General features: G+C 40.3%; 1 protein-coding gene across 2 annotated transcripts; it reads left to right on the forward strand.

The window, feature by feature from the left end:
* The first annotated feature begins 4,633 nt into the window (after nucleotides 1-4,633).
* LOC100925303 (synaptonemal complex central element protein 1) lies at nucleotides 4,634-20,983 on the forward strand. 2 transcript variants are annotated; one of them, XM_031944491.1, is made up of 13 exons: nucleotides 4,635-5,477; nucleotides 6,464-6,526; nucleotides 14,633-14,692; nucleotides 15,069-15,143; nucleotides 16,639-16,686; nucleotides 17,028-17,082; nucleotides 18,717-18,806; nucleotides 18,915-18,960; nucleotides 19,424-19,493; nucleotides 19,815-19,950; nucleotides 20,054-20,143; nucleotides 20,438-20,534; nucleotides 20,800-20,983. In XM_031944491.1, the coding sequence occupies exons 1-13, from the start codon at nucleotides 5,390-5,392 to the stop codon at nucleotides 20,827-20,829; spliced, it is 948 nt and encodes a 315-aa protein (XP_031800351.1). In that variant the 5' UTR covers nucleotides 4,635-5,389; the 3' UTR covers nucleotides 20,830-20,983. The 2 variants fall into 2 exon arrangements, with proteins under 2 accessions (XP_031800352.1, XP_031800351.1); XM_031944492.1 differs by lacking the exon at nucleotides 15,069-15,143 and having other exon boundaries at nucleotides 4,634-5,477.
* Nucleotides 20,984-72,089: the final 51,106 nt, after the last annotated feature.

The raw sequence follows: 72,089 nt of genomic DNA on the forward strand, positions 1-72,089 counted from the left end.
GAACCGCTGAGGAAAAAAAAAGTAAACTCCTTTCTGTCTCCATTCAATTTTCTCCCAAAATTTATCATACTTAACTTTCCTAAAATTCTATTTTCCTCTTTAACGTGGTTCTTATTTATTTTGTGGTTCGATTTATCTAGTTATGAGAGAGCGAGGTTGAGATGCCCCACTGGTATAGTTTTGTTGTCTATTTTTTCTTGCAGTTCTCTTAACTTCTTTAGGAAGTTAGATACTATACCACTTGGTGCATATATGTTTAGCAGTGTTATAGCTTCATTATCTATGGTACCCTTTATCAAGATATAATTTCCTTCCTTATCTCTTTTAATTAGATCAAATTTGCTTTTGCTTCATCTGAGATCAGGATGGCTGTGGTGTTCTTTTCTTTAAAATATAATGGTTCTCTCTGGTAGCAGGTTTCTTGGGGAGGTTTTTGGAGGCAGCCTTAGTTTCTGTTCAAAGTAATCACTTCAAACGCAGCCAGGAGTTAAAATCCAGTCCTTTATTGTGTCCTTCAAAGTCTTGAGCTTCAGCCCCTAGCTCCCTCTGATTGTCTCCAGCCAGCACAAAGGTGGAATATGGAATGAATCTGACTTCGCCTCTGAGAGTGGGCTTGTGGGCTTCTGTATCTCCCAGAGTGCTCGTTGGCCCTGAGAGCTTCTTGCTTATATGCTGTACGCTGAGTATACACCAATCATTATATCACTGGGAAACCATTATTTGTTGTAGGATTATATCAATTCTAAACTAGATTTAAACATTGTCTCCTCAATTCCACTTAGTACCTTGTTTCAAATTCTGGCCCATAACATTTCCTTGTAGGATCAGATTAGTCATACTGAACCATGCTAAATTAGATAATTATCGTCTCTATCAATTCTAATGACTTAACACTTTGTAAGGATTCCAACAGATGGCTACCCCTGCTTTTTTTTTTTTTTTTTTACTTCACCTGAAGCATAATAGATTCTTCGCCAGCCTTTTACCTTTACTGTGTATGTATCACTCTACTTTAAATGTGTTTCTTGTAAATAACAAATGGTAGGATTGTGGCTTTTAATCCAGTTCTGCTATCCGTTCCTGTTTTGTGGAAGAGTTCATCCCATTCATATTTACAGTTAGAGTAACTAATTCTGTATTTCCTGCCATCTTATTTATCTCCAGTTTTGCTTTTCTCTTTCCCCCATCCCTTCTCCCCAGTATTTTGCTTCTGACCACCATCTCTCTCAAACAGCACTCCACCTTTAGAACCCCTTCCCCTTTCCTACACTTTTTCTCTACTACTTCTTTTTTTCCCTTCTATTAGTCTTACCCTTTCTTTTCCCCTTTCCCCTCCCATTTTCCCATAAGGTGACACCAGTTTCTCTGTGAAACCAAACATGTCCAATATTCTCTCTTTGAGCCAAATCTGATGAGAGTAAGATTCATACAATGTTCAGCCCCTTCCTTCTTTCGCTCAATTGAAATAGATCTTCTTTGCCTCTTTGTGAGATGTGATTTCCCTCATTTTACCTCCATTTCCCTCTTTTTCCAATACAATCCCCTTTCTACCTCTAGTTTCTTTTTCATATTATCATAATAAAATCAAATTATACCCATACTCTCTAAGTATACCCATAACAGAAATATAGTTTTCAAGAATTCTTTATCTTTTTATGCCTCTCTTGAGTTCTGTGTTTGGAGATCAAATTTTTTGTTCAGCTCTGGTGTTTTCATCAGAAATAAATGAAGTTCACCTGTATCTCGGAATGTCCATCTTCACTGAAAGATAATGCTCATTTTAGCTGGATAGCTTATTCTCGGCTGTAGTCCAAGTTTCTTTTGCCTTTTGGAATATCAGTTTCCAGGCCCTTCTATCCTTTAAGGTGGAAGCCCCTAGCTTGTGGGTAATATTGATTGTGGCTTCTTGGTATTTGAATTGTTCCTTTCTGACTTTTTGCAATAGTTTTTATCTTGGTCCGATTGTTCTGATATGTAGCCACAAGCTTCCTTGGAGTTTTCATTTTGGGGTCTCTTTCAGGAGGTGATCGGTAAATTCTTTCAATGGCTATTTTATCTTCTGGTCCTAGGATATCAGGGCATTTTTTTCTTTATGATTTCCTGAAAGATAATGTCTTTTCACTCTTTTTTTCATCATGGCTTTCAGGAAGTCCAATAATCCTTAGATTGTCTCTCCTAGATCTATTTTCCAGATCAGTTGTTTTTCCTAGGAGGTATTTCATTATTTCTTCTCTTTTTTCATTTTTTTTGGGTCTGTTTGACTGATTCTTGAAGTCTTATTGAGTCATTCACTTCCATTCGTTCAATTCTAATATTTAGTGTATTATTTTCCTGGGTCACCCTTTTTAGCTCCTTTTGTATTTGTCCAATTGAATTGTTTTTTGTTTGTTGCATTTTTTCCCATTTCACAAATTCTGTTTTTCAACGAATTGGAATCTTTTTAATATCTTTTCTGGAAGGAGTTACATGTTTTTTTTCCCATTTCATCAAATGTATTTTGTAGGGAGTTATATGCTTTCCCCACTTCTTCAAATCTATTTTTAAGGAGTGCTCGTCAGATAACTTTTGCGTTTTTTTTCCATTCCCTCTTGAAAAGGTCTCATTTCCTTTCCCCATTTTTCTTCTCTCTTTTAAAATACTTTTGGAGTTCTTCTGAGAAAGCCTTGTGAAATGGGGACCAGCTTATATCTCCCTTTGGGGCTTCATCTGGAGTTGATTTGCCTTTAGGAACCCCAGGGTTTGAGATCTGTTCTCTCTATAGATAAAAGTTGTCTATGATCAGAGTTTTTTTGGTTTTTTTGCTCATTTATGTTAAGGGTTTGAAATGGATCCTGTCCCTAACCTGCTTATGCACTCCTGAGACTGTGAGAACATTTTTCTCTGCTTGCAGTCAGAACTATGTTGCCAGCTTTTCATGTCCTAATACCGATGGTATTTTCTGTTTCTAATTATAGACACATATGGCCCCCAGATGTGCCATCTTAAACCTTATCCATCACTTAAGATCCTGACAAATAAAAACTTAAAGAAATATTGTCTCCTTGTTAACCTTTGCCCCCTGTCTGGGAATGGAATTTTTAGGGTGATAAATGTTTTAAACAATTTCTGTGGTTTTTCTCCTATAAATATGTGCCCCTGAAATCACTCAGCACTGGCCTACCCCTCACCCCTCACCCAGTCCTGATGGGGTTTAGTCTTGGCCAGTTAACAATAAAACATTCTTAAACTTTCATTATTTTGGCTGTCTCTTTTCTCTTGTGTGGGCACTTCAAACTGAGATATGCTCTTAAGGTAAAGGAGTGCAGCCACTGGGGCCAGTGTTTCTGACGACTTCCAGTGTTAGGTACCTAATAGGACCAGGTCTCACTTTTCTTTGGGGCTTAGTAGCTTTCAATTTGCGTTTTGTATTTGCTTTGGGGGCTTTTACAGAAAATCTGCTAACCATCTACTTGCCAAACAGGACAAAGTGGCTTAAGAGCCTCACAGAAGATTCCCCGCTTTGCGGCCTGGGCTCCCTATACTGTGGTCTGGGCTCAGCAGACTGTCCCCCTGCCCAATTGAAACAAATTTGTACATAAGTCTGCTAAGAAAAGGCCAGATGGGATCATGGGAAAGAGTCAGGTACAACTGCAAATGACTGGATAACAAGTGAGAAGGAGGCTTACATGTTGATATTGTGTAGAATAGAGAGATAAGGTGAAGAACTTACAGAAATGTATGAATTCTTTTTTGTATTTTATTTTCATTATTTCTGTGTTTCTCCTATGACCTGTATAATATGTGCAGGTCCATATTTACTTGAGCCTTGGCCAGTTATAAACATATTTACTTAACCTGAGCTGATGACATTTATCAATATTTGACATTTATTGATATTTAGTCTATTTGCTTGATCACTATCTGCTTGATTAAGCCTGAAGGCCTGATTTTCTGTTTCCTAGAAATCAGCTGATTTTGGGGAAACAGAAACCTTCCATTCCAATGTCTCCAGATAGCAACAACTAATTACATGATTCCTCCTCCCCTTCTCAATGCTCTCTTATTTGTGATATAATCTCTTGTATAAAAGCTGTGTATCTTTACTACTTCTTTAGTCCTCCTACCATGAGCTTTCTGTTTCTTGTCTCACGATGGGACAGTTCATTCCCCGGAGGTTTTACTAAACAACCTTTCTGCTTTCTATTTTGAGTGATCTCTGAGTAGTCATTTTGGGTAATGGTCTTCTACATCCCTCACAATATTCACAAAGAAGGAGAGAAATCACATCAAATTTTACACTGACCAACAAGCGCTTAATGTGGAGAATTGATCTAGGATTTACTAATAGTAAAATACTCCTCATAAGGCTGAACTAGAAATTTTTTTTAAAGTTGGATAATATTTATATTCCTTTAAAAATAAATTAATCATAAATAATTGATCACATGCAGTATTGATATTCCTAAAAATAATGGATCAAAGATTTAGAGCTGAAAGACATCTTTGAGATGATCTGGCCCAGTTGATTCATGTTCCTTTCTGTTTTTGTTGTTGTTTGCTGAGATATTTGGGCTGAAGTGACTTGTGCAGGATCACACAGCTAGGAAGTATTAAGCCAGTGCATTCATTTTCTTCTTTTTTTTTTTTTTTTAACTAGAAATTCTTTTACCTCTAATCTGGGGATCATCCAGTTTAAATTATTTTTTAAGTCTCAGCTAAATTCCACGGTGAAAGGAAAGCCTCAGTCAATTACGTGGTTGTTGTACAAATAAAACTGCTGTACTGCAGATATAGATATAAAAACTCGGACACAGTGGTTGGTACTAGGAGGGATAAAGGATGAAGAAGGGCATTGTGGGAGATGTACTTGCAGGAAGAAGGAAACATCAATCATGAGAGAGCCAGAGAAGAGGAAGAATGGGAGGAATGAGACAAGAAAGATGGAGGAAGGGAAGCGTGAAAACTGAGGAAGAGGAATAAGGATTAGCATCACAAAGAGGTAGCGAGGGCGTTGATACATGTCAGTAGAAAATAAACTTCAAAACCTGACATACTTGTCTTAGTCATCTGGGAAAACAAGAAAGCTGGGAAGAGGTGCTCTACAGTTGGGGTTTCTGGGAGAATGGAGTCAAAGCCTTGGCTTGTTTGGGATGAGTTTTAGCAGCCGAGCATAAAACTTGAAAGATCTGCGCGGCAAACTTTTGGGTTGGCTGACTTGTAGCCTCAGAGAGCCAGATTCAAGCAATAAAACTTCCCGAGGGAGACACAGGAAAGGGAGCTCTGGAACGAGGCGGCTTTGGGGCTGCGGCAGGAGACGCAAGAGACAGGCGGAAACGGAAGGAGCGCGCTGGGACGGCCAACGTTCTACGCATGCGCATGCGCCTGGACCTTTGGGGTCGAGGCGGTCGCCATGGAGTCTTCGTTGTCCTCGAGCATTGGGAAAGGGGAAGGTGAAGGAGAAGGTGAAGGCGCAGGCGAAGGCACTAGTTCTAGCGAGGGTGAGTCTTTCTTTCCCCTCCCATCCCCTGTCCTTTTTATTTACGGGGAATGCTTTCACTTTGCGCTCAGATGCCATATTTTGTCAAGTTTTTAAACCAACTAACGCACCTGTCCGGCCGCCATTTTCCCATCCAAAAAAGCCGCGCGGAGCCGCCGCTCTGACTGAAAGGAAGTCCCAGAAACTCCGACTTTGCCTTGAAATGCATTGGAGGTTCACGGGTTTTCAAACGGCCCCCCCCAGTAACCTTTTCCTTTACCTCTCTTGTTAAACGAGGACCCGAAGGCCCACCTGTAGGTCACGTGCAACCGCTGCCCTCCCAATGGCCGCTTCAGCCTTTCCTTGTCAAGCGCGCCAAGCCCCTAGAAATCCCACATTAACTTGACCCCCCCCCCTTTTAATCAGCAACAGACACATTCAGAAATGTAGAAGAATTTGCCTGACATGGAGACATGCCCAAAATAAAACCGGCGTGCGGCCTCCCCTGACCCAGAACCGCGCGCGCGGCCTCCCCTGACCCAGAACCGCGCGCGCGGCCTCCCCTGACCCAGAACCGCGCGCGCGGCCTCCCCTGACGCAGAACCGCGCGCGCGGCCTCCCCTGACGCAGAACCGCGCGCGCGGCCTCCCCTGACCCAGAACCACGCGCGGCCTCCTTAGGCGTGCCTCTGGCGTTTGGCACGGACACCACGACTCCCACAATACCTCTCCAAAGCTGCCACCTCCCAGCTGTGCCTCCCTGTGTGCCAGCTTCTCTGACCTTCCCCATGTTGGGGGGGGGGGAGGAGAAGAGCTATCTGAAGTGCTGTTTTAACCCATCTCCAGTTCTCCAGTTTCTTTTTTTTTTTTTTTTCCCCATCTCCAGTTTCTAAGGAAACACGCTCAGGTCAGTCCTCTACCTAAAATCTGATGAAAAGCACTGGGGGGAAACGTTTCTCAGAAATGACCACATACAGTCCTTTTACCTGCTTTTCCCTTTCCTTAACAGCACAGACCAGAAGTCCCAAGGAAGGAGAAAAATTGCTGTTGACAGTAAGAAGGCTGAAGCAAGGTAATGAGTTAGAAGCTTGATTAAAAACACTGCTCCTAGCTATATAAGCTCGGGAACAGAGGAGGTGAAGAGAAGATAGCAGTCACTGAGTAAGCACTTTACCCATTTGGTTCACCTAACAGCTGTGGGAGGTAGGCTTTTTACCCTGGAAGACCCAGAGACACAGAGGTAAGAGAGTTTCCTGATCCTGGGCCTGCAATTCTGTCCATACCATCCCACTGCTTCAAGGCTTTTCTCCTTACTGCCACCCACCTTCAACTCACTGTGTCCATTTGAAGACCAAAGGAGCTGAGTTCAAATGCTACCTCAGAGACTTGGTACTTCCTAACAATGTAACATTGGGCAAGGCACTTTACCCCAGTTGCCTCTCCAGAAAAAGCAACAACAAAAAGCCTAGAGAAAAAGGAGAGTGATTAAAGGGTTACATATATGTAACGGTGTTGAGGTCACAGAAACCCCAACAGTGCTACAGTCCCCAGGTGAGTGGCATGGATATGGCAAAAAAAATTCTCAAGCACTAATCGTCTCCAAGTTATGGGGCAAAGCTTTGTATACATTACCCAGAGTGCACTAAGCTCCAAGAAAAATTGGCAAAAAAGCAGGCGCCACAAAATAACTTAATAGGGAAAAGTGAGAGGACTAACCTTATTATTCTGTTAATGTTAAGGTTTTGAGTGGAAAGATTCCCTAATTCTGACTTTGTCCTCCTGCAAAGGCAGAATCTGGGATTCCCTGGGCAGAGCTCATGTTGTGGGTGGAGCCTTCCAAATGGGTGTTTTTAGGCCAAGTGGTGGGCATCCACTTTTATCCTCTGCCTGCACTCACTTGCACAACCTCAAGACTGTTCCTCCTTAGTCTCAGAGACTGCACTACTCTACTGTTACCACGTCACCTGCCTGCATGCACTTTTGCACCTCATGACTGTTTCTCCTTAGTCTCAGAAACTGCTCCATGTCACCTGCCTGCATGCATTTTTACCACCTCATGACTGTTCCTCCTTAGTCTCACAAACTCCGCCATGTCACCTGCCTGCATGCACTTTTGCACCTCATGACTGTTCCTCCTTAGTCTCACAAACTCCGCCATGTCACCTGCCTGCATGCACTTTTGCACCTCATGACTGTTCCTCCTTAGTGTCAGAATCAGCTAGAAGACAGGATCCTGGCACAGTCACCAGCACTAGAGGTGAGTAGATAGTCCAACATCACTCAGTTGTGTAAAACCATGTTGGCCAGAGAGTCACGGGATTTCTGCAGCTCTTGGAGGGAGGGTGCAGTTTCATCAGACTGTCGACTGATTGTGGTGATTAGGTTTGAGAGAATATTCTAAGGTGTTCCAAGTATCTAACTCAGGGAAAAAGAATTGCCACACAGTTTCTGTCCCTGTCATACAGGTGGTAAGGCCCTGGCTGAGAGGTCTTTCCCAGCAAGCAAACAAGGGAAAGTCAGGTTAACATTATTCCCTGGGTTGGGGAGCAAAGAGGGGAGGGTGTTGGTGGCCAGGACAAATGGGGTGGCATCCAAGGTGGAGATGGTAACCTTTGGGAAGGGGGCCTTTGCCAATAGCGTCTAAGGTTGCAGATGTGGGCCACCTTGAGCATGCCGGGGGCACATCATCAATCCCAGAAGCCCCACTGCCCACAGGGTTTCCCAGTCTGACTGAGAAGTTATGCCCCCTGCCGGCAGGGGCCCATACAGTAGAGCAAGGGAGCTGCAGAACTTGTCCTAGGAGTAGGGCCTAGGCAGAGGACGGCGCTCCCTGGGCTGGGTTGTTGTAAAAATGGGTCTGGTTGTGTGTGGGAAAGCAAGTCAGCTGGAAAAAGAGGAGAGGAGCCAGAAGGGAAGCTAAGGTGAAGGAAAGGAAGATGCAGACAAGTTTGCCCTTCTTCATCCCATATGTTTCCAGGATTTTCTGGGGCCTCCCATGGAACAGCAGTTTCAGGTCTTCTGTGGATTTCCAGGAATGGCTGATTAGGTCTGAAGGGGAAGAGGTAACCGGAAAAGCACAATGTATTCTAGACTTTCCCATTTAACTGAAGTTGGAGTCATCAGAATGACTCTATATGATCCTTTCCACTTTGTGCCCAGGGGGTCAGTACCTCAAGCCTTCCAAGAGTTCTGGTACACCATGTCCTCTGCATTTCCTGCGGTAACAGTCTGGGGGTGAACATCTATAGACTTGCGCAGATGTTCATCAGCCTATTCAGACTTCACCGAATGTATGATGCGGATACTACTGTCAGAAGTCGTTCAGAAGGGCAAGCCAGGTTTAATGTTCTCTCAAGGTACAATGTGGACTGTGAGTGTACCCAAAGGGAGGTTCTTTACCCAATCACCAGGCCCAGTTTAATAATTTCTTGCTTGAGGTTTTGGTTCATTTTCTTCACTTTTCCAGAAGATTGAGAATGCTAGCCAGAGTGGAAATGATAACTAATCTGAAGTGCTTCCAACATAGTTTGGGTTATTTGAGATGTGAAGCCTGGCCATTTAAAGAGCTGGGCTGGCCAAACTCTGTGTGTGTGTGTGTGTGTGTGGTGTCATGTGTATCTGTGGTGTATGTGTGTGTGTGCCACATGAAAGCATACACTTCATTCTTTTCCCACCCCTAAAGCTCTGCTGAGGACAACAAATTTGGCCCTCTGAGCCAAGGTCCCACTTGGACTGCAGGGTGCTATGGAGGCTCACAGTGGAGCAACCTGCTTTTTATTCAGAAACCACCGGACCCCCTAGGAGACCATTCTCCAGCTGGTTGTCCAAAGTCATGTCCCTCAAGTCAGGCTGACTTAAGTAGACGGGAGCCAAAGCTTTCTCGCAGTAGTGAATGAGGTGAGCCCACTAAATGGCGTGAGTGAGCAGTGGCAGAGTTGAGAGTGTAACACTCTCAGACTCAGATAGAGAGCCTGAGACTTTGGAAACCTCCCACTAGCAAGCCACTGATGATCTTTGGCTTCTAGGGTGCTCTGATCCTAGTGGGAAGTTAAGACCTCCATCGTGGAAGGGCCGAGTTGGCCACTGCTCTCGGCAGGGGTGCACCCTGAGGACACTGAGTCAAGTTGCTTTGAGAAGAAGCTTTTATGGTCCCAAGAGCATCATGGCAGCAGCCAGAGAAGCCTCCTGCTTGCCTGCAGATCAGGCTGGATGAAGCTGCTAATAAGAAGCTCTGGGCCTCTTAAGTCTTAAGCGCCTGTGGGATAGGACTGCTCACCAAGATTGGTGAGAGTTTGACTTCCTCCCCTCCCAACCCCCCCCCCCCCCCCCCATGGAGTGCTGTAACTGGAAGGACAATAGCCCCTGGGGATATCTACCACAGGAGGAGAACCAGGCCCTAGAAGATAGAATTGGAGGGAGGCAGCTTTAAAGTCCTCAGTATACATAGTGGGTTCTCAGAATAATGGCCAAGTTTTTCTTCAATCTGAGAAAAGCCTGACATGGAGAAAGGGACATGTGCCCCAAATCCTTCACCCTGAGTCTCCTGCCTCTCTCAATGGGCAGAGTCCCAAGGAGGCAAAAAAAGGGTCTCACTCATTCCCCATATGGGAGGAATGAGGAGCAGGGGCTGAGAGGTTGTGGAATCTGGCTCAACAGATGTGGAACCTGTAGGAAGGAGACTGAGTTGAAGAAATACTGATGAGGTTAGTGGCAGTCAGAGAGTTTTTAAAATCTCCTTATGGTCGGCACAGGTTCTTTATGAAAGAATTCATCGACCTGGAATTTTATTATCAAAAATGAAAATTTATTTTTGGACAGGAAGCCAGTTTTGCTAAGAGACTGACTTCTTTAGTGGCAAAGTCCCATTAAGGGAAATGGGCGCTGACACTGAGAAGAGAAGGTCTTCTCAGCGGGCAGGGTCCCAGCAGCTGCTTTTAGACCTTCTGCAAAGTCCTATTATGGAAATTGCCCTTTAAAAGGGTCTTGAGACTTCAGATTTCAGAAAACCAAAGTTTCGAGGCCTAGATGCTTAGCAGTGTCTGGCCCAGATGTCCCATTTGGAATTAACAACACTTCAAAGGAGAGCCTTTTGACCAAGATTTCTAATTGAATCAAAGGGTCTGACATCCCCAGAAGATAACTTATCTGGGAGTAGATCCCAAAAGGGAACACAATTTCAGTAAAGAGAACAATTTCCCTCCCCTTCAATACCACCAAACATAGAGCAGATCTCAATAAGGGCATGGTCCCACACGATATTCTCAGGATTCCTGATTAGGACTGCATAAGTGGATGGGGGGAGGGTATTGATCCTCTCTCCCCACAGAGATGGAGAAGAGGGGGCCATCCAGGAGGTCAGTCTCTGCTTTCAGTTCCCTTCTTTAAATTTTACCAACTGCAACATCCTGCAGTTCTGTCTTAATTGAGGATCTTGGGACAAAGCCACAAAAGGTTGGAGATACCTTGCTTTCTCTGCAACAAAACAAATCGAGCTTCCGGATAGCTATAGTTAAGAGACCCATTAATGGGTCACTTTTCCTGATCCACCCAGACATATTGACATGAGTATTACAAAAAGAAAATAAGTTTTTTGACTTTTAGGCCAAATTTATCTGTTTTTATTTTTTGAGAGACAGTCTCAGGGGGAATCCTTGGGAACAGGGATAAAGATAGACTGTCCCAACTTTGCCACAAATTTCTTTGCCTTAAAATTTCTATTCCTACAGTATTTCACCTCCTCCAGGGTCCCAGGGAGGATGAAAAAGTGTGGCAAATAAATGTTCCCTGGTCAAGGAGGGAGCTGTGCCAAGAACTGCAAGAAGTCCCCAGTCAAGGAAAGTATGGAGCATAAAGTCTCACTTGACAATCCCAAGAAGTCTTCCTGGATTCTTGGGGATATCCAAGCTCTGGAATGGGGTAGGAAAAGGGGTTTCCCTCAACAAGAAAGACAAAAATTTGGGGTCCTCTTCTGGGCCACTAAATGTTGAAACCAAAGACACCCCAACAATGCTACAGTCCTCAGGTCAGTATCACGGATATAGCAAAAGAATTCTCAAGTTCACATTGTCTCCAAGTTAAGGGGCAAAGATTGGGGACAGACTTTTAACCACTAAACAGAGGTCCATAAAGGTTTAAAAAAAAAAAGGAGAAAAAGGAGAGTCACTTAAATTGCTTGTGTTGGAGAGTGCCCAGTTAAGGGATTAAGTTAGGAAAATCTGCACCACACAGTATGGACAACATTGTGTAGGATGTATTAGAAATGGCAGACGGACAAGAAGTTTTCCAAAGAAGAGATCAGTTATCAATAGTCATATGAAAATGCTCTCAGAAATAAAGAAATGCAAATTAAAACAACCCTGAGGTACCAACTCACATCTATTGGCTAATCTGACAGAGAAGGAATATAACTGCTGGAGAGAAGGAACAGAAATAGGTACAGCGGTTGATGGAGTTGTGATCTCTTCCACAGTGCTATTTAGAACTATGCCCACAGGGCTATAAGACTATTCATACCTTTTGTTCCATCAGTACTCCTTACTGGATCTGTATCCCAAAGAAACCAAAGGGAAAGGAAAAGGCTATTTTTGCAGACTCTCTGGGGTGGCCCAAAAAATCCAACCCACCTTTAGGGAAAGGCTGAACAATTTGTGGCATATTAATGTGATGGAAGCATATTCCCCTCCCCTGCCTTTTTTTTTGTTTGTTTTGCTTTTGTTGGGGTGGGGGGGAAGGAAGGAGGGAACATGGCTAATTTGGAAATAGCCATCCCTCTCCTGCCCCCGAGCCCCGAAACTCCACATGTGTAATGAGTATTGTGCTGCTTAACTTTTTAAGAAGGGAGGGAAGGAGAGAATGGGGTTCTCAGAATTTTAAAATGAAGGTTTTAAAAAAACCCTTAAACTGAAATTATAAACTTTACAAAAGGAACAACTGATGTGAGCAAGGGCATCGATTATAATTAAATTAGAGGATAGTCTTCTCTGTAACGATGGAGTTATTGGACTAGACCCTCACCAAACCTCAGGGTTGGAAGGCAGATCATAGCAGTCATCCATCCAGTCCAGCACACACCTGAGCAAACATATAGGTAGTGACATCTCCGAAGAGTTAACATCCTTTTCTGGAAGGTCTTCCATGAAAGGCTATTCCATTAACTGGAGTGAGCCATTGCGGTCAGTGAGAAGGGGAAATTCTGGCTCAGGAATCCCAGGTGGCGAGTTCACTTCCTCCCCCTTTCTACTTGCTGCCTACATGAATTTGGCCTTATCACCTACCATGCATTTAAAGAAGTACTGTCCGAGTGGCTGACCGCTGGACCTCAACTGTGAGCAGCTAGATTTACCAAGCCTTGACAACAAAAGCAAGTATCTTTGAGCCTGACTCCCTCCCCGCCCCTGTTCTTCAGGCCACACTCTATTGCATGCTGCCCCTTCTGCATCACTCACTTGAATGCAGCTGTCATGGGCTTCTTTAATAAAGCTTTTCTTTGGCTCTCTTCAGGGTGCTTGCCACTCACCAACACTCTGCCGTTAGTAAGCTCTTCTTTTCCTGGACATTGAGCAAGTTACAAAGTATCCTGAGCGAGCTTTGGAGTTAAAGTTAAATTCTTTCTTCTGAGGTCCTTCTGTCCCTGCCATGTTATCCTGGAAACACCAAACCTTCTACTCGCTTTGCTTATTTTTCCAGACTTGGCACACATTATTCCCTTCCACAAACTGCACCGTTCTGCACATTGGTCATCTTTCTAATTCTCTTGGCTCTTGCCTACGGGTCTGGAACGCATTTCCTTCTTACTACTGCCTCATAAAATCTCTTGTTTTCTTTGGAAGCTCAGCTCAGCTGCCACCTCCTCTGTGCAAACTTGCTTCTGCACCCCCCTCACCTGAAAAAGGTTAACTTGTAGGGTCCTCACACTTTTTCAATAGGGGACCAGTTCCCTGTCCCTCAGACTGTCGGAGGGCCGGACTAGAGTAAAAAACAAAACCTTTGTTTTGTGGGCCTTTAAATAAAGAAACTTCATAGCCCTGGGGGAGGGGGATAAAGGTCCTCAGCTGCCACATCTGGCCCGCGGGCCATAGTTTGAGGACCCCTGAGAGCATCTGCCCAATACAATGTAAGCTTCTTGAGGGCTTTTTTCTTTGTTCCTAGTGCCTGGCAGAATGCCTGGCAAATGTCATTGTATGATGATCGCTTGACTGATTGATTTTGCTGTGGAGGGGAACCCAGACTCTCAGAGGGCTTTGCCAGTGAAACACAAAAGTCCATGGAGGTAGGTAAGCTCTACTAACCCAGGCAGACTTTTGAAGTTGGGCCTGGTCATGGATCATGGGTCTCTTGCCCAGGAACTGATCTCAGAAAGCCTCATCAGCATTTTTAGGGCACGGTCATTCAGAGACTAGTTACCAACTTGTAGAGGATTGAGATCTGTTAAAGATCTGATAAAGATGTGCTCCTTTGTGCTCAGACTGTCAAAGATTTTTAAAAGCTTGATCAGATTTTTAATTCTTACTTTAAATTGTTTCCATAAGGTGATGGAATATTTCTTGTTCTATAAGAAAGGATGAATAGGTAGATTTCAGAAAAGCTCAAAAGACTTCCATCAACTGATGCTGAGGAAAGCAAGCAGAACCAGGAGAAAATTGTATTCAGCAGCACAGCAGCAGCGAGATTGCATGATGATCATCTATGGTGGACTGTTCTCAGCAATACAGTGATGCCATCTGCATCTAGAGAAGGAACTATGGAGATTGAATGCAGATCAAAGCATGCAATTTTCGTGGTTTTCTTTTCCCTTTTCTCATGGTTTTTTCTTTTTATTCCATGTGTTCTCCCAACATGACTCACATTGGAAAAATGAATGTACTTTGTATAGCCTAAAAATTGAAATGTGTATGTACTTATAAAAACTTTATGTAAGAACTGTGTGTGTGTGTGTGTGTGTGTGTGTTTGTATAAAGAACTATATATAAAAACTATAAGAAAATATATATGAACTAAAAAATCTATAGGTAATATGTACAAAATTATCATATACTAGAACTAACAATATAGTAAAACATATAAAATATATAAAAACTAAAATAAATGTGTAGAATATTTAAGAACTGAGTGAAATACGTAGGGACCAAAAAATTGTCTCTTCTATTAACTAACCTTGGATTCTCTTACCTGTCCACAGAAGGAAACCTAGAGCCTAGGATTGAAAACATGATCAGCAGAATTACTGAACTGTTGCAAGGTGAGCCAATGCTTTGAGAAGCCCCCAAAGCTAGGTGTAGAGAGCTCTCTCACTGGCCTCGGTGTTTCTTTGTACCTACTTTTTCTGAATCACACTTCAGAATGGAGAGAGGGCTCAGCAAGTTGGGTTAGTCAAGGAAGGATTGCAAGAGGAGATGTTAGTAAAGTTGGACCCTGGAGAAGAAGGTGGGAAGAGCACCAGAGTAGAATTTCTAGTCCAGGAACTGACACTGCCCTGTGTCCTAAATTTTATTTCTCTGTATGACTGTGGCTAATTCCCATGGGGTTTCTGCTTTTGAGGTTCCTCCGCTGTGGGGAAGGGAAAGAAGGTGGGAAAAGCTATTTGAAAATATCTTCTTTTTTCTTTGCCTTAACAGCTAAGAAAATTGCAAGTGAGGAGCTCTCTGAGATCCAAGCTCCTGAGCAATCCTTGCAGAAAGAATTGAATGGATGTAGGTGCTACAGCTTCAAGCAGCCCTTTTGTCCCCAGACCTTTCCATCTCAAAGTCATCCAGTTTTATCTAATGGGATACTCGCATTCATGGGAGCCAGTGAGATCTTTGAAATCTTCAAACTCCTGCTTAGTTCAACAAACTCCTTTGGACACATACTGTGTGGAAGGGTTGTACTAGATAGTGCAGTGAGATAGAAAAGACACAAACATCCAATGCCACAATGATATGCACTTTGACAAAGAAGCAGAAACCATTTTTGTTCTAATATATAAATTTATATATATATATATATATATATATACGTATATATATATATATATGCACACATATAAATATGTATACACAGGCATACATACATATATACATAATAAATAATTATCTATTGTGTTATTGGCCAGTCAATGGAAGGCAGAGTGATTTGGGTTTAAGGCATGGTCCTAGCCTATAAACCCAAGATATGTTTCCAGGTTAGGCAGAGCACCTGCACGGAAGGGATAGTAATCAATTTTTTGTCTAGGTAAAAGAGACCATTCTCTGCCTCTTTTCTTACCTTGTCTTATTCACTGGTAAGGTGTTGCCTCACTCAGACTGAAACCTTACCTTAAAAAGTCCATGGTCTTGGGGCAGCCAGGTGGCGCAGTGGAGAGAGCACCAGCAAATATGGTCTCAGATCCTAGCTGTGTGACCCTGGGCAAAGTCACTTAAGCCCAATTGCCTCAGAAAGAAAAAAAAAGTGCATGGTTTCCCATGGCATCCAGGGCATCCTGTAGTTCTGATGGGCCAGGTGCCGAAGAAACAAATGCAAAGAATGAAACGATCCCTACTCCAAAAGAGCCTGCCTTCTATGGGGGAAAGCAGTAGTCAGACGTATAAGTAAATTTGAAATGAATATAAAGTGGATAAGTATGTGGTTGTTAAGAGGGAGGTGATTATTGAGGGAGGCCTCCATTAGGGGTCAGGAAGGACTTCAAACGGATGGTGTGCTTGAAGAAAGAGAGGAATTCTGTGAGGTGCAGAGAAGGAGGGAGTATATTTTGGTCTGGAGGCTTGACCAAAGGGTCAAAGGGCAAGGCTAGGGAGATGAAGTCATATGTCCTGGATGAAAAACCTGGGGCTGGTATGAGTGGGTTGTGGAGCTCGTTTGAGTGTGGATTGTGGAGCTCTGTGTGTCATGAAATGTTAGAAAGGTAGGTTGGGGGCAAATGGAGGAGGGCTTTAAAAGCCAAAAAGAGATGCATCTTTGACTTAAATTCTGCTTCTGGGCCCCAATTTGTTACGTGCCAAGTGAGGGGGCCTCTGAGGCCCATGACCCTGGAGACCACTGGGATGCCACTGAGCAGCGTGGAATGAGGACATGGACAGATCCTGTGCTTATGGTGAAGTATTTTGGCCGCAAAACCAGCAATGCCGCCAGCTTGCTGCAGGCCGGGCAGACAAAGACCGGAGGAGGACCGAAAGGTAAAGCTGACTGTCTGATTTCTGTCCCTTGCAGTGAGCTTGGAGGAGGCACAAGTGAAAGAAATCTTGAGCAGGAAGCAAGGTATCGACCCATCAATAAACCTTAATAAAGGCTATTAAGCACCTTCTGTGCCAGGGACTGGATTCAAATAGAAGGAATGTGATGATCTTGACTCTCAAGTAGCTCACAGTTGTAGTGGGGAAGGCAGTAAATACATAAAGCGACTAAATCAAGATTAAGGGTAGAGAGAACCAATTCAAGTAAAGGCCCAAAGTTGCTGAACATAGGGTGGTTTGAGAGGGAAGGGACTAATAGTGGGGGGGACTCCGGGTGGTCAGGTAGCTCCAAAATGGCAGGGCGCCTGAGAACACGGTTTGTGTGCCATTTAAGTCCATTTCTGACTCTGTGACCTTTCATTCTAGAAACTCTGAGGAACCTTTCCCTGCACTGCCAGGAGAAAGAAATTGAGGCTCTCAGGTCAGTGGCTCCTTGTCTCATTCGCTCCCTGTAATCCTAACCTTAGCCCTCAAATCATTTCTAGCACTAAACTAATCTCTGGCCTTAAATTAGTTTTTTTCCCAAATGCTCATATCTTTCAAATCTTTTTTTTATTATTATAGCTTTTTGTTGGCAAAACATATGCACGGGTAATTTTTCAACATTGACCCTTGCAAAACCTTCTGTTCCATCTTTTCCCCTCCCTCCCTCTACCCCCTCCCCTAGATGGCAGGCAGTCCTATACATGTTAAATATGTCACAGTATATGTTAAATACAATATATGTTTACATATTTAGACAGTTATCTTGCTACACAAGAAAAATCGGATTTAGAAAGAAGGTAAAAATAACTTGGGAAGAAAAACAAAAATGCAAGCAAACAATAACAGAAAGAGTGGAAATGCTACGTTGTGGTCCACACTCATTTCCCAGTGTTGTTTTGCTGAGTGTAGCAGGTTTTGTTCATTACTGATCTATTGGAACTGATTTGGATCCTCTCATTATTGGAGAGCCAAGTCTATAATAATTGATCATCATGTAGTATTGTTGTTGAGGTATATGATGATCTCCTGGCCCTGCTCACTTCACTCAGCATCAGTTCGTGTAAGTCTCTCCAGGCCTTTCTGAAATCATCCTGTTGGTCATTTCTTACAGAACAGTAATATTCCATAATATTCATATACCACAATTTATTCAGCCATTCTCCCACTGATGGACATCCATTCAGTTTCCAGTTTCTGGCCACTGCAAAAAGGGCTGCCACAAACATTCTTGCACATACAGGCCCCTTTCCCTTCTTTAGTATCTCTTTGGGATATAATCCCAGTAGTAACACTGCTGGATCAAAGGGTATGCACAGTTTGATAACTTTTTGAGCATAGTTCCAAATTGCTCTCCAGAATGGCTGGATGTGTTCACAATTCCACTAACAATGTATCAGTGTCCCTGTTTTCCCACATCCCCTCCAACATTCTGCATTATCTTTCCCTGTCATTCTAGACAATCTGACAGGTGTGTAGTGGTATCTCAGAGTTGTCTTAATTTGAATTTCTCTGATCAATAGTGATTTGGAGCCCTCTTTCATATGACTAGAAATAGTTTCAGTTTCTTCTTCTGAAAATTGTCTGTTCATATCCTTTGACCATTAAATTGTTTTTAACATGTGTGTCTGGCCCCAAATTTGTTTCTAACCCAGAATTGTCTCTCCTGGTCTTTATTTGGTGTGCGTGTGACGGTAAGGTCACAAGCATGGAAGGCCTTCTGGGGCATTAGCAGGCTCCATGCTGAGGGACACAGCTGCAAAAGCATCCAGTGCCCCAGGCGTCTTCCTGTTCCAGCTTGCGGGGTCCTGGAGCCTGAGGGCCCAACCGATTACACAGTGACAGGAAAAACCGATTACACAGTGACAGGACCGTTCCTCTGTTGTTTGGGGCATGATGCAGCAGGAGGGTTGGGAAGGGGCACACATTTCTAGGCCAAACAAGATGCCCCCCATCACTGACCTCTGCCTGCACAGAACATCAACAGCACAAGGGGTTCTTAAGGGCTGCCTGAGAAGGGTCAGGGTTACTAGCTTCTGAGTTTCCCTCTTCCCCCAACCTTCCATGTTTCAGGCAGCTGGCAATGACTGAAGAACGCAAGAAGAGGATAACCAAGCTCAGCTCTAACATCCAGGAAGAAAGACTCAAGAAAAGGAAGCAGAGGTAAGCCCTTGGTCCAGCCTCTTGGTCAGTGCTGGAAGGCTTCTGGGCTGGAGGGCAGGCCTCTTGTGGTACTGACTCTGACCCACCCTATGCTTTCTTCTGCCTTAGGACGGAATCCGGCCGGCAACTAGAGGGAATGATGGAGAAGCACAAGGTCCTCTGGGAATTCCACATGAGGGGAAAACCCTTGGTTGGGATCAAAGAAACCTGGTTATATACACGGGGAGTATAGGATACAGGGAAGACTTGAATAGACCCGCCTCTTAGGAGGGGGCAGTGAAAGGGTCTCAGGGCTTGGAAGAGGAGGTAAAGTGGAAGGGTATTTCGGGACAGGACATGGGGTCAGGGTATAGAGGAGTTGTGTTCACCGTGGAGGAGGGCAGCTGTGGTTTTTAGAGGGCTTCAAGAAAGCTGCATTTGTGATCTCAGTGGATCAAGTGGATCAGGTAGATGGCCACCTGCTGTCAATGTAAGAGATGCTGCTCAGGAATAGGTTAGGAACCACGACTTTTCTCGGGGCCATTTGGGGAACTCCCCAAGGGAGGCCTGGGGCCAGACAGGACTGGAGAGGGAGGGATCTCAGACCACAGCAGGCTTCCAATTCTTCCTTCTTTCAGAGGGCAGACACATGGTCCCAGGAAATGAGCAGCAGCAGCAGCAGCCACAAGGATCAGCTGATGATGGAGGGTGAGGGGCCCTGTGTGTGGGGGAGGGCAAGGGGCCCTATGGGGGGGGAGGACGAGGCGCCCCGTGTTGGGGGGAGAGCAGAGGGTGGAAGTGAGGAGGGAAATGTCCCTTTGGGGAAAAACTGAGCCTCCCCATTCCTTGGACTGCCCTCTAGAGTCCCCCAAAGATAACCTCCCTTTCCCCTGAAGGGGGGGAGGAGCATTTGCCCCAGGTGGAGCCAAAGACTGCAGTCTCCACCTGTCCTCAGGAAGGGGGACCGGGCAGGGATGAGGAAATCCCTGATGAGAGCGCGTTTAATGTAGTTTGTTCTCCTGTGACCAGAAAGGCAAAGTCAGGAGAAGCCTGGCAGCCTCCAGGCCCAGGTGGGCGCGTGGAGTGGACCTGAGGGTGGGGCTGAAGCCGCAGGTGCCAGCGGTGAGGATACCTTCATGCGGAGTGAGGATGCTGCTGTAGCTGTGTGAGTCTCTGTTGGGTGCGGGGCAGGGGGCAGGGGCCAGCGCACAGGGCACAGGCTAAGCTGGCCGGCTTGAGGGGTGCTCATTCCAGGCAATCTCTCTTAGGCAACTGCTTGAAGAAGAAAACAAGAAAGCTACAGAAGTCCTGGAAGCAGCCGCTCTCCACTATCGCCAGCTGCAGCAGAAATACCAGAGGTGAACCCCCAAAGTCCCTCCAGAGGGGGTGGGGACCCCTTGGCTATCTGTATCTCTTCATCGGTGTCTCTTTAGCCTGTCGCTGTGTGTGCGCCGTGCGTGTTGTGGACGTGTTTCTCTCTGTGTCTGTCCCCTTTGCCTTGCTGACTTTCCCCTCCCTCTTTCTGTTTCTCCAGCTCTCCTGCCCTTCTCTCTTCTCTTAGATCCTTCTCTGAGTTTTTCCCTTTCTCTCTGCCCCTCTCCTTGGCACAAGCCTCCCTGACTTGGGTTCTCCAATTGTGGCTCCTGGCACAGGATGAAGAGGCAACTAGAAGCTCTTAGCGGCAAGCGAGTGTCTCAGGAGAGAAGCCCCGAGGGGGCTGCTGGAGGGAAAAGCAGCGTTGTTACCAAGGTGAGTGAGGAGAGGTAAACGGGAAAATCTCCCTGGCCATGGCAGAGTTCAAAGAAAAAGAATCAAGGGCACTTGGGAGCCAGACGTGAGCAAGTGGGAAAGGAGATCTGGCAGAGAGACGCCAGCAGCGAGGAGGTTAATTAAAGGCAGAAAACACAGAGAGAGAGAGGTGTGTGTGTGTGTGTGTGTGTGTGTGTTGGGGGATATACCTGTTAGCTGGCGCTTGGTCCATCTTTTCCCTTTTCTGCCTCCCCCCACCTCCCAGGCTGTCATGGAGATTCCCAAAAAAGATTAGGAAGTCAAGCCTGGCATTGGCCACCCCGCTGGCTCATCCCAGAGAGAGGCCTCGCTGAGACAAAGCTTTGTCTGCACCACGCTGGACACCCTTTATCATCTGGACCTCAAGCCTTGTAGCTTGGCCTCCCTGAATAAAGAATTCCTCCCTCTCTGCTTCTGGCTCTGGTCGTGCGTTTGTTCTTGTGCCAGAGCTTTAGGCCCATCCATCAGCTAAGCATCTAGTCGGCGCCAGGCACTGGGGTGGTGTGGGGATAAATGGGCATGGACAGAGAGGTGTGAGCTGGACACGAGGAGATTGTCGTGAAGGAGGGCCTTTGGGAAAGGAGGGGTCCCAGTGTAGTGCGGGGCAGTGGAGCTTGGACCTCAAATCCAAGAGAAGTTTTACAAGAGAGAGGTGAGGAGAGAGTCCGTGCTAGGTATAAAGTTAATCTGGCTGGCCTTGAACATGTGTGGAGGGAAGGGCAAAGACGCGTGTTGGACTGAAGAGGTGAACGGAGGCGCAAAGGGTCTGGAGAGCAAACAGGCATTTCTATTTGCTGCTGCTGGTGACAGGGAAACACCGGAATTCACGCTTGAAGGAAAGGAAGGAACTTCCCAGGGCCTGGGACCCTGACTGGCACCATTGGTCTGAAGCAACTCCAGAAGGTCAGGGATGAAATTGGAGACCTTCTGGGACAGAAGCGCAGAAGGGCCTTCAGACATACATCATCCCTCTATCCACAACTACCTATGGGTACCTAGAACTGGATGTACTATACACACACATAGACAGGTGCCTAGGGGTATGCACACATTCCCATATCCACGGAGGCTTAGATAGCAGCGTGTGCACGTGTGGAACTGCTTTACTTGGTTCGACATGTTTGTGAGAAGGCTTCAGTTTTTCATATTTATTTATCCTTTGGGGGAGTACGATTACGAGAGAGAAAATGGATTTTTACCAATGAAAAAAAATTAAATGAAATGAAAAAAAACATACCTCTCCCTCCCCGTGGGTACCTCGCCAGCCATTTGCCCAGATAATGGAATTGGCGGTGCTTCTTAAGAAGCTCTAACTCTAACTCGGGCTGTGCTCACACAGCAGGAAACCACTCAGGGGGTTGGGCCCAAGCAGGCCTCAAGCCCATCCCCAAGGGCTGGCAGCCGTCTACTCCCAGCCTGTGAAGACTTTCCTTGGTAGAAGGGCAGGTGAGAACATTTTGTTCTTGTGACCAGGGCAGCTGCCGTTGGCGGGGAGGGGTGCTTAGAACTTGGTCAGACCCGTAGGATCCCACGGTCGTGTGCTGCGTCCCAGGCCATCGGCTACTGGCCCAGACTTTTGCTTGTCTCTGGATTTCAGGGAGAGTGAGGCTGGAAACTTGGTGAAACTCTGCTTTACTTGAATCTGATTCCTGCATGAGTTAAGGCCCTCATGATGTCATTGGTCTTTTCCAAAATGAGGATAATGCAGTCAATAGAGAATCAAGTCACATCCCCTCCTGCTCCGGCCTCATAAGGAAGTCGTGGCCTACCAAAAATAAATTTCGAAAATACCAAAACCCTGGAAATAGCTCAGTGTCATGTAGTACTAGTGATAGGCACATATAAAATGGTCTTCCTAAGAAAAAGATGTCAGAAACCGTAGGCAAAGCTTTCTGTCAGCAGTAACAGGTCTGTGCCATGTCAGCCAGGGCAAGGAAGAGTCGGAAGTTGGGAGGCGGGAGCAAGTGGCAGGTGTGCAAGTGATCATTTAGGCTGAGAGAAGGCAAAGAGAAGACTCCAAAAGCAGAGACCAAGGGATCCCTGCACAAGTGCTGGGTGCATGAACAGGTAGGCAACTCCTTATAATTTGCACACCAAAACTGAATAACACATTTAGAAGAGGCTCTGAGCACTGTCACTCACCAACTGGGCAAGGAACAGCTGTGGAAACAAATGGTCAGCTGCGTGTTGTCTCTAGTGCCAGGAGCCAAACATGGCAGCCAAACCAGAGCTGCTACTTTGCTAAAACCAAAATCAATATGTATCTCTGCACTCTGATAGCACCCCCTTCTCTAAAAAGGAGGTGGTTAATATGTTCCCATTATTGGTCCTCTGAATCAAGGCGCCAAATGTGAAGACCTCGTATTTTAAAATCAGCAGGAGTCTGGAATTCAGGTTAGGGGAAAATCGTCAGTCTTTATTCTTAGTGAAGAAGGATCGGAGGTGGAAGAGAATCGGCGATAGCAATGTGTGCAGCTGAGCCAAGAAGCTAGCTCGACCCGCAGCCACGCGACCAGCAGCTACCAGCATAGAACCCAGGCCAATCTCTCCCAGCTTCTCTTCCTGTTCCTCTCTCTGCTTCCACCCACCAAAATCGTCATTTCCTCTACAACACATCAGGACTTGCACAGAGAGTGGGTGGGGGCCATTCTTTATCTAAGCAGTTATATCAATAGAGTATAGTCCAATTACTATTTAGCCTCATGTGCTTGGGACCTCAGTGCATCAACTCAAGCCTCAGCCCATTACAGTGATCCAACATAATAACTGAATAAATTGAATAATCCCCACAGTTCTCTCTGGGTGCAGATGGCTCTTTTCATCACATCTATTGGAATTTCTTGTACATGCCGATCCTTTTTCCTCCTTTATGATTTCCTTGGGGTGCAAGTGCAATAGAAAAACTGCTGGATCAAAGGGCATGCACAGTTTGATAACTTTTTGGGCATAGTTCCAAATTGCTCTCCAGAATGGCTGGATCCATTCACAAGTCCACCAACGATGTATTAGTGTCCCAGTTTTCCCACACCCCCCCTGACATTTACCATTATCTTTTCCTGGAAGAGAGTCTTAAAAATTATTTCACTTTTAATTCATGAACTAAAAAAGCATTTCCATTATATAGTACAATTGAAAAGATGATCACACATGAAACTGCAAATCAGTTATGCACAACTTGCTACTCCTCTCAAAAGCAGCAAAAGTATCATGTAAATTTTTTTTTCCTTCCCTCCACTCACTCTTTCCTAGAGATATCTACCAGTAGACCCCGAGTGGGATATGTGTGTTGTGGGTCTGTGTATCCTTAATAATTGTGTATCTATAATAATTTGTTCAAAGTCATTCTTAAAACAACATTGTGTTACTGCACACAATATTCTCTAGCTTCTGTTCATTTCATTCTTCATTATTTCAGAGTCCATGTCTTCCATCAATGAGTTCATCATTTCCTATTGCATAATAATATTACATCACAATCATATAGTAAACTAATTCAAATCATTCCCCAATGAATGAGAATGAGTATAAACATTTTAAAACAAAAAGGCAATCTTATCCTTCTTTCCTATTCCTCTTTGAAAACTGACCAAGTAGACATTGATGCATTGTTGGTGGAGTTGTGAATGAATCCAACCATTTTGGAGAGTAGTTTGGAACTATAATCAAAAAGTTATCAAACTGTGCATACCCTTTGATCCAGCAGTGTTACTACTGGGCTTATATCCCAAAGAGATTATAAAGAAGGGAAAGGGACCTGTATGTGCACGAATGTTTGTGGCAGCCCTTTTTGTAGTGGCTAAAAACTGGAAACTGAATGGATGTCCATCAGTTGGAGAATGGCTGAATAAATTGTGGTATATGAATATTATGGAATATTACTGTTCTGTAAGAAATGACCAACAGGATAATTTCAGAAAGGCCTGGAGAGACTTACACGAACTGATGCTGAGTGAAATGAGCAGGGACCAGGAGATCATTATATACTTCAACAACAATACTATATGATGACCAGTTCTGATGGACCTGGCCATCCTCAGCAACGAGATCAACCAAATCATTTCCAATGGAGCAGTAATGAACTGAACCAGCTACGCCCAGAGAAAGAACTCTGGGAGATGACTAAAAACCATTACATTGAATTCCCAATCCCTATATTTATGCCCACCTGCATTTTTGATTTCCTTCACAAGCTAATTGTACAATATTTCAGAGTCTGATTCTTTTTATACAGCAAAATAACGTTTTGGTCATGTATACTTATTGTGTATCTAATTTATATTTTAATATATTTAACATCTACTGGTCATCCTGCCATCTGGGGGAGGGGGTGGGGGGTAAGAGGTGAAAAATTGGAACAAGAGGTTTGGCAATTGTTAACGCTGTCAAGTTACCCATGCATATATCCTGTAAATAAAAAAAATTAAATTAAAAAAAAAAAGAAAAAAAAGAAAACTGACCAAGTAGCCATACTACTGGATCAAGGAATATCAGTAATTTAACAACTGTTTGGGCACAATTCCAGATTCCAGATCTGCACAATGGTTGGATCAATTCATACTTATTTGTGTCATAATTCTTCCATATCCTGTCCTAGCCAATTTGATAGGTATGAAATGATACCTCATGGTTACTTTAACCTGCATTTCACTAAGCAATAATGATTTAATGCAATTTTAAAAGTATAACTATAAATTGTCTTGATTATTGCATTGGAAAACTGTTTCATATCCTTTGACTATCTTTTGGATAATAAATTAGAGAAATTTATTTAAAAATAATTCATATAATTTCATAATTTATTAACAAAAGCAAATGTACATGCTAATGAGATGGATATGTTATATTTTTACTTTTACATGAAGATATATTTTTAAATGGCATTTTATTTTTTCAAATATCTGCAAAGACAGTTTTCACCATTTACATTTGCAAAACCTTGTGTTTCAAAATTTTGCCCCTTTCCTCCTCCTTCCCCAAGACAGCAAGACATCTAACATAGGTTGCAATTCTTCTAAACATATTTCTATATATGGGAATGACTCATTTGTATAGGTTTAAGTCCTTTATATACATTAAACAGTTTATCACATCATGTTTTCTAAAAACCCTCCAACTTCCTCTTTTACTGATCTCAGCTTTATTTGTGTGAAAACTTTAAAATTTTAGTGTTATTACAATTATACATTTTACATTTAACTTTGCTCTTTCATTTATTAATAGGTCCATGCCCCAGCTTCTGCAATACTGCTTTTTAGTTTTTCTGACTTTTTTAATACAAAATAATCAATTCTTATTCCAAAAATCTGTTTTACATTTGTTATTGTAATTATACATATACAATCCACAGCAGCAAATATAAATAAAAATATAATCATGTCTCTTCTATTTCACTGATCTATTTTTTAATTAGTAAAAGATAGTTTTGTAATACAGAAGAATTTTGTTATTGTCTTTTCTAATTCAGTAAAAAAAAAAATGGGTAATTTAATTGACCTGGCTTTGAATATATAAATTAGTTTGGACAAAACTGTCATTTTTATTATAATATCCTTCCCTTGTCATGAACAATTAATATTTCTCATTTAAATCTAATTTTATTTGTATGAAAAGTTTTTAGCTTCTTCTTCTTCTTCTTCCTCCTTCTTCCTTCTTCTTCTTTCTTCTTTCTTCTTCTTTCTTCTTCTTTCTTCTTCTTCTTCTTCAATTTTGTTCATATAGTTCCTGGCCAGGTATTCTGCCATTTTATATTGGCTAGAGTTATTTAAAATGGGGATATTTTTTACTATCTTTTTTTTGCAATGTTTTATTTGTGATATATATATATATACATATATATATATACACACACATATATATATGCTAAAGATTTATGAAAACTTTATATCCTAGTATTTTGATAAAGTTTAGTTGTTTCAACTAATATTTTAGTTGAGTCTGGGATTTTCCAAGAATATCACCATATCATCTGACAAGAGATAGTTTTGTTACATCATTCTCTATTCTGATTTCAATTTCTTCTTCTTTTTAAAAAATTGTTATTGCTAAGATTTCCAAAGCAATACTGACTAACACTGTTGACAGTGGGTATCTTTGTTTCACAGTCTTACAGGGAAGGCTTCAAGCTTATTCCTGTTACATAATAAAATTAGCTGATGGTTTTAGATAAATGCGTTTTTTTTTTTTATCAATTTAAGGGAAAGTCTGTTTATACCAATGTTTTCAGTTTTTTTGTTGTTGTTTTTTTTTTTTTTTTGGTAAATACAAATGAGTGAAGGTTTTTTTTAATTGGTTATAATCAATTAAAAAATTATTGCTGTTCTTTTTGATGTAGTTTTTCTCATGTTGGACAATTCCTGTGTTTCTGGTACATATTCCATTGCATCATAAAAGATATCTTTGTAGTATAGTTATCTTTTAGCTAGCATATGGCAAAATTGTTTATTCAAAACATTTCCATCAAAACCAGAAACTTGAAATCAATCATGCTTTTAATATAATTATTCTCAATATACAAATGTGGGGGCTGGGCCCCAGAATAGCTAAAGGTAATTGAGTTTGGACATCAGTTTCCTGACAGCATACTTGCCTGGGTTCTGGACACCAGATAATGCTCTCAATCTTAGTCGCAAATGGAGTAAAACAAGGCCATGGACTCCTTTCCATGCTTTTTGAGCATGACGTTTTCAACCGCATTTTCAAACCCCTTTGGTGAGGAAATACATGCAATCAGAGTCCGTTATTGCACTGATGGTCCATTATTCAACCGGAAAGCCGAGACTAGAGTGCTAGAGTGGGACTTTTTTTTACACGTGGTGGTGAGTTTCTCGTGGCCTCTGAGGCCGAGATTCCAACCCAGCAGGGACCGAGTCTCTGCTGCCCGTGCTAACAATTAATACGGAGAAAACACGGGTCCTCCGTTGGCCAGTGTTCCTCAGTGGAGCCCTCGGTCACGGCAGATGGAGAAGCTCCAGATGCCATGGAAAGGTTCTCTTACTTCACTTTCCAAGGACATCCACATTGGGAATGAGGAGGATTCATGCAGCAGCATTCAGGGAGGTTCAAGAAAGGACAGGATCCAACCAAGGATCCACAGAGCCACCACGGCGACCCAACTGTCAGACTCTTGTGAAATCCGGACGGTTTCCCGGTACCGGGCTGTAAACCGAATCGCTTCCCTTTGAGCCGTCTCCCAAAGATCACCCGTCAGAATGGGGTCCTGCATCCTAACGTCCTTTCTCAAAATAAACAGCCCAGCATTCCACCTCTCCTGTGGAGCACACACGGCCACCCACGCCGTTCAAAGGACAAACTTGCGCCAGCCCGGCCCTTTGACAGAGATCTCACCCAGAGCAGGCGCTCAGAAAGGGATACAAGGACACTCTCCGGGTCTTCCTTAAGCACCATAGAATGGATGATGTGCCGGGGAGACCCTGGCCCAGGACCACCGGCGTAGCATGCCCCACGGGCTGTCCTCGGTGGGGGAAGTGGAATCTCTCCAGCTCGGGTCCCACCTCTAACAGAGCCCTCCAGGCTAGTCTGGGTCCCAGCAGCCACAGTTGGGCACCAGAACTCGAGACTAACCTAGGGTCGTCTTTTGGGTCCTCTTCAAAGGGCAAGAAACAATATGAATTCGAAACGGAAAACAGACAATAAAAGACAATTCCCTCATCTCACTCCTTGCCATTTAATCGTTTTGTGTGTTTGTCGGTCACAAGTAAAGCTCCATGGTGGAGAAAAGTAAAAAAAAAAAAAAAAAAAAAAAGGAAAGCTTACAAGATGATAGTCTATGACATAAAAAGGCACAAAAGATTTACAATAATCCGAGATGCCACTTGGGATCTGCCGCTTCCTTAACCAGCTCATTTTATAAATGAGGAAACTGAATCAAACAGGATAAAGCAAAAGTATCTAAGGCCAGATTTGAATCAATCAAATTGAGTCTTGATTTCAGACTCAACGTTTGGTCCAACTTCACCAGTCAGCCACTCATATATATTGCACATGGGACACAATAAGCATTCACTGATTAATTGTATTCCATTTTAAACTATGACTAGATATGATCCATAAATTGATAGTGTATTACCATGGTCTGATATCCTCTCTGCTAGACTATGAGTTACCTTTCATTGAGGGAAAGGGGTGATATGAGAGGATGAAAGAAGAAATAGAGGGAAGAACTCAAGGAAAGGCAGAGGGAAGAATGCTATGGAGAAAGGTCAGAATAGAGAAGGGAGACAGAGATGAACGCACAAAGGCAACAAAAACCTTTGAACTCAGGGACAATAATGGTGACTTCTTGATTCCATGGACCACCACCTCCAAAGAACTCATCACCATTTGCCAAGGCTACCGTCAATAGGTCGTGTGATATACCCACCCCAAATGACCTTGGAAAACCTATAAGATTTAAATCAGCTTTAAGCACTTTTCTTATCAGACCACCTCTGGTCTCACCTCTGCTCTAGTCATAACTACTGCTCTATTTCTGCAAGTTTGAAAGATGACATTTTGAGACACTTGTGAATGATCACTGAGGAGAGAAAAAAAAAAGCAAAGCCAAAACTGATTTCTAAAAACAATTTCAAAAGCAATGTTATCGATACATAATAAGCTCTCAGCAGTTAGTTCAAATTAAACAAGGGACTAGAAAACCAGTTATTGGGATACCCTCTCAGTTAAGCCGCACAAGGATGCATTTTTGAATAAGCAAGTTTTGGGGATAATTCACTTATTCAAAATAGGGCATTCACCAGGCAACATCCAGGCAAGTCATGGTATACAATGGTGACAGAATATCATTGTGGCAGTTGGATGATTTCAGAAAAGACTCACATGAGCCGATGCACAGTGAAGGGAGCAGAACCAGAAGAACATTGTACACAGCAATAGCAGTAAAGAACTGTGAATAATCTAGCTCTCAGCAATGCAGTAATTTATTCAATATTACTTGAATACAGATTGAAGCATGCTACTGTTCCCTTTCATTCTTTCTTTTCATTTGAGGCTTCTTGTACAAATAGAAATAACATAATTGCACATGGATAACCTGTGTGTATAGTTACAGAAAGAAATATATAGAGATCTAGATACACACAAATATATAAATATATTTATATACCATCTCACAAAGTGGGAAGGTGAGGAGAAGGCTAGAATTTAGAACTCAAAACTTAAAATAAAAACATTTTTTTTAAAAAAGAAGCAAAACAAAATAAGGTACCCCAAATCACTAGTTGCAAATTGCCTTCCCAAAATATATGACCAGCTTCTCAAGCAGCCTTTGCTTTGTCAATCTACCTGACAAGAAGAGATCTGGAGCTCGGTTTGCCTATTTTCTTGTAAGGATTGCCTACAGATTAGTAAGCTTTCACACCACTTTCTCTGTGTACTCATTGACAAGTTTTACTTGATTAATTTGATTTAATCATTTTCCTGGGTTTAATTGTGACTGGCTAATTTTCTACATTTTAAAAACGGTTCTTATTTCAAAAGACCAGTTCTGAAAAACCATGCAATGAAAATATATCAAAATAATAATCCATGACAACTTTCTCTAACTGTCCCTACTGAGTCCGTTTCAATTTCAGAAGAGGAAGAACCTAAACCAACTCAGCCCAAGAGCCCTTAGACCCCACTGCTGGAGGAAAAAAAATACAGTAAGCTGGATCCGGTGGATACCTGCTATTCCTTATTAGGAAGGTTATGATAACACATGGCCTGAAATTCTTCCCATCAATATCTTTCATATTAAACCAACCAACTATGCTCAGTGAAAACTTTTTGGCTAAAACTATGAAGATTCTGTCATCAAGCTGATAGGGTAGAGCTTCTGGGGGAAATATTGCAATGATTCTAAGGTTCCCCCAATCTTAAAGTCCTTTCGTTCCAACAATCCCTCAATGATTCTAAAGTCTTCCAGCTTTAGGAGGGTCCTACGAATATTGCTGACAGCAGATAGATTATCTGTTGGTCAGTGATAACCCAGTTTCTGAGACAATAGTGAAGAGACCATCCCTCAAACTGACACGTAAGCCATCAAATTAGCTAATAAGTAAGATGAAGCCCAGATCAACTTTGTCCCGTTTCTTTTCTCTTGGGTTCTTTGCTAAATTCTTTTGGAACTTAGCCCACTTCAATTGCCATTACAATTACAATAACCTTTGCCCCTTGACTTGGAGATGGGTTCAAGACTGAAAATTCTTTTGAGACACCTCACGTCACTGGTCTGCCACCCTGAACTTTTCGGGGTCATTTCCCAACCCCAACAATTGGTGATTCTATATAGGGAGAGTCTGACCTCCTCTAGCTTCATTCCCTCCTCGCCAAGATAAGCCCTCCATTTATTTTCTCCCTCAATCCTATAACTGAAACACTCCAAGCAACTGCAAGAAGACTTGTCTGGTTTGTCTTGAGCTCCATGCTCAGTAAAGTTTCCTTGACTGGGAACACCCAGACTTGGAAATTTTCAGCAAAGTTCCTAGAGAACCTTTTCACCCTCCCTGGGACGCCGGAGGAGGAAGGACCACAGGATGGCTTTGGGCAAAGAAATCTGACGGCTTTGGGCAAAGATGGGACAGTCGTGTTCCCCGTCACTTGTCTGAGTCCGCGTCTCTGTGCACGATGTCCGTGTCCGTCTGTTCTGTGAGCTCCATTCTGTGCCCTGCTTCAAACGCAGCCAGAAGAGCCCCCGAGGCTGCAGTTAGAGCTTAGGACGCCCCCCTTTGAAAGCCGAACCTTTTCCTGCGGGCTTCAGCTCTGGCCGGCCTGGGGGCTACAGAAATAAACGGCTAATTCTGACTCCGCGACTGCCAACGCGGCATCTTGGCAGGTTCTCAGGGGTTTGAGAGCAACGATGGAGGGAGTCTGCTCATTTGTCATGTGAAGAGTCCACGAAAAGTTCCTGAAACATTGGGGAGAACTGCAGGAATTCAGCCCATTCTGGGAGAAAAGCAAAAGGAAAAATGAGGTGAACAGCAACTTCTGGCCAACCCTTCCCTGGCTCCCTGGGGTCCCTTTCTGCTCCTTGGGGGAAGCACCCCAGAAGGCACTAAGGGACCCTCTCCACGAGCCCGATCCTCAGCAAGCTCCACTCCGGGAGTCCCGGTGTATCTCGGGGGAGAGGAAGTGCTACCAAGAGCCCGAGTCCCTCTGTCTGCTAACTCCTCTCACCTCAGATCAGATTAAGAAAAGAGAACGCTAACGGACTGTAGGGAAACGCAAATTGTGCCCCGCCTGTAGACACGGGGAAGCAGCAACAGCCATGGGGACCCCACGCAACCCGGCCCCGAAACCCCGGCCCCACACCCCCCCAGCCCCTGCCGCGGGTTGTCCGGCGGCTGCCTGGGAAAGATCCAGGTGCTCCCGGCAGCCCCAGCGTGGCAGCGTGTGGGGAGAAAGCGGGTCAGCCTCGCTCTGGTTACCTGCCACCTCCGCTCTGGGTTACCTGCCACCTCCGCTCTGGTTACCTGCCACCTCCGCTCTGGGTTACCGCCACCCTCCGCTCTGGGTACCGCCACCTCACTCTGGGTTACCCGCCATCCTCGGTTTCAGGCGTGGAAGTGTATTGGTAGGTGACTTATGGCAACTGACTTGATCTCTGGCCAGTTTTCCGCTTTGGAAAGAGAAAGGGTAATTGTGGTGAAGATCGCGTGGCTGCCAAAGTCCTCGGCCCAAAACATGCTGGCTGAAGGCTGACTGCTTTAGCGGGCGTCATCGCTTCCTGTTTAGAGGCTTTTAGATGGGAGCAACGTACCACGTCAAGATAAATGATTTCTAAACTTGCTCTTTGAAATATCAGAGCAAAAGCGACTTCAAAGGAGCTCTAATTAAAGCCCACGAAAGGGCTCTGTCACTTAGAACCCACTTGCACTCATAGTGGTAACAGAAGGTTTAAGGATTGGGGAAATTCGGGAAAACAGAAAAGCGCTTCGCTGCTACTTTAAAAACTCTGGGTACAAACCGCCTGCTTTTGAGATATCTAGAGTCAGACTTCTGAGGGCCCTGGCAGTACAAACCGGCACCTGACCCCCTCCCTGGCGCACAGAAGAGAAACGGTCTGTGTGAATTGGACAATAACCAAATGGCAGCTCAGTTTGTCTGGAAGATTTAATGAGAATCTAGGGAATCTCATGAACTCGTCAAGTCCATTTTAAAATCTGTTCCATCTCAATTGGAAGGATCGACCTGTTTTCTCCCCAAAGCAAAAGGGAAACTTACTTAAAGGAGCAGGAACTACAGTTAAGACTAATTTGGCAATCAGGAAAATTCTAAGAGTGTTAACTAAGTTATTTGGCGTTATTGCCATCATGTTAAAGCCCAAACTGGTCATTTCTGTGTTTGGAACAAGACGGAGGAGGGGACCAGTTCACCTCCACGTATGAGACTTGCAGCAGCTTTTCCCCTTCGTGGGGAGGGGGGGGGATCAAACAGCACAGCCCACAAGAACACACAGAGTAGTTGGGGTGGGCCACAGCGAGCCCAGCCCTTCCCTGGGGTCTCTGTCGACTCCCCTTCGTTGGTCAGCTTGCCAGTTGCCGTCGTCAGCCCTGAGAACTGAGCCTGTTTAGGATGGAGAGTTCCTCAAAAAGAAATGTGTTTCCTAGGAATCTCTCCAAGCTTGTTTCATGATTGGTCCTTGGCACAGGATAAGTTTAAACATACACAACGTGCTCAACAAAATCCCTCGTAGGTTTGAGTCCCGGTCAACTTTTACAATGAAGTAGCCAGCTCTAAGCTGGGACGAGCAGACTTTGCTATGAGGGAGAAAAGCTCTTGGGCTGGTCACCGATGTTCTTTTGGGTTTTGCCTTTGATCGCCCGATCATGAAGTGGGTAACCCTCCATTCGAGAGAGATGCCATAAGTTCCTCAGAGGGACGCCTTCCCGAACCGTCACAGGGGTGCGTCTTATCTGGGCAAGAGCTGGAGGGACAAACTCAGCCTCTGCTCAAGGTGAGAGCCTTCTGACTCAGTTTCCCAGCTCTGTTTCTTTGTTTCCCACGTGATTGGGAAGCTTCCAATCTTTTGAATATATGGATATATGTCTGTGAGGGGGAATCATTACCGCACGACTGGCTGTCGATCAGAGCTAAGGATGCCTTATCCTGTCAGGTGTGCGCTACCGGGCTGAAGCCCGAAGGACCTGTTGTGATGCTTTTATAATCAGGTCCCTGCTTTCCCTCTTCTAGCAAATTTCTACAACCGGAGCAAATGGTCGGTAGAAGCCCTGAGCCCAGTGCAAGTATCCGGGGGGACACACGATGGTCTCCTACTTTAGATCTTAAAGATGCTTTCTTTTGTGCACCATTGCATAAAGTCACAATTTCTTTTTGCCTTTAAAGGGAGAAATCCAGGGGAACGTAAACCCCCACCAATGCACATGGCCAGTCCCGCCTCAGGGCGTGACGGCCCCCACATATTTGGACAGGCCCTGGCTACCCCGAATATGGATGATATCTGGATCCGACCCCCCCCCCCCAGAGGCTTCTCTGGCTGCAGCCATACAAACCCCTAACTTCTTCCTAGCACCTCCCAGGGCCATGGAGTTTCTTTGTCTAGAGGCCCACATTGCCTATCAGTCTCTTGAGACCCTGAAAGCTAAACGGACCTCTCCTCCACCTTAGCCCTCCCTAGAGCCTTTTATGAAAGCCAGGGCCAGGTCCTAGGGGTCTCGACTCAGTCCCTGGGACCCGATCTCAGACCTCTTGCTTCTTTCTCAAAGAAACTGGACTCAGTTTCCCTAGAATAGCCCTCCAGCCTTAGAATGGTGACTGCCATGGCCCTTTTAATTGAAGAAGCCTAAAACTCACCCTAGGACAGCTATTGGAGGTTTTAACCTTCTCCCCTCCTCCCACCCTGCCTTGGGTTCAGAGCATTCTAGAAGCCAAAGGGCATCAATGGCTAGCGAGTGGGAGGCTTACTAGATATCCGGCTCTCCTACTAGACACCCCGACTTGATTATCCTGGTGTGTCCCACTCTTAATCCTGCCAACCTGCTCCCTGATAGATAGCACTCAGTCAGGAGATGTCATTCATAATTGTGAGGAAGCTTTAGATTGTCTACTCCAGCAGATTGACCTGAGGGATATTCCTCTTGACAACCCAGATGGTGAATGGTTTACAGATGGGTCAAGTTTTCTTGAAAATAGGGCAAGAAAGGCAGGTTATTCTGTGGTGACTCTCAATGGCACCTTGGAAGCTGAGCCACTACCTCCTGTGACTTCTGCCCAGAAAGCTGAACTCATTGTCCTAACCAGAGTTTTGGAACTGGGGAAGGGAATAAGAGTGAACATGTCCACCAATTCCATGTCTGCTTTTCATGTTTTGCTCATGGGACTAGATGGAAAGAAAGGGGACTTTTGACAGCAAAGAATCCTCTTATTAAATATGCAAGAGAAATTCAACAGTTACTACAAGGTGTCCACAAACCCAGAGAGGTTTCAGTCATATTCTTAAAGGACACCAGAAAAGAGATTCACTTCAGGCCAAGGGGAATAGGTCTGCAGATTCAGCTGCTATAGCTGCTGCCCATTCACCCCCAACTATGGCACCTTTAATCCCCCAGCTCCTTGATTCTTATACCCCTATATATGGCTCACTGGAATAAACCCTTGCAGAAGAAAGGGGGTCCACTCTTTCTCCTTCTGGCTGCTTTCAAACACCCTCAAGCCAGTTTTTAATCCCTGAGGCAAGTCAGTGGAAACTTATTTTTGGTCTTCATCAGGCTACTCTCTTGGAAAAAATGCTTTCCCATCCCTTGTGAAGCCTATTTTCACAGGTCACAGGCTGGGAGAGACAGCTAAACAGATCTGTCAGGTCTGCCCAGTTTGTGCCCAAGTAAATTCTGAGGGGCTGTTCAACCCCTGATCCTGAAGCCTATATGGAGGAGGCCCACCTATTTAGGGGAGGACTGGCAGATGGATTTTACACATGCCTCCTCTCAGGGCCTTCAGACTGCTTTGGTCTCGGTCGTCACCTTTACTAACTGGGGAGAAGCCCTCCCTTGCAAGACTGAAAAGGCTCGGGAGGTATCAAAGTGCTTGCTAAGAGATCATACCTCGGTCTGGCCTGCCCAGCTCCTTGCAGAGTGACAGTGGCCCAGCCTCCACTTCTCAAATAACTCCAAGGGTGGCCCGGGCTCTGAAGGTCATCCCCACCCTGCCTGGCAGCCTCAGTCTTCTGGGAAGGTGGAGAAAATGACTCACACCCTCAAGCGAGTCCTTACTAAACTGTGCCTGGAGACCAGAGCATTGGGGGAAGAATGTTCTCTTAGGACTTTGTGGAGTCCACCTTACACCTGGGGAGAACATTGAGTTGAGCCCCTTTGAACTTCGGTATGGGAGGCCCTTCTTAACCTCTAACATTCTTGTAGACCCACAACAGCATCGGGTCACTCAGTTTGCCACACAGCTCGGTGCAGTCCAGAAAGCCCTTTCTGAACACGCAAGGGAACATCTCCCTAAACCTGCAGATGCTCATCCTCAGACTGTCACCTCTGTAAATGCAGGGGACATGGTGTACTTAAAATCTTGGAAGCCTCAAGGTGCTGACCCCCTGGGTATAAAGTGGCAAGGACCATACGAAATCATTCTAACTACTCCACCTTCAGTCAAACCTGAAGGCTTCCCCTGTTCTAGGACTAAAGGTGCTGCTTCTGGTACTTCTTCCCCTCAGACATTCCTCAATATTCCTGTCAGCCCACAGAGGCCCTCAAAGGACTCTTCCTCAGGACTCCTGGAAGCACTGGAAACCTACTGGTAGGGAAGGGTGATGTTGTCTGTGTCCTCTCCCTCACTCTCCTTTCTTTTCCTTTTTGTTATTTTCCACTCTTTCCAGGTGTGCCTTTAACAATGTTCTGAGGATGAGAGCTTTGCTCCTAGTATTCTCTCTCCAGCTCCCTGGGTGTCACTCTGTGGGCCCCCGCCAGTGGGGAGATAACTCCTTAGTCAGGCTAGGGAACTCTGTGGGCAGTGGGGCATTCAGGATTGTTGGGTGTGCCCTTGGCATCCTCAAGGTAGCCCACATCTGCGACCTGATGCACTATTTGCCAAGGCCCCATTCCCAAATTCTCCACCCTGGATTACAGCCCATTTGTACTAGCTCCCCCCAGGGAATAACTGTAACCTGAGTATCCCCTGTTCTCTTGTCAGAAAGATAAGAATTGTAGGATCCCATTCCAAAATTATTCTGGCAAACTCGCTCATAATGCTTCTACCCACCTTCCTTAAAGCTTCTGCATAACCTCCTGAGAACTATTTGTTTCTTACAGACTTCAAGGTATGAATTTCCAACTATTTGTTCACCCTGAGTAACATGGGCTAACTGATTCTGACACCCAGAACTCCCCCATGCTGCTGTCACCATCTTGCCTCCCCTCTTCAGTCTTCACCCCACTTGGGGGCAGCTCTATGCCCTTTATCAGCTTGAAACGGTTCCAAAAGATGAGACCCCCATCCCTTTTTCCCAAATGAATTTGCCTTATCTTTTCCTACCATCTCAGTCAATCTGAAAGGTGTGTAGTGTTGTTTTAAATTGTATTTCCTTGATCAAAGGAAATTTAGGGCACTTCTTCACTTACCTAAAAGTTGTTGTCGTTTGGCCTTCGTTCTCAGAGGATGGTGACATCAGAGGTGACTCCATGACATCAAGTGATTGGATTGGAGTGGGGGAGGGCTGGGCGAGGTCGCCTCCCTCACTTTCCCTCCAGAGCCATCTGGGGCAGTGGCCAGAGAGAGATCAGCAGGCCTGGAGATGGCCCCGGATGCAGTGGGAGACCTCGGCCTTTCTAAGCTGAGATCTTCCACCATCTCATTTACTTTCAACTCCCCTGTCGGGATTATTACCCTGCTATTATTATCTCCATTTTATAGTTAAAGAAACAATAAAAAAAGATTAAGTTAGTTCTCTAGAGAAAAATAGGATCTGAGGCACCGATTCAATTTAGGTCTTCTTAATTCAAGTCTAGCAGGCCGGACCCATTCAATGCTTAAGGCTGAGTAGCCATTGAAGCAAAAGATCTCTTCCTTCACCTTTAGTCCCCAAAATTCTAAATAAATAAGTAAATGAATGAATGAGTCTGGGAGGGGAAGACCCCAGGGTTTCTGATCAAAGCAAGAAATGAGGACTATTTACATGCAATCTGAATCAATCCGGACCCAAACAATGACCAAATGGGACTTGGCCTGGGACCTATTGTGGCCAATGAGAATCAGATTGGTTTTGGTTTAAGGCCTGGTCCTTCAGAGAGAAATCTAGCCAGCAAACCCCAAGGTGTCATGGGAGACTTCAGACGTGTAAAAGAGAAGATAGAAATGCATTTAAGAGCATCTGTAGGTAAGGATATGATATCCTAAGAGGACAGAAGGGGGGCAGGGAAGGAAGAAAGGGAGAGAGGGAAAGAGGGAGGAAGGAAGGAAGGAGGGAAAAGAAGAAGTGAGGAAGGAAGGAAAGAAGGATGATATGGAGGGAAGAATGAAAGAAGGAAGGGAGGGAGGGAAGAAGGAAGAAAGTATGTTTAAAGATAACTGATTTCTTAACCCAAGAACTGTTCATATTCTTTCACCATTTATCATTTGGGGAATAGTTTGTATTCTTATAAATTTGACTCAGTTCTCTACATATTTGAGAAATGGGGCTTTTATCAAAGACACATGCTGTAAAAAATTGTTTCCCAGCATTCTGCTTTCCTTTTAATTTTAGTTGCATTGGTTTTGTATGTATAGAAGCCTTTTTAAAAAAAATATAATTGATAATATTTATTCAACATTTCATAATGCCTATAACTCATTTAACTTCTTTAAGAATCTGAATACTATACCACTTGATGCATATATCTTTAGGACTAATATTGCTTCATTATCTGTTGTTCCTTTAGCAAGATATAATTTCCTTCCTTATCTCTTTTAAATAATTTTTTTGCTTTTGCTTCTTGTGAAATCAGGATTGCTACCTCTTATTTTTTTTCTTTTACTTCAGCAGAAGTATAATAGATTCTGTCCTAGGTCTTTTCTCCTTCCACCCGTTCCCTCCTCACCAATGTTTTGCCTCTGTCTGTCACCTTCTCTGATCTGCCCTGCCTTCTATCAGTGCCGCCCCCCCCCCCTTTACTTAATTTTCTCCTTCCTATTTTCCTGTCAGGTAAGATGGATTTCTATATTCAGTTATTCTGTATATTGTTCCCCTTTGAGCCTCTAATGAGAGTGAAATTCAAGTGATGCTTATCATCCCCCCCCCATCTTCCGCTCCATTGTAGTAGGTCCTTCATGCCTCTTTGTGGGAAATGATTTAGCCCATTCTACTTCTCTCTTCTGTATCCAATGTACTCTCTTTTCTATTCCCTTAATTTTTTGTCATTCTCTCAAATTTACCTACTATCTTTACCCATTATCTATGTATATTCTTTATGACTGTATTACTAGTAGTACAATTTTTAAAAATTACATGTATCACCTTACCATGTATAGATGTAAACTGTTTAACTCTATTAAATCCCTTATGTTTTCTTTTCCCTTTTTGCCTGTTTGTGCTACTCTTGGGTCTTGGTGCTGGAAAGTGAATTTGGTTCAATTCTGGTCTTGTTATGAAAGCTTGAAATTTGGCTATTTCATTGAATGCCCATTTCCCCCTTGAAACAAACAGTATGCTTAATTTTGCCAGATGCTTATTTCTCACAGATTATTTGGAATGCATATTATTCTAATACTATGAATCCCAAAAGGGGCTACAAAAGGTTTCATTGGCTTGTGTCATCCAATATATAAAAAAGATACATGGTATCTTGGATGGAAATGTAATGTATTTGAGCAGTCTGCCTATGTGAATGTTACCTCACATGCCATTTTTAAGGTAGAACATTAACTAGTAAAGCCTCTGAACCCTCAGAATACTTTTTAAATACATAAAAGTAAAAAGCCTAGAATTTCAAAAGAAATCAACCAAACTGAAATATAGTTGTCAAAATACTTTTTCAACTATTTCCCAGACTCTAAGACAGGAATTCCTGTTGGACTAAACATTTCTTCAGTAAAGTAGAGATCACTTTCTTGTGACTCATATCTTAATCGGAAATCTCTGAATAATTGGAATTCTTAATAAATCTTAAAAATACTTCCATAATAGCTTTAAAATATAATTTTCACCAAGAGTATTCACTCTTCCTTTATTGTACATTATCAGTGACCTTCTAATTCCGACTATTTTTAGTGGTCAGTACCATCTTTTTTATACTATCTTTTAGCTCATTCCAGACGACAAAATATTTGTCTTTTGACTAAGAGTATCTTTGATTTTTACTTTTTTATTTCTCTCTTTGTGTTTTCTATAAATAAGGTGTTCAATTTTAATTATGAAAGAATTTTGAACTAGAATAATTTCCTCTTGACATAGTTTATGCATTTCAAACAATATTTGAATTTCAGCATCTACTATATTTTCAACTGATTCACAGGACAAGTCTTAACTATCATCTCACATCGAATAAAGTAAGTTAACATAATTTGATCTAGTAACTGTCTAAACTTATAAGGGATGGCTGAAGGAATATAACAGGAAAGCCAGAAATCAAATAAGGAGGCATAAACATGTATATGAAAGGGATAATCTGAAATTTGAAAAGAGTTAAGGAAGGAAGAGGAAAATAAGCATTTATTTAGTTCCTGTTATGTTCCAGGAACTGTCCTAAGTACTTTACAAATATTAACTCATTTGATTCTGACATGCTCTGCAAAGAAGGGTTTATTTACATTTTATAGTTGGAGAAACTGAGGCAAATAAACGTTAAGTAATTTGCTCAGCTAGTGTCTTAGGCTGGATTTGAACTCAAGACTTCCCGATTCTCTCTCTCTCTCTCTGTTGAGAGCGAGCCTAGTGCTCTCTGTTGAACTATCAATTGTCTTTAAATAGATAAGATGAACTATTCAAAAGTAATGAAACTCAGTCATGGACCTTATTCATTAATGAATTGGACTGATTTTTTTGTAAAATGATAATCTGGGGGAAAAAGGTGACTTCAACTCTCTTCAAAATCAATCCATAAACATTTGTCACAATCTTTCCAGCCTCCACAGATTTCTAAAGTACTTAAATCAAATAAAAATAAAATATATTATACGAACGTATATTAACATGCTCTTGGGAAAATGACTATTTATTAAATATCTGTGGAAGATGTATATATGAAGGAATGCATTTTTAGATTGGCTGAGACTTTTTATTAGCTTGCATTCATTCATATACTGTATATGAATACACATAGCTGCCCATCCATCAAATTAATAAGAATTTAAGAGTTATTATGTGCCAGAAATTGTGCTGGGTATGAAGAATATCCACATGTTATTTCACGGATGAACTATAATATAGTGCCTGACACCCTACGTATCATTACTTAAAGAAATGACATTTGGTGAATTAACTGCAAGTAAAGAGACAACAACGCTATCATTCAGAAGAGCAGATCTCTAATAAAGAAATAATAGAAATGTAGAAGAAACATCACCTGAGAAGATTTCATTTTTGCTCTTCAAAATGTGTCATGTCACAACTTGAAAGTCCTAGGTAGCTAGAACTACATTGTATAAACTCAGGAGGGCAGAGCCTACCAAATGCTTTCAGCTTCAGCTAATTATCTGGTGTGATATGTTTTTTTGGTTTGTCATTGAAGAAGCTCTTTATGAAACTCCATCAAAATCTGTTGACAATGATATGCAAGATAAAGAATATTTTGAAGAAAATGGAGATAAAATATTCTAAACTATTTTTTCATAATGGTTCCTGTTTATAAGTGCTTTGAACAACATACCTGGGATGTTTTTCTATTAGAATACCCCCCCCCATAGAATGTAAAGGGAAATATATATTTAATTGTATTTCTTCTTTATTAAATAAAAAAAATGTGCACAGACCTATCACAAAATGAGTGGATGACCCATTATATATTAAATCAGGAGATGGAGTAACATAACCATGTAATATGGAGCCCCATGAAAAATATCATTTCCATAGATTATTTTTAAATTTTTAGGACATTAGTTTTATAGTTTTACGTATTAATCTGCTTTTTATGTATTGAATATTCATTTTATGCACAGCACATAATCACATTTTTAAGGGTGGAGAAGAGGGACTTAGGGGCAGGGTAGGTAGTAGAGGAATAAAAAGAGAAGACATATTGTACCAACAGAATGTTTCTATTTGGAAGACATACTGATTTTAGTTGATAAATGTTTTGATCTTTAAAAAGAGAAATTGGATCACTGACTTGCATTTTTTAGATCTAGAATGGCTCAGCTTCTTCAGACCCAAAGAACAAGACAAAATGTGATCTGCCCTATCACTGCTAGCAATGGTAGTGGTTATAAGTGTAGTAGAAATAGCAATAATTCTATTCCATTCTATTCTTTCTTATTTTATATCTCTATTTTATTCAGGCCTAAATACATCTATTAAGCACTTTAGATGTCCAGGGCTCTAAGCATTAGGGATAAAGGGGAAAAAAAACAGAGCCATCATTGTCCTTGAGTAGCTTGTTGTTGTTCAGTCATATGAAAAAATGTTCTAAATTTCTATTGATCAGAAAAATGCAAAATAAGACAACTCTGAGGTACCACTACACACCTGTCAGACTGGCTAAGATGACAGGAAAAGATAATGATGAATGTTGGAGGGGATGTGGGAAAACTGGGGACACTGATGCATTGTTGGTGGAATTGTGAATGGATCCAACCATTCTGGAGAGCAATTTGGAACTATAGCCTAAGGGTTATCAAACTGTGCATACCCTTTGATCCAGCAGTGTTACTACCGGGATTATATCCCAAAGAGATTATAAAGAAGGGAAAGGGACCTGTATGTGCACGAATGTTTGCGGCAGCCCTCTTTGTAGTGGCTAGAAACTGGAAACTGAATGGATGTCCATCAGTGGGAGAATGGCTGAATAAATTGTGGTATATGAATATTATGGAATATTATTGTTCTGTAAGAAATGACCAACAGAATGATTTCAGAAAGGCCTGGAGAGACTTACACGAACTGATGCTGAGTGAAATGAGCAGGACCAAGAGATCATTATATACTTCAACAATGATACTGTATGAGGATGGATTCTGATGGAAGTGGATTTCTTCGACAAAGAGAAGATCTAACTCAATTCCAATTGATCAAGGATGGACAGAAGCAGCTTCACCCGAAGAAGAACACTGGGAAATGAATGTAAACTGCTTGCATTTTTGTTTTTCTTCCCAGATTATTTTTACCTGCTGAATCCAATTCTTCTTGTGCAATAAGAGAACTGTTCAGTTCTGCACATATATTTTGTATCTAGGATATATACCATGACACATTTAACATGTATAGGACTGCTTGCCATCTGGGGGAGGGGGTGGAGGGAGGGAAGGGAAAAGTCAGAACAAAAGTGAGTGCAAGGGATAATGTTGTAAAAAATTACCCAGGCATGGGTTCTGTCAATAAAAAGTTATTTTAAAAAAAAAGAAGCTTCAGGGCAGCTAGGTGGCACAGTAGATAGAACATCAGCCCTCAAGTCAGGAGGACCTGAGTTCAAATGTGACCTCAGACACTTAATGCTTCCTGGCTGTGTGACCCTGAGCAAGTCACTTAACTCCAACTGCCTAAGTCAAAAAAAAACTTCCTAATTCTTCATTTTTTGTCATTAGAGTGATATATTCTGCATACCTGCAGATGACTGCTCATGTTTCTCCTTAATTCTAGGTTTGGATTCATTCAGCCTGGAGATGGGAAGGGCTTAGGAGCAAAGATAATGAGTTCAAGATGAGTTTAAGATGTCTACTGAACATCCAGGTCAAGAAGGCTATTGGAAATGCTACATTGGAGGTCAGCAGAGAGGTTAGGGCAAGATTTGTAGATCTGAGAATCATCAACAGAGAGATGATAATTAAATTTAATGTAAATTGAGTAATCAAATCTAAATCTAATCTAAATTCCTTTGAGTAAATATGGTTTTCGTTTGTTGTATTTGTATCCTTAGCAACCAGCATAGTTCAGGGTGCATAGAATTTAATAAATACTTGCTTCTTGATTGGACTGACCACATATATCAGTTTTATGGAAAATGATAAGATAGATTTATATTAAGCTAAAATATTAAAAACCTCTACCTTGAAAAATAATTAACCATCAAATGATAAATATTTGTTTTTTGTAATTAATATTGAATTGTTTTTGGATGAAGTTTGCTATAATATTTAAATGAAGGATTCTCAGCTTGGAGTCACAGAACTAGTAATCACCTTGTCCAGAATTGTAAAGAGAAATGAGGTGACTTGTCTTGGGTCACATAAATAATTGAATTATCAGTCCCTCCATTTTCTTGCCCTTTATTTTTTCCTTCACTTCATAGCCTGTTCCATAACCAGTTAATGTTATGTTTAGTGCATAACAAAATAATGGATAGTGTTTAGTAAAACCAGATTTAAAAGCATTATAAGTTATCCCACTAAGTCAAGCCAACTAAAAGGCATTCGGGGATGAAAGTGAAAACAGGACTACAAACAAAATGCAAGAAAAAATCAAGAGGTAGCGTGTTACAAAGCATAGGTAGATGGACTTTGAGCCTGGAGAGGCCTAAGTTTGAATTGTGACTCAGATGCTTACCAGTTATGTGATCCTAGACATGTCACCTAAATTTTTTGTGCCTCGATTTCCTTTTCTATAAAATGAGAGGGATGGACTTGATTACCATTATGGTCTCTTTCTGCTATTGGTTTCTGCTCCTATTATTTGCCAAAATAATGAAGATATTGGAACTACAACACATGGAACATAATATCATAGTATCTAAGATGTTTATAGATGACATCAAAATGGCACTAACAGGAACAAAGACTAGCTAGATAAATTGGACTAAAAGGTGACCAACAGAACATCAATAACTGCTGATCTATCTGGCTGCTCTTCCATCTATACAAAATTTCACAATTCAGCTATACACTAATAGAAACTATCCTCATTGAGGGTATGCATAGGGAACAAACAACTGCTTTTCAGCAATGGATCACCTCTTTAACCATCTCACAATTGATCAAAAGGTATAAATAATATAAAATCCCGTTGTACTGAATATTCAGGCTCAGTTCCTATAAGGTTTTTTCCATTCGTATATCAATAAAATTAAGGATTCCTTGGAAAATATAACCACAGAAATAACTATTCAATATTTTCTTGATAATGAACAATAGTCAAGGAATAAGATTTACTCTCTAGAAAATATTAGCTTCTATGACAGAGGAGATGTATTCCTGTGGTGATGAGGTCCTGCATATGTGCTTCCCGGGGGGTGACATTGTCATTATTACATCAAGCCACAAATCGTTGAATAAATTACTATTAGACATTTTGGATCACTCAAAGAATTGTGGTCTTTCCATTCATGAAAAAAAGAGTAAGTGGATGAAGGATATATATTACCCAGATTTCAACATGCATCTGAATGGATATCCTATAAGGCTTGTCTAATACTATTTCAGTCTAGGATAAACAGTACAGATGGACAGTTATTTGGCCTTGGAGTTTCGAAGGAAAAGCAAAGTAGGATAAATTGTTCTGGGGAAATTAAAAAACACTTTCTCTAACACACCTGAAGCAGGGAGATACATACAGAGTAAAGGTAAAAGGTTGGAGCAGAATCTACTATGCTTCAGGTGAATTTAAAAAAGCAGGGGTAGCCATCCTGATCTCAGATCAAGCAAAAGCAAAAATTGATCTAATTAAAAGAGATAAGGAAGGGCACTATATCTTGCTAAAGGGTAGCATAAATAATGAAGCAATATCAATATTTAACATATATGCACCAAGTGGTGTAGCATCTAAATTCTTAAAAGAGAAATTAAGAGAGCTGCAAGAAGAAATAGATAGCAAAACTATAATAGTGGGAGATCTCAACCTTGCACTCTCAGAATTAGATAAATCAAACCACAAAATAAATAAGAAAGAAGTCAAAGAGGCAAATAAAATATTAGAAAAATTAGGTATGATAGATCTTTGGAGAAAAATGAATGGAGACAGAAAGGAGTATACTTTCTTCTCAGCAGTTCATGGAACCTATACAAAAATAGACCATATATTAGGACATAAAAACCTCAAACTCAAGTGCAGTAAGGCAGAAATAGTAAATGCATCCTTTTCAGACCACGATGCAATGAAAATTACATTCAACAAAAAGCCAGGGGAAAGTAGACCAAAAAATAATTGGAAACTAAATAATCTCACGCTAAAGAATGATTGGGTGATACAGCAAATCATAGACATAATTAATAACTTCACCCAAGAAAATAACAATAATGAGACAACCTACCAAAATGTGTGGGATGCAGCCAAAGCGATAATAAGGGGAAATTTCATATCTCTAGAGGCTTACTTGCATAAAATAGAGAAAGAGAAGGTCAATGAATTGGGCTTGCAACTAAAAATGCTAGAAAAGTAACAAATTAAAAACTCCCAGTCAAACATTAAACATGAAATTCTAAAAATAAAAGGAGAGATCAATAAAATTGAAAGTAAAAAAAAACTATTGAATTAATAAAACTAATACTTGGTTCTATGAAAAAACCAACAAAATAGACAAACCCTTAGTAAATCTGATTAAAAAAGGAAAGAGGAAAATCAAATTGTTAGTCTTAAAAATTAAAAGGGAGAACTTGCCACTGATGAAGAGGAAATTAGAGCAATAATTAGAAGTTACTTTGCCCAACTTTATGCCAATAAATTCGACAACTTAAATGAAATGGAAGAATACCTTCAAAAATATAGCTTGCCCAGATTAACAAAGGAAGAAGTAAATATCCTAAACAGTCCCATCTTGGAAAAAAAATAGAACAAGCTATTAACCAATTCCCTAAGAAAAAATCCTCAGGACCAGATGGATTTACATGTGAATTCTACCAAACATTTAAAGAACAATTAACTCCAATGCTATATAAACTATTTGAAAAAATAGGGATTGAAGGAGTCCTAACAAACTGTTTTTACGACACAGACATAGTACCGATACCTAAACCAGGTAGGCTGAAAACAGAGAAAAAAAATTATAGACCAATCTCCCTAGTGAATATTGATGTTAAAATCTTAAATAAAATATTAGTAAAAAGATTACAGAAAATCATACTCAGGATAATACACTATGACGAAGTAGGATTTATACCAGGAATGCAGGGCTGGTTCAATATTAGGAAAACTATTAGCATCATTGACTATATCAATAACCAAACTAATAAAAACCATATGATCATCTCAATAGATGCAGAAAAAGCATTTGATAAAATCCAACATCCATTCCTAATAAAAACATTTAAGAGTATAGGAATAAATGGACTTTTCCTTAAAATAGTCAGGAGCATATATTTAAAACCATCAGTAAGCATCATATGCAATGGGGAAAAACTGGAATCTTTCCCAATAAGATCTGGAGTGAAGCAAGGTTGCTCACTGTCACCATTATTATTCAATATTTTATTAGAAACACTAGCCTTGGCAATAAGAGTAGAAAAAGAGATTAAAGGAATTAGAGTAGGTAAAGAGGAAACCAAACTATCACTCTTTGCAGATGATATGATGGTATACTTAGAGGACCCCAGAGATTCTACTAAAAAGATATTAGAAATAATTCACAAATTTAGCAAAGTTGCAGGATACAAAAAAAAATCCACATAAATCCTCAGCATTTTTATACATCACCAACAAAATCCAACAGCAAGAGATACAAAGAGAAATTCCATTCAAAATAACTGTCGACAGCATAAAATATTTGGGAATCTATCTACCAAAGGAAAGTCAGGAATTATATGAGCTAAATTACAAAAAACTTTCCACACAAATAAAGTCAGACCTAAATTATTGGAAAAATATTAAATGCTCTTGGATAGGCCGAGTGAATATAATAAAGATGACAATACTCCCTAGTCTATTTATTTAGTGCTATACCAATCAGATTTCCAAGAAAATATTTTAATGACCTAGAAAAAATAACAACAAAATTCATATGGAAGAACAAAAGGTCAAGAATCTCAAGGGAATTAATGAAAAAAAATCAAATGAAGGTAGCCTAGCTGTACCTGATCTAAAATTATATTATAGAGCAGCAGTCACCAAAACCATTTAGTATTGGCTAAGAAATAGATTAGTTGATCAGTGGAACAGGTTAGGTTTACAAGACAGAATAGTCAACTATAGCAATATAGTGTCTGAAAAACCCAAAGATCCTAACTTTTGGGATAAGAATTCATTATTTGACAAAAACTGCTGGGATAACTGGAAATTAGTATGGCAGAAATTAGGCATGGACCCACACTTAACACCATATACCAACATAAGATCAAAATGAGTCCATGATTTAGGCAGAAAGAATGAGATTATAAATAAAGTAAAGGAACATCGGATAGTTTATCTCTCAGAATTGTGGAGAAGGAAGATATTTGTGACCAAAGATGAACTAGAGACCATTATTGATCACAAAATAGAAAATTTTGATTACATCAAATTAAAAAGCCTTTGTACAAACAAAACTAATGCAAACAAAATTAGAAGGGAAGCAACAAACTAGGAAAACATCTTCACAGTTAAAGGTTCTGATAAAGGCCTCATTTCCAAAATACATAGAGAATTGACTCTAATTTATAAGAAATCAAGCCATTCTCCAATTGATAAATGGTCAAAGGATATGAATAGACAATTTTCAGATGATGAAATTGAAATTATTTCCACTCATATGAAAGAGTGTTCCAAATCACTATTGATCAGAGAAATGCAAATTAAGACAACTCTGAGATACCACTATACACCTGTCAGATTGGCTAAGATGACAGGAAAAAATAATGATGATTGTTGGAGGGGATGTGGGAAAACTGGGACATTGATGCATTGTTGGTGGAGCTGTGAACGAATTCAACCATTCTGGAGACCAATCTAGAATTATGCCCAAAAAGTTATCAAACTGTGCATACCCTTTGACCCAGCAGTGTTTCTACTGGGCTTATACCCCAAGGAGATACTAAAGAAGGTAAAGGGACCAGTATGTGCCAAAATGTTTGTGGCAGCCCTGGCATTCTATTTATACAATATAATTCAGTTAGCACTAAGACACCCTATCCCTAGAAGAAAGAAAAACCCCTTTGCTCCTGCTCCTTCTCAGAGTAGCCATGATATTAAGGAGGAAGACAATGAAGAGATTAATGACCATATCCCCACAGGGCATGGAGACTTAAATGAGCAAGGTTCTGGTGACTTTCCACCTCAGGAGGCAGCTTCAGCCCCACCTCAGGAGCAAGTGATTGACTCATCTCCATCAACTCCACCCTCTGGGATGGAGGGAGGAGGGGCAGTGGGGGGGGGCAGTGACAGCACCAGCACCTCCCCCCCAGCATCCAACTATTCCTATGAGTAGATTACAAGAGGGCTTAATGAAGGCCAAAGAAAAGGATGTAGATGTGAGGGAACTACAGCCCCATATTTTGCCTCATGTTAATTCATGTTGTTTGTTACATTACTACTAGTCTGTGTTATATTACTATGTGCTTATGTAACTATGTGTAATGCCTGTCATATTAATGGATTTTTGTACACCTTGTTTCAAGTGAGCCCCTTTAGAAACCCCCTAATCTGATTTGATTTTCTATTTCCTTTGGTATTTTCAGCTCCCTTCCTGAGATGTCAGGGAAAGCATGATCACCTTTTTGGAGTTCTCACCTCCTTAAGAAGTCAAGGAGGTTATGACCACCTATGTTCTAAATCAAAAGAAAAGGGGAGATGTTGGAATCCTAGTGTCAACTCAACTTGAAACAAGGTGAAAACTCAAGGGTGATGTCAGAGTCCTGGTGTTAACTCAATAGAATTGATACAGTGCTTATTGGTGAATCCTTACAAGGTGATAAGTTGCTAATACTGATGGAAACAATGGTTGTGTTCATACCTTTAGAGAGCTCATAAATATCTAAGTGCTCAATGGAGTTCACACATGTAGGGCTTAGTCTGAATTCACACCTCCCTTAGGACCAGAGAGCACTCTGGGAGATAACCCCGAATCCCTCTCCCTCCAGAAGGCGGAGTTAACCTTTGGGAGATCACATAAATAGAGGGAGCTCTTGGAGCTTGGGACAGACTGGAGATTGAGAAGCCACAGTCAGAGCTGACTGGAGGCTGAAGAAAGCAGAGGCAGAAGGCAAGGACAAAGCTGCAAGATCTCCTGGAGCCAGGCAGAGAGATAGGCCTCAACTAACTGGGCTAATTTCGAAGGAGAAATAAAAGTTTGCATTTTTAGCAGCTGGCTGCAATATTGGAGTAATTATTTATTTCAACTGAGACTAAGGCCGCCTCCAAGAAAACCACCACACTATATGAGGATGTATTCTGATGGAAGTGGATTTCTTTGATAAAGAGACCTAACTCAGTTTCAATAGATCAATGATGGACAGAAGCAGCTACACTCAAAGAAAGAACACTGGGAAATGAATGTAAACTGTTTGCATTTTTGTTTTTCTTCCCTGGTTATTTTTACCTTCCGAATCCAATTCTTCCTGTGCAACAAGAAAACTGTTCGGTTCTGCACACATATATTGTATCTAGGATATACTGTGACATATTCAACATATATTGGACTCCTTGCCATCTAGGGGAGGGGGTAGAGGGAGAGAGGGGAAAAATTGGAACATAAGTGAGTGCAAGAGATAATGTTGTAAAAAATTACCCTGGCATGGGTTCTGTCAATAAAAAGTTATTAAAAAAAAAAAAAAACACTTTCCTGACCTCAAATGTACCATAACAACGTCTCATCTTTTGAGCTAATAGATTCTATTGCTTTTTTTTTATTTTGCGTTTCTCTGTATATCCCTCTCTCCTCACCCAGAGATGCATTCTATAATGGAAGAGGAACTCTGAAAAATAAAACTACAGATGATTATTAATGAATTATATGACATCAAGAGAAGGTAGCTTGATTTTGTGACAAGAGTAAGGGATGAGGGGTAGCAGGTAAAGTGCCTCAGTGGTGTTCATGGAGTAGTTGGGAGAAATTGAAAAAGGTCTTCAGCATTTGGGGTGAATCTGTTGTAGCAAACTTTCAGAACTTGGAGGAGAGTCCCATCGGATGGCCAGGCATGGATGGATTGTGATTTGATCAAGGGAAAATCATTGGGAAAAACTCCCAAATGAATAAGATAATATATCCATATAAGTATTTGAATATTGAATAATAAATATCAATAATACTAAGTGACATCCCTTTTTGGAGATCATTTAGCCTTCACTGAAGGCTATCCAGAGAAGAACTAATCATTTTTTTTTTATTGTACAATTAACTTGTGAAGGAAATCAAAAATGCAGGTGGGCAAAAATAGAGGGATTGGGAATTCAATGTAATGGTTTTTAGTCATCTCCCAGAGTTCTTTCTCTGGGCGTAGCTGGTTCAGTTCATTCCTGCTCCATTGGAAATGATTTGGTTGATCTCCTTGCTGAGGATGGCCTGGTCCATCAGAACTGGTCATCGTATAGTATTGTTGTTGAAGTATATAATGATCTCCTGGTCCTGCTCATTTCACTCAGCATCAGTTCATGTAAGTCTCTCCAGGCCTTTCTGAAATCATCCTGTTGGTCATTTCTTACAGAACAATAATATTCCATAATATTCATATACCACAATTTATTCAGCCATTCTCCAACTGATGGGCATCCACTCAGTTTCCAGTTTCTAGCCACTACAAACAGGGCTGCCACAAACATTTGTGCACATACTGGTCCCTTTCCCTTCTTTATGATCTCTTTGGGGTATAAGCCCAGTAGTAGCACTGCTGGTTCAAAGGACATGCCCAGTTTGATAACTTTTTGAGCATAGTTCCAAATTGCTCTCCAGAATCGTTGGATGTATTCACAAGAACTAATTATTTGTAAGTTATCATTCATTTCATCCTTCTTCAGGATAACACTTTTTCTATATAGATGGAGTTGAAAAAAGCTGGGAGGTGAAAGAGCTTGGACAAATTAAGCACGCCATCTGTTTGGATGATGATGATGTAAATAATTGTAAATGCTGGAGTGAAAATTTGGGGGTTTTTGGAAGCAATTTCCCCTCTAATTCCTTTTCCCTATTTTAATTAAGTTTCTAAACTTTTTTTAAAGAAATGTTTCCATGAAGATATTAGATAAACTAACTATACACAGATCTCTAGTGTGATGTTTCACATTCATCAGATATACCATCATTACTTAGAATTAGAGTATTTGCTCTGGACCCCAGATGATGAACTGCCATGGAACTAGTTCAGATGCCTAATTAAGAAAAACATTTACTCATTTTAATTGCTACAGATTTCTCAAATTATTTTTATTTTAATTAACTGTGACATAGGCAAAGTACATTAAAAAAGAGAATTAATAAAATTCAAATCAGTCACATTTAATGCTTGTTAGCTTCTATAATTAAAAAAAAAGCTCTAAGAGACTAGAATAGTGGATACAATAAAGTTTTGGCTATCTGTTAATTTTCTTAGTGTGATAGTAAAAGATTTATATATTTGGGGTCAGAAGAGATGGGTTCAAGACCTTTACCCTTTACTAGCTATGTGACTGTGGGCAAGTCACTTCATCTCTCTGGGCTACAGTTTCCTTACCTGTTGAAATGATGAGGATGGACAAGATGACTTCCAAGATCTTTCTAGTTCTAGCCCTGAGAAGTTAAGTATTTTAAGCTGCTTAGTATCTAAGTCAGATTTTGAATTCAAACCTTTCTGACTCAAGTTCAACATTCTATCCACTACATATTTACTTGTTTTACACATATACATTTTTGGTTTTCCAGAAACCAGAATTTTTTTTCCTTAAGAATTGGAATTAGTTTATACACTTATAAAGATTCCTTCTTATTTTCATCTCATCTCCCCAACATTCTTGATTTCCATTTTGCTCTCCAGATTTCTACCATAAGAAATATTGTTAAGAAACCTCTTGGGCAAATTAACTTGTTTTTAATGAAATTTTGATAGCCACCTTTGTGAATAAAGATGGCAATTTCTCACTAGCCAAGGGATGTGGAGGTTGTTTTAGCAATATGATTATTAAAGAAACAGAGTACACTGCCCCTAGAATAGGATTATATGCTTCAAGGATTTCATTTTGTTTAGCATTTTAAAGCACCAGAGGTAAGATTGACATGGAAAATTAGCTGTTTAACAAGATTATGCTATACATCCCATTCCCCCTTCAGTACATTGAATGTGTTCTGTATTAAACCCATTGCAAATTCAATTCTTTCAGGCAAAAGAAATTACAATTATCAATAGTTATAGAGTTCTCTAAAGTTTCCAAGGGACTTTACATACATCATCATCTTTGAGTCTTACAGCAAGCTCATAATGTTATTCCCATTTTCCAGGCAAAGAAAATGTTTCAGTGGGATTAAGTGATTTGCCTAAGGTCACACATTTGGTAAATATCAAAGGCAGAATTCCAATGGGTCTTTTTGACATCACCTCCTGTACTCCATATCATTTCATCATGCAAATGCTACATAAAATGAAGGGGTTTCAGAGCAGAGAAGGATCACATCTTGTAAGGATCTGGTAAAGTTTCATGACCGAAGTTGCACTGGACCAAGAATGAAGGATATTTAAGGATAAACAATGAGTAGAGATGGGTGAAGAAGATTATAAATTTTTTAATGTTAAATTTTTAAATAGTATTTTACTCAAATAATAAATATACCTTTCTTTTTAGAAAGTAGAAACCTCCTAAGGCTACTGGGATTTCTTTGCAGGGTTGTAAATAAAAATGTTTTATAAAGAAAATGTTTATATTAGTTTAAAATGTCAAATTTTGTGAAATATATGCATTTATGAAACAAAAGGACAGAGTTATAAAATTGTAAAAAGTAAGGGGGCTTACACTGAACTATTAGTTGTTGTGAATCTGGGGTGGTTTTGTATCTTAACAGACACTCTTCATGTAGCTTTATCTTTTCAAAATAGTGTAGAGCAAAGAATGATTCATTTTTTTTAAAGTTAACAACCTGAAAATTAAACCCAATTTTACAACCTATTAGCTAATAAGTTATGCTATTAGGCAAGTTATTTAATCATAAGTGGGAAAAGAGGTTTGATTGTATCACGAATCCATAGGAGTGATCCATTCTTGGTGTGATACAATTGGGATGCCCTTTACATACATTACACCAATACATAAAGAATCTGAGAGAGCAAAATATATCAAAAGTATGAATAAGACCCCCCCCCCCAAACATGAGCAAAGGTATAAAAACATGGGGGCAGGTAGGTGTTGCAGTGGATAGAGCACCAGCCCTGAAGTCAAGAGGACCTGACTTCAAATCTGGCCTCAGACACTTGACACTTCTGGGCAAGTCAGTTAATCCCAATTGCCTCAGCAAAACAAACAAACAAACAAAAAAAGTATAAAATATGTTCTCTTGGTCAATATTTTGGAGTATTAATAAGGTTTGAAGATTTTTTTCGCATGCCTGGTTTCTCCAAATCAGAGAATGAACGAAAATCATAGAGTTTAAGACATTCTGGTCATTTAGTATCAATATGCACTAAAGTAATTTTTATTTAAAGACAGCGACAAAAACTGCTTAAAGAGTTGGAAATAGGTTGAAAGTCAGATCAGAGTCATCACAGTTGAGACATAAAAGGTCCATCTCTTAGGCACTGATATTATAGTCACACAGTCTTCAGGTACAAATCTTACCAATGAGAATCCTCTATCTGCTTGGTCCAGTACTTGATTCTCTCAATATTCTTACTTGAGTAAGTACTAGAATTTTCAATAGCAATTAGAGCTACTGATATAGCAGTGCATTTAGGGTTGTGTAGATGGGAGTGCAGGCAGTATAACTCTGATTGCTATGAATGTTGAGTGGAAAAATATCTATCCATTTACCAGTGGGCAAGTTCTATAAATACAAATACTAGGGATGGCTTCCTTCTATTCAGCTCGCTGAAATTATTCAGCATGTTGTCATATTTTAACTAAGGGGAACGATTTTAAATTCATTGTTGGAAATATCAAATGATATAGTGTTATGGGCTAGAACTCTGAACTTGAAACAAAGGATTCGTACAAGGTACTAAGTCAGAGGAATTGATAGAGACAATAATTATTGATATTGTTTTTGATATTGATATATCAATATTGATATCATTATATCATGATATCAATATATCAAATATATTGATATAAGTTAGCATGGTTCAGTATGATTGATTTAACCCTACAAGGAGATGTTATGGGCCAGAAATTGAAACAAGGTACTAAGTGGAATTGAGGAGCCAGTGGTTAAATCTAGTTTAGCATTGATTTAATCCTACTACAATAAATGGTTTCCTAGTGATATAATGATTGGTTTGTACTCAGTGTGGGGCATATAAACTAAAAGTTCTCAGGGCCAGAAAGGACAAGTGCACTAGAAGCTCTCGGAGGCTGAGACAGATTCATTCCGCCTTCCACCTTTGTGGTGGCTGCAGGCTGAAGCACAAAGCTTTGGACTTGGGGAGATTCAGAAGCCAGAGAAGGAGGCAGGAGCTCAAGCCCACGGAACTAAGGAGAGAAATAGGCCTCTAAGAAAGCTAACTGGGCCCCAGGTGAAAGAGACAAGACTTTGAAAGAGACAATAAAGGATTTGGACTTTAACTCCTGGCTACTAGTCTGGTGATTACTGAACTGAAATGAAGGCTGCTCCCCGAGACCCCAAGAAAACCTAAAAGAGAACATTACATTTTTGGTGCCAGAATGTGGGACCAAGAACCTTCATCTGTAACCCAGAAATTGGGGTGAGTACAACAAGGAAACTTTGTTAAAGGGCTAAAGCAGTACTTCAGCTAAAATGGAACAAATGTTTAGAAACAGCCTTCTTTTCCAATTCAAGGAAAATGTGTAGAGAGCATTGTCAGACTTATGAAAAACCAAGGTTTGATTGTAATTTGGGAGCAGATCATTGAACTTTTAGAAACAGTACAGTACACATCTCCTTGGTTCTCTAAGGAAAAATAATTGAACCCAGACGAGTAGAAATTAGTAGGAGAGCAACTATGTCAATACTGCAGTGATTATGGACCTGACTCAATTTCCAAAAAAAGACTTTATACATATAATTTAATACAACCGGCTTTAAGAAATTACATACTTATTAGAATAAGAAAAAAGAAGAAAGAGCAAGAGGGGGAGGATCCAGATAAACGATAGTGAAAAGGATGAAGAATTAGACAAGAAAGGAGGTAAGTACAATTCTGAGTGTGGTACTTCACAGCAGGAGAAATTAGGTCCCCTGACCTCCCTCCCTCAATTAACACTTCATGGGTGGAGGGAGAAGGAGGAGGGGGAGCTGCATTGACACAATCAGCACCACCTATGACACACCTGTGACAAGATTACAAAAGGCACTGGTTAAGGCTAAAAGGGAAGGACAGGCTATATCTGATTTAATACATGCATACCCTGTGATTGAAGAGCTTGACTCTTCAGGTCAACAAAGGAGAAGATACACTCCTTTTGATCTGGAAAAAAAATAAGGATTTGAAAAAGGGTTGCACTCTTTATGGGGTTACATCATTTTATGTTAAGATGTTACTAGATAATTTGGCTTATGAAATCTTAACCCCTAGTGATTGGAAATCCATAGCAAGGACGTGTTTAGAACCTGGACAAAGCTTGTTGTTGCTTTTGGAGTATCATGAATCATGTAGGATTCAAGCCCAAAATGCAATAAGCAAACTGGAGTTAATGTACAAATCACTTTTGACCAACTAGCAGGTGAGGATCAGTACACAGCCAATTCAGCACAGACTAATTACCCCGTGGCAGCTTATGAGCAAATTGCTACTGCTGTAACAAAAGCTTGGGGTTCCCTCCCAGGGAAAGATGGAGGGGAAGCCTTCACAAAAATAGAGCTAGGTCTCAATGAACCCTTTGCGGATTTTGTGGGACGTTTGCAAACAGCTGTCACAAGAATCAGTGGACAAAATGCAGCTACAAGAATTATGACCAGACAACTGGCTAAGGAAAATGCTAATGAGGTTTGAAGAAGAATTATATGGGGACTAGACAAAGATGCTCCTTTAGAGGAGATCATAAGACGCTGTGCCACAGTGGGCACAAATGCTTCTTATGCCCAATGATGAACATAAGATGACAGGGTCCCTCTTGGCAAGGGACTTCTAGAGAAAGTCATCGATGTTTTCAGTGTGGAAAAGTTGGACATCTAAGGGCTCATTGTAGATATAGAGGGAGAGGACAGAGAGAAAACCCCAAAGCCCATGTCCAAAATGCCACAAGGGCTTCCACTGGGCCTTGGAATGTAGATTGACCCAGAGAAATGAGAGGCAGGGCCCAGCTCCTAGATATCATACAAAAGACAAGGTGGGGCACGATGACAGCTGAGGTTACACCCAGAGAGTCTTTAGAAGGTCAGGACTCTGATGTGATCAACCAGCAAAAAAGCAATCAGATAGTAGAAAGGGATTACAACTGGGGAGAATACAGCCTTTTTAAACCAACAGGGTCGTGTCCAGTGCAAACAGCTCCAATGTAATTGCCAGGTGATAAGGAGAAAACCCCAAAGTGGTAAATAGAAGGGACTAGATAGATTAACTGCCTGGGAGAGAGGGTTTGCTTGTATTTCTACAGATGGACAAGGAAACAGATGGGCGGCAACAGGCACCTGAAGAGAGATAGAAAAAGAGAAAAACCTTAAAACAAAGGAGAAGATTCAAGAAACATCTGACACTGAAAGAGCATGGCTGAGTGAGACTGTTAAAGAACTTTAAAACCAGCAGGAATCATTGGATTTCTTGAGTTGAAAAATTGTTGATGAGACCATTGCAGTACTTCAGAGCTTTCAGGAATTATTGGATTCCTGGCACATGGACTAATGGACAATAGATTCCTTTTGGACTATTTCTAGGATTTATGGACATGTATAATTCCTCATGTTGATTCATGTTATTTGTTACATTGCTACTAGCCTGTGTTGTATGTATGTGCTTATGTATTTTATGTAATTATGTGTAATGTCTCCCATATTGATAGATTTATGTATACCTGTTTTAAGAGTGAGCCCCTTCAGAAACCCGCTAATCTGATTTGATTTCCCATTTCCTTTGGTGTTTCCATCTCTCTTCCTGAGATGTCAGGGAGGGTGTGACCACCTTCTTTTTATGGTGTTTTCACTTCTTTTTTGAGCAGTCAGGGAAGGCATGATCACCTCCTCTCTTGAGGTTCTTATCTCCTTGAGAAGTCAGGGAGGTCATGACCACCTATGTTCTAAATCAAAAGAAAGCGGGAGATGTTATAGGCCAGAACTCTGAATTTGAAACAAGGGTTCTTACAAGGTGCTAACTCGGTGAAATTGATAGAGACAATGGTTATTTAGCATGGTGCTTAATGGTTCTCTAGTTCAGTACATGTACATAAGATTCACACCATATAAGCTTGGACAAACTCAGCCAGAATCAGAACGAGGGAAGACAGAGAAGTGGTGACGGGCTTTCCTCCTTCACTTCTCCACTGAAACCAAGATCCCTAAGGCCTCCAGAAAAACTAGCTGAGGCCCAAGTGAAGGAGACAAGACTTTGATGGAGACAATAAAGGATTTGGACTTTAACTCCTGGCTGTACTCGTGTGGTGATTACTGAACTGAAAGGAAGGCTGTCTCCAGAGACCCCAAGAAAACCTCAACAGAGAATATTACATTTTAGAGAGAATATTACAATATAGCACATGTAAAGTGCTTTGCAATTATTAAAGAGCTATATATATATGAATGTTACCATGTGTGCAACATCAGTCTTCTAAATGGGGCTCTACAACAGTGATTTTTATAAAAATAAAATCATTTTATGCCAACAAAATTGATCTTAAGTTGCTCTTTCATTCTATATTTAAAAGAAAACCAGTTCATTCGATGCCTTCTCCCCTTCCCCCCACTGGCTACTTCTGTATACTGTGCTTCATCATTATAGTTGCTATTTAACTTATTAAATGAGTCTCCATCTATTACTCAATTATTTGGATACTATATTAAAAAGAATGTGATTTGATTTAATTTGTAAGTCCATTTTAGAATAATCCACAAAGCAATACACATGGAGTTGATATTTATCTTCATACAGCTGTTGCTAGGCAACAGTTATATAGTGAGTTGTAATGGAGAAGGGAAAAAAGGAGGAAGAAAATAATACAAGAGAGAAAAATCTGCTGGCACATGAAGTACAGTAAGAAAATAGGTATTTGAGACAGTAAAAGTGGTTATTAAAGAATTTGGCAAGGGATTCAATTCTGCAGTATTAGTAATTACGTAAAACCTGCTGTGAAAGAGCAATGATCTTTTCAAAGCCTATGCTTAATAAGAAAAAGATATATTTGTACTATATAAATAAATTTGAAACCTTGAAAATTTAAAATACATTTTCTACTTTTTTTCTTGAAACAAATCTATGGAATTACAACTTTATGATAATTTTCTTATTTAAGATATTTTAAATCTTGATGAGATTTCCAACTATAAAGTTATAAATGCAAATAGCGATGGCCAGAAAAAACAGGCTTTGGAAAAATAGGAGAGTTCTTAATCTGTTTTAATCATTTGATACAGTAGTAAATGATCATCCCGGAAAATGTATTTGTGAAATATTTAAAAATAATATTTTACCATTCCTATGAATGGCCTCTACTCTTTTGGAAATAAATCTTTATTTTTCAAGCTGAATAAAGAGGACTCCCAGACATCAAGGATCTAGATTTTTAGCTAAATAGAAGAAACTGCTATATTAACAGTTCTGCCAATAAATAATGTGGTCACAATGTTAGTAACCTGGAACATGGGAAGAAGACATACTTCGATGCTGATGAGAAAAGAGAGTCTTCTCATCATATGATGGACCAAACTGCTGATTCATCAAGCTAATATTTTATGGTCATAAACTGGGGACGATGGTTTCCAGTTAATCTACTAACCTACATATTATTTTCTGGGTCTTGGAACTTCCTCTTTGCTTTGCTTCAGGAAATCTTTTGCTTAGCTACTCCATTTATTGTTTGCCAAATTATTGACATTAAGTTTCTCAGCACTTTGAGGATAATATTTGTAATTGATTATCATTGTCTCAATGAATTGAATGTGCTTATTCACTTAAGATAGTGCCCCCTCCTTCCTTTTGGGGAAATCAAGCCATCACTAATGCCAAGCAAGGTTTGATTCATTGAACTCCACTTACCTCAAGTTTATAGACTTCAATTTTTCACTTTTACCTACAAGCTTTGAGTCAAACTTAAGTGTTACGGAGTTGTTTTTAGGTTTTGTGTCATTGATCTCCCTCAGCATGACAAATAATATATTTTCCATAATTTAAATGTGATATAGTCCAGAAATCAGTGAACTATTCTATAATCAACATAGAAATCCTTTTGTCCAGACCCAACATGAAGGTTCTCTGGAAATTTGAGTCGATTCAGGTAATGACCAAAAACATAAGCTTCACAAATGGGTCATTTAAAATCCTCCATGTTTCTTCTTAAGTGGAGTTCATGGAGCCTTAGAAGCAGCACATCACAGAGCAAATTAAATTCAACAATCATTTATTAAGTGCCTGCTATATACAAAGAAGGCAAATACCAGAGTACTCTTGATTTCTAGACAATAAAGATTGATAGTGTGAATTTTAAAGTGGTTTTGGACTGTGCATCCCCTTTGATCCAGCAGTGTCACTACTGACTCTATATGCCAAAGAGTTCATAAAAGAGGGGGAAGGACCCACATGTGCAAAAATGTTTGTGGCAGTCTGTTGGAATACACGGGTGCTGGAGATCCAACCCAGAATGGATCTCCTGGGGTGCGAGGATGATACAAGGAGACTGAGAGGCAGTTGCTGTTCTCTGACCTCTCTGACTGAGAGGCTGTTGCACTGTCTGACCTCTCTCCTCTTCCCTCTGCCTCCAATTTATCTCATTCCCAGTCCGCAACACCTGGGTCTGCAAAGGCTGCCCCGCAGCTCCTTCAGATGCTGTAATCCACAGCTGTGGAGGCTCTCGGAGAATTGACCTGTCCCTTAACAGCATCCTTTTTGTAGTGGCAAGGAACTGGAAATTGAATGGATGCTCATCAATTGGAGAAAGGCTGAATAAGAGAATAATGGAATATCATTGTTCTATAAGAAATGGTGAACATACAGATTTCAGAAAAGCCTGGAAAAACTTGCATCCACATCCAGAAAAAGAACTATGGAGACTGAATGAGGATTGAAGTATAATATTTTCACCTTTTTTTCTCCTTCTTGTAGTTTTTCCCTTTTGTTATGTTTTTTACAACATAAATAATATGGAAATGTGTATAAAATGTACATGTACAATCTATATCAGATTGCTTGCTGTCTTGAGGAGGGGAAAGATAAGGGAAGGAGGGAGAAACAAATATTTGAAACTCAAAATCTTACCAAAAAAGAATATGGAAAACTATCTTTACATGTAATTGGAAAAAATAAAATACTATTAACTGGGGGAGGAGGGGGAAAGGAGAAGACAAGAAAAAGAAAAAATCCAGTATTACAAAATTATTTATTGGTGTACCAGCTATATCCCATCAGGATCTTTTAAGCTCCTTGTGGAAAAAAAAAGAGTTTCTTTGTATAACTGGGGCATAGTACAGTACCTTATACATAGTGGGCATTTAACAAACATTCGTTGAATTAAATTGATTAACCCTTCATTAAGAAAATGAAACATACAATTAGCAAAGAAAAAAAATGATAAACAGGATGGTTTCAAAAAAAAACAAAACAAAACCTTGCCAGACTTATACGAACTGATATAAAGTGAAGTGAGGAGAACCAGGAGAATATTGTATACATTAACAACAATATTGTAAGGATGATCAACTTAGAAATATTTAGGTATTCTAATCAACACAATGATCCAAGACAATTCCATAGGGCTCACGAAGAAAAATGCTATGTGTATCCAGAGAGAAAACTAATGAAGTCTAATTGTGGACTGAAGTATATTTTTCTCTTTTACCTTATTATTCTTCCCTTTGTTGCAACATGACTAATATGGAAATATATTTTGCATTACTTCACATGTATAACTGATATATTGCTTGCCTTCTAAATGAGTGGGAGAAGGTTTAGGGGGATTAAAAGAATGGGGTACTCAATTTTCTTTTTACAAATATAAATGCTAAAATAAAGTATAATTTAAAAAATAAGAGGAAGAACATGAGGTGGCGTGGAAATAGATCTGAAAAGGCTTGACATGATCTTTATGTATAGTAAGGAACAATGAACAGCCCATGTGACCGATTGGATGGAGGTGCTAACAACAGAAATGGAAAGACAGGAAAGATGGGTGGTCTGCAGGGAATGAGTAATTTCCCCCTTATGTGATTCTGAAAGTCTAGATGACAAGTCCATAAGCAAATCATTTGTTCTTCTTGAGTCACAGTTTTCTTGTTTTCTTGTAAATGAGGGATTTGGATTAGATGTCATTATGATATTTCTTCTAGATGTAGAGACATGAGTTATGAGTCATAAGTATGATTAAAAATCTGAGGTTTTTTTAGCTTTTATTCTGAGAATTAATTATTATGCATTAATACAATCCAAAGACAATTTCTAAAGTGAACTCAGCAGTGAGCACATGTGATATTGTAAAATCTGTATTAAAAGACAAATAGCTAAGAGAAATTCTTAAAAATTAAAGAAATTTTTAAAAATTAAATTTAAAAGAAATTTAAAACTTTTTTTGGAATGAAAATAGATTAGGCGTTGTCTTCATCTTAAACTGTAAGTTATTATTTGCATATGCAAAATATGCAAACAAGAAAAGGGAAACATTTTAGTAGTACAGAACTATAGACATTAAAATAACATATAGAGAGGACTAGAGGCAAAATGGACTCTTTTCTTTCTTTTTTATTTGTAGGCAATCAGGATTAAATGATTCATCCAGGGTCACAAAGCTAATAGGTGTCTGCAGCTGGATTTCAACTAAGATCCCACTGATATCAGGCCTGATGCGCTATACACTGTACCACCTAACTGCCTCCAGGGAGGATTTTTTAAATACTTAATTTTCCTTAATTATCATTTGCATAGAGTGACTTTTGATTTCTTTAGAATGAGTTCATTGAAAATTGTAGCTTTAGTTTGAATATGTTCACTGGTCAGAAAAAATATACATGTTATATTAAGGTCCACGTTATCTTTATGTTTGTTGTTTAACAAAAACAAAATTATAACGAAGATGATGATCACATTCATCTAGCATTTAACATTTATAACCATTAAGTTAATACTGTTTGGGTTTTTTAACAAACGTAGAACTTAAAATTTTTTTCCCATCTTAAACTTGAATCTCATGACTCACTGGTGCAAGCTAATTTTGTGTTCTGAGTTGTTCAGTTGGTTCAGTCATGTTTGACTTTTCATGACCCCATTTGGAGTCTTCTTAGCAAAGATACTCATTTGTCATTTTCTTCTCCAGTTCATTTTGTAGAGGAGGAAATCAAGGCAAATGGGATAAAGTGATTTGCCCAAGGTTACCCAGCAAGTAAGAACCTGAGGCCATATATGAACTTAGGAATATGGGTGTTTCTGACCTGAAGCTCAGTGCTCTATCAACTGAACTGACCTGCTATCCCTATGAATATCACTAAGTTCTAAACGGAATAAATAGCAGACATATTCATATTAATAAAAAATAAAAAAGTTGTAACCTGACTACATTCAGAAGACCCCTGGAGATTTTCTATTTTTCTTAAATAAAACATCACAAAATTTTCATTAAAAGAGATGCGTTTTCTTTGTCCAAAGACAAATGGAGGGAAGGAAGAGGCACTGCCAAATACGTGCTTCAGAAATTACTAAGAACAAATCAACAAAGAACTACATTTAAAATCGTTCCAAAGAAAAATGGAAATCTCCCAACAGAAAATAAAGATGTCATTAAACAGTTGGCAGATTACTAGTGAAAATCTCATCTTAGAGTTCCAAAGAAAAATGGAAATCTCCCAACAGAAAATAAAGATGTCATTAAACAGTTGGCAGATTACTAGTGAAAATCTCATCTTAGAGGCACTTGTCAGCCTTTCTATGGACATCCTATATAACAGTATCCCTCAGACTGATGACTAATTAGTGCCCGTTCATGAGGGATTTGATTAGAGCATTGTTGGAAATGAAATTATACATGCCTCTAGCAACTGGTGAAAACCATGACAAAATAAAAGCTCTGTTGATTTAGGAGAAATTGCCAATATCCAAACTATGGCTAAATCAGAAAATAAGCCAGAGTAATCATTGGCTAGATTTATTGACACAATAACCAAAGGCACCAATGACTATATTAAAACAATATAGTTAATTACAGTCTTATCACTTAAAAATATATACCTTGTTCTCCAAGAGAATATTTTTGGCCAAATCTCTATCTGATATAAAGCATTTTAAAATGTACATAACATGGTAAGAGATTTGTTTTAATAAATAGCCGAGATAATTTAAAATATTTAATCTATTTCTTATTTTCCTTATTTTGGTAAGATTTAACAGAATTTAAGAAGCACAAGAAACCCTTTATATATGCCCACCTTTAAGTCTCAATTCAAATCTACATCTCTATGAGTCTTTTATTAAAGCCCTCCAGTTGCCAGTCAACCTTATTGATTAGATCTTCATCAACTCTTGCCTAGATTTATCTTCAAAAAATTCATAAAATAAATAAATTGGCTCCAAATTGGCTTCCTTATCACATATCTCTTCATTGCAACCAATCCTATCTATATACTGCTGCCAAAGCAATTTTCCTGAAGTGCAGTTCTAACCACGGTATTCCTGCACTCAATAAACTCCAATGGTTTCCTGTTTCCTCTAGGATCCAATATAAATTCCTCTATTTAGCTTTTAAAGCCTTAAATAACATTGCCCTTTCCCACCTCATGAGCCATTACTTCTCTTCCCATAATCTTCAATGCAATCAAATTGCTTTGTTTTCTCCTTCTTCCACACAATACTCAGTCTCCATCCTTAATGCCTTAGCATGGACTATCTCACATGCCTAAAATAAACACCTTCCTTTAAAAGACCTCATAAATTTTCTTTTTCTATAAAACTGAACTTGAACAATATCTTCTGCATGAAGCCCGCATGAAGTTCTCTTTCTTACCACAGGACGGAGAACTTATCTTCCTTACTTCTTTTTGGAATGGCTGGGGGGGAGGAGGGGAGATGTATTAAAGAATCAGATCACTTTCTGAGCTCATTTCAGCTTCTACCATATTCAAAACTAAGGGTAAAAAGGGACTCAGAAGTCTCTGTCATGCAAAACTCAGCGTCTAGCCCAGTAGTCTACGGAAAAGAAATATCAAGAACTACTTAGTTTCTTCCCTATTTGGAATAGAGGAGAAAGAAAAGGACATATGGACATAGGATCAAGCTTTTGATCTCTTCAGGACCATAAGAATGGGAAAAAGCTGGAACAAATCTTTTTATTGTTTCATTTGTCCACATCTGAGACTTATTTTTCCCTAAAGGTCCAAGTGATTTGCACTACAATTCTTTAAGAGAACTGTAAGCAGTACATAATTTACTAATTATGTTGTAAATATAATTTTTGTCTGTGACAAGTTATGTGCATGTTTGAAGTATTAAAGGGCTCTTTCTGCAGCAGTTTGGAATGATCCTAATCATGTGTGCTGTATTCTTATAGTGATTATATCAATTCTGACTAAAATTATTACACTAAACTGACCATTTCTGACTAAGCACAACATGTTCTTGCAATTTTTCACCTTGTAATCAAATCAGTTTCAAATCAATACATGAGTTCCGTATTCAAGCACAAAGTGATTCCCAAGGGATGGACTGACACAAACATATTCCTTTATGTGCATTTTGTATGTGGAACCAGAGTAGTTTCTGCAGTCCTCTATGAGATTCCAGAAAGGGAATCACGTGATCAAGAATTGCTACCTCTCAGCAAGAGAGTCTGAAAAAAAATCTCCTTTTTTATTTATTAATAATGGAAATTTTTCATTTATTACCATTAATGAAAAATCCATTTTACATCGCATATTTGTGAGAGCAAGCATTTTTTTTACTTTCTTCTTATTTTAAATAAAAAAGCAGAAATAAACTTGGTGCAGAAGCAGATTTGATATTGTGTTTGCTCAGTGGTAAGTCAAATATTACAAACTTTTGATCAAATAAAAAAGTCAAACTTAGAAACCAAGTATGTATACACACCCATACAGAATTATATTATGATAAACATTTTCTAGTTTGTAGCTTGTTTCATTAAGATTTTGTTTATATTCAACAAAATTTTAAAATACACTTGATATCTTTCAGATAGGAATAAACATATGAAGTCTTGTTGGATGATTTCTTTTAATTCTTACAGGATGTTCCACATAAAACATTTGTAATTATGTTATAATTAATTTTACAATGAAAGTGTTAATAATTATAATTCGAATAAAATTTTGTAATTATATATTGTGCATTTCAATTTGGAGCTTATGGGGAAAATGTTTTCATTGTAATTATTGTAAGCACTTAATGAATACATTTAAAAGAATATTATAAGTAGTATATTAAATTACCCTTGGAGTACACACCATATTTTTATAGTTGTTGAAAGGGCTTCATAAAACCCCAAACTCTAGGAACCATTATCTTGGAATATAAAGCATAAGGGCCTAGAAGCAGCTTTCCCCTACATTTCCCACTCTAGTTGTTGTGATGAGGGCTAGGTACCATAATAATACTAGCAACCGCATTATTAAGACATTTTTAGAATTAACAAATCCTTTGAACTCAAAGTCAAATAATGCAGATCAAGGTGTTGGAATAAAACAAGGACATTCATCTTTAAAATGTTTAAGTTTTATAAGTCAACACATTTATTTTTCGTTATGTGTATTAATTTGCACATCACTTCTCTCCGAGGCTACTGTTTGCCAGGGCCATACATCCCATCTTCTCCAGATACACATGAAGATGAGCCGATGTTAAGGTGACAAACAATCTTTCTTCATTGATGTTCTCAGCAGGGGTTAGCAGGAAGCAAGAGCAAGTGTGTGTATGTCTCTGTGTCTCGTTCTGCATCACTGAATCTCTCTACATCTCTGTCTTTCTCTGCTCATCCTTCTACATATGGACTCAAAGTTGGCCATTTATATCTGCTCTCCTCTGGGATTACCCTGTACCTAGCCCGCTCAGCACTGCGTAGGTGGATCCGTAGAAGAGAGTCACCCGGAGTTAGTGCTGTGTCCAAGGAAAGCTCTAACACCTGTAAGCCTCAGAAGCCAAGCCCCCTTCTACCTCCTGGGTCCACCCTCCCAGCTTACATGGCATACATGGCAATTGTCAGAAGGAAAGCATCTAACAATGGGCATTAGCAACATAAAGAAAAAAAAACTTCTTTAAATTAATTCATAGCTATCATGCTACACCAAAATTACTTAAAGCTTAGGCACAAGTTAATAGAACAAAACAAAATCATAAAATTCACCTAGATGAACACCTAGATTGCTTTCAAAAGAAATAATAAAATAATAATGAAGATGGCATAGCATTACCAAACCTTCAGCTAGAATAGTTACAGAAAAGTTGAATCATGGAACACATTATCAGAAAAAATAGCAGTAGCACAGTGTTTGATAAGGTAAAGCAATAAGCAGTGCAATGATCATTTATTGTTGTTTGTCCTTTGTTTTTGAAGAAAGTCAGTGTTTATGATGGAGTCAGGGTATAGTATGATCTACTGTGATAGATCAGACAAATACATGTTTGAAAGCACTGCCACAGATCAGACACAAGTGGTCCATTAGAACATTTAGAGTAGAAGTAAGGGCTTATATCCCAAAGAGATTTTAAAGAAGGGAAAGGGACCTGTATGTGCACGAATGTTTGGGGCAGCCCTGTTTGTAGTGGCCAGAAACTGGAAACTGAGTGGATGCCCATCAGTGGGAGAATGGCTGAATAAATTGTGGTATATGAATATTATGGAATATTACTGTTCTGTAAGAAATGACCAACAGGGAGAGACTTACATGAACTGATTCTGAGTGAAATGAGCAGGGCCAGGAGATCATTATATACATCAACAACAATACTAGATGATGACCAGTTCTGATGGACCAGGCCATCCTCAGCAACGAGATCAACCAAATCATTTCCAATGGAGCAGGAATGAACTGAACCAGCTACACCCAGAGAAAGAACTCTGGGAGATGACTATGAACCATTACATTGAATTCCCAATCCCTCTATGTTTGTCCACCTGCATTTTTGATTTCTTTCACAGGCTAATTGTACATAATTTCAAAGTCCAACTCTTTTTGTACAGCAAAATAAGTGTTTGGGCACGTATACTTATATTGTTTTTAACTTATAATTTAACATATTTAACATGTATTGGTCAATCTGCCATCTGGTGGAAGGGGTGGGGAGAAGGAGGGGGAAAAGTTGGAGCAAAAGGATTTGCAACTGTCAATGCTGAAAAATTACCCATGCGTATATCTTGTAAATAAAAAGCTATAATAAATAAATAAATATTTTAAAAAAGGAAGTAAGTGGTGCACTATGCTAAGCACTGAGAATATAAATAAGAGCAAAAGGAATCAAGGTACTTGCCCTCAAGGAATTGAAATTCTAATGAAGGAAATAAAAAGTGAGGGCATAAGGGGTTGAGATAAAAGTACCTATAGAGTGAAATGGTAGTGAAGTTCCAGAATCAAAAGCTCTGCTGGGAGAGGAAGTGAATTATGGCTAGGCAAGCACTATCGCTCAGCATTGAGAGGAACTCATCAATAGGGATACTGTAAAGTGGAGCAAATCTTAAAGAAAATATCTTGTGTAGAAGTTTGATATATAACATTTCTCCACATAACAAACTGAGAAAAAAAAAATACGTAAGAACAAGAGCCAGCCTCCAATGTTGTGGGCCAGACCTAACTAAGACCGTTATTAAGACAAAATAAATGATTCAGACCAGTTCCAATGACTTTGTGATGAAGAGAGCCACGTACACCCAGAGAGAGGACTGTGGGAATTGAGTGTAGATCACAATATAGCATTCTCACTCTTTTTGTTGTTGTTTGCTTACATTTTGCTTTCTTTCTCATTTTTCCTTTTTGATTTTATTTTTCTTGTGCAGTAAGATAATTGTATAAATATGTGTGCATATATTGGACTTAACATATATTTTTACCTTGTTTAACATATGTTGGATTACTTGCCATCTAGGAGACAGGGTGTGGAGAAGGGAAGGAGAAATTGGAACACAGGGTTTTGCAAAGGTTAATATTGAAAAATCATCCATGCATATCTTTTGAAAATTAAAAAGCTTTAATAAAAATAATAAATACATTTAAAAAGACAAAAATGAAGCACTTGTACATCATGAAACCATCAACAAAAGTATACTTATTCAATAATTGTATGGAAAAGATATTGAGAAAGATATAGCATTGATTTAGTTAGTTAGAGCGCTAGGTCAGAAATCGGTGCTGACTCACATCGAGTTGAATAGGAAGTCTGTCAAGTCTGATGGGCCCCTACTATCTTTTCATTGGGACTTTATGCTGAGGTGGCTGGGATATTACATTAATAATCTGAACCTTAGTTCCCTGGACCAATTAAGTCTAGAGAACAATTTCATTCTCTTTTTAGGAAGTCAGTCAATCGAGCATTTATTAAGCTCTTACTATGTGTTAAGCATGGGGAATACAGATATAAACAGAAAGACAGCCCTTTCCCTCCAGAAGCATGTTGTTTTGGGGAAAAGCAAACACTCAAAACAAACCCATAAAAGCTACCCAAGACATGGTACAGAAAGTCCCAAATTCAGTACAGCATAGAAAAAAATGAAAACAGCTGACTTAGGTGCCCTCCTAGAATGACAATTCCAAAGGGAGCTGTCCAATGGGAGGCGGCTCAGGGATGTGTGAATTCCAGGATGAAAACAAGGTAGATAGGGTCAAGCGTACAGTACAGTCTGGAGAGGAATAAGAGAAACCAGCTTATGTGTCACTCTTCCTTTTGCCATGAGTCCTAGACAGATTAGTAGTGGATATCGCTCCTACCAAATCCACAAAGTAAATAATCCAGATATATGAAGAAATAGTTTTCAAAAGCAGAAATTCAACCTATCAACAGCCTTGTGAAAGAAAGCACCAAAATAAGTAAAACAAGTAGGCAGCAAACATTTATGAAACAATTACTGTGTGCTGACTGTTGGAGATAAAAATATAGTAATAGTAATAATAATAAAGAAGGTTAGCCTTTGTGTTCAAGGAGCTTCTACTCTAATCGGAGAAGATAAAACAAAAAAGGGAACTTTTGAAAAGGGAGTGAAAGAGAGGAAGTATTGTGCTTACATGGGGTCAGTCTAGAGAGGGGAAAGCACAAATGAGAGGGGAGGGAAGGATAACACTTCTCCAAAATGGAAGCCCTTGGAGGAACTTTCCATGGGAGATGGAGGGGCTGGAGCATAGAGAAGTGTCAAAGTGATGAGGAAATTAAGACATGATGGTAGAAGTCTGGAAAGTAGGAAGCCCAGAAACACAAAGGTGGTATTGTTATTGAGTCATTTCAATTGTAGCCATCTCTTCATAACCCGATTTGGGGTTTTCTTGGCAAAGATACTAGACTGGTTTGTCATTTCCTTCTGCAGCTTATCTGACAGATGAGGAACTGGGGCAGACAGGATGTCACACAGCTGGGAAGTATCTGAAGCTGAATTTGAACTCAGTTCCTCCTGACTCTACCGCTGTATTTCTATCCACTGAACCGTGTAGCTACCTTCAAAGGTGGCAATGTTCTTTGTTACTAAAGAAGGTTTTATTTGAAGAAAGGGGTCATTGACAACAATATAAAAAGAAAAAAAAAGACATCAACAAAAGCTAAATTTTAAAAAACAAAACTAGATGGAACTTGAGATTGTCAGGGACCATCTGCTTGGCTTAACATGAAGGTGATCTAAGGGGCTTTTGGAGTATGTCCAGATTATCTAATATGGAGACTTCTGCATCTCCTTTTGTGCATGGGGGGTATAGGCTCCTTTGACTTACTTCTTGTCTTTAGAACTAGCCAGAATGAGCCTTTCCCTCTTCTTTGGCTATTCTTTCTGCTGTGCTTTTTGGCTTTTGCTCTTTCCTGTGCACTCCATCCTACATCCCTAGCACGAGTGTCATGTATTAAACTGGTGAGAGGGGAAGGATAAACCTTTCTCTGAGAATTGAGACTGGGAGTGTTTGTTTCTGTTCTCTATGATTTGTCCTTCCGGGTTCCTAGGTGACATTTGAAGTCCTGGGAATCTGAGTCCTAGGAAGTCCTTGGGGACAGAGTTCTAGGTGGGATAGCCAGTTATTCTAGTGAGGAAACCTTACTCAGAGGAACCAGGAAGCCTGCCTTGCAAGCCCCATTGTTGAACTGGGGCTTTGTGCACATAGCTACTGAGCTAAGCTATGGACCCTCTTCCTCTTTCAGAGTCTGAGGTAGTAGTGTAATATGGGCCAGAACTCTTGTACTTAAAACAAAGATTCTTACAAGGAATTGTGGACTTGTTAATGTAATGGTTATCTAGTTTAGCATGGTGCTTAATAGTTCTCTAGTTCAGTATATGTACTTAGTACTTAATATAGTTCCACAAGATTCACACTTATGATGATGTAATTATAATAGAGCATATAACAGCCATGGGAGATTGAGAGCCAGAAGCCCTCTCTCAGAGGCAAGAGAGATTCATTCCATCTGGAGACTGAAGAAAGCAGAGGCAAAGGACAAAGCTGCAAGAGCTCTTGGAACCAAGCAGAGAGAGAGGCCTCTGAGCTAACAGGCCCAAGGAAGGAGACAAGACTTGGAAGGAGAAAATAAATGTTTGCATTTTATCAGCTTGTAACTGAAACTAAGGCTGCCTCCAGAAAACCTCCCCGAGAAACCTGCTTTCTCCCAGAGAGAATCATCATATTATCATTTTAAAGAAGAAAAACACCACACTATCGTCCACCTTTGTGGTGGCTGGAGGCTGAAGCACAAGTCCTCGGACTCAGAGACATTCATTCACCTCCATCTCACACCACCGTGGCGGCTGGCCTCCTGTACTTCCCCCACTGAGACAAAGGACGGTCTGACAGGCTCTCCAGAAAGCTGCCCAGCCCCAGACAAAGAAACTGGACTATGAAGAAGATGATAAAGAATTTGGACTTGGCTATTCTTGTGGTGATTACTCTACTGAAAAGAAGGCTGCCCCAGAGACTTCCAGAAAACCAAGAAGAACATTACAATAGTGCAAGAGGGGGCTTCAATTAATCCCCAACATGTTGGAGAAATAAGTAGATTTTGTGATGGTGGCTTTTGAAGTAAATATTTATTTGTACAAGATTATTCAATTACTTATGGCTAAATGGAATTGGGATACAAGGGGCCTACCCCCCCACAATTGAGGGAACAATATAAATCAGGGCTGGTTATATTTGCAGAGTCCAGACACCTCAT

Source organism: Sarcophilus harrisii, chromosome X (assembly GCF_902635505.1).
Source record: "Sarcophilus harrisii chromosome X, mSarHar1.11, whole genome shotgun sequence".
In the NCBI taxonomy this organism is placed as follows: Eukaryota; Metazoa; Chordata; class Mammalia; order Dasyuromorphia; family Dasyuridae; genus Sarcophilus; species Sarcophilus harrisii.

Bases quoted from the DNA above. Each gene is read 5' to 3' on its own strand.
- LOC100925303 (XM_031944491.1), top strand. From the start codon at position 5,390: ATGGAGTCTTCGTTGTCCTCGAGCATTGGGAAAGGGGAAGGTGAAGGA. The intron at 18,961-19,423 runs GTCCTCTGGGAA...TCCTTCTTTCAG, and splicing joins GAATGATGGAGAAGCACAAG to AGGGCAGACACATGGTCCCA. The intron at 20,144-20,437 runs GTGAACCCCCAA...CTCCTGGCACAG, and splicing joins CTGCAGCAGAAATACCAGAG to GATGAAGAGGCAACTAGAAG.